The sequence below is a fragment of the Trifolium pratense genome, linkage group LG2 (assembly GCF_020283565.1).
Source record: "Trifolium pratense cultivar HEN17-A07 linkage group LG2, ARS_RC_1.1, whole genome shotgun sequence".
In the NCBI taxonomy this organism is placed as follows: Eukaryota; Viridiplantae; Streptophyta; class Magnoliopsida; order Fabales; family Fabaceae; genus Trifolium; species Trifolium pratense.
This window is the reverse complement of record NC_060060.1, coordinates 67839006-67911094: the sequence shown is the minus strand read 5'-3', so window position 1 is coordinate 67911094 and position 72089 is coordinate 67839006. Positions and strand designations below refer to the sequence as shown.

General features: G+C 32.5%; 2 protein-coding genes, 1 long non-coding RNA gene and 1 other non-coding gene across 30 annotated transcripts in view; 1 reads left to right on the top strand and 3 right to left on the bottom strand.

Annotated features, from left to right (window-relative positions):
- The window catches only part of LOC123907797, a 15871-nt gene extending 7606 nt beyond the window's left edge, over positions 1 to 8265 (bottom strand). The window contains exons 1-8 of one of the 9 annotated variants that reach the window (XR_006809419.1): positions 8137 to 8262; positions 7464 to 7546; positions 5709 to 5947; positions 5448 to 5470; positions 5188 to 5346; positions 4880 to 5074; positions 4299 to 4703; positions 3782 to 3935 (exon numbers count right to left, since the gene is read on the bottom strand). This is a non-coding gene — a long non-coding RNA (uncharacterized LOC123907797). Of the gene's footprint in view, positions 1 to 3781; positions 3936 to 4298; positions 4704 to 4879; positions 5075 to 5187; positions 5347 to 5447; positions 5471 to 5708; positions 5950 to 7463 lie in introns of those variants that run through there. The other 8 variants (XR_006809418.1, XR_006809416.1, XR_006809415.1 and 5 more) reach the window with 8 other exon arrangements.
- On the top strand, positions 6625 to 6727 carry LOC123911969. Its single transcript, XR_006810827.1, has one exon. It is a non-coding gene; the product is annotated as a U6 spliceosomal RNA (small nuclear RNA).
- Positions 8266 to 17601: 9336 nt separating the features above from the next.
- LOC123907792 lies at positions 17602 to 30195 on the bottom strand. 14 transcript variants are annotated; one of them, XR_006809400.1, is made up of 17 exons: positions 29134 to 29215; positions 28880 to 29032; positions 27702 to 28387; positions 26732 to 26854; positions 26474 to 26626; positions 25940 to 25998; positions 24209 to 24343; positions 23988 to 24044; positions 21869 to 23783; positions 21696 to 21771; positions 21503 to 21532; positions 21336 to 21385; positions 21161 to 21234; positions 19502 to 20888; positions 18942 to 19005; positions 18589 to 18744; positions 17602 to 18040 (listed from the first exon to the last, which is right to left on the bottom strand). XR_006809400.1 is itself a non-coding variant. In XM_045958176.1 (4 exons), exons 1-3 carry the CDS (start codon positions 29176 to 29178, stop codon positions 27743 to 27745), a joined length of 441 nt encoding a protein of 146 aa, XP_045814132.1. In that variant the 5' UTR covers positions 29179 to 29215; the 3' UTR covers positions 27137 to 27202; positions 27702 to 27742. The 14 variants fall into 14 exon arrangements, 1 of the variants encoding a protein (XP_045814132.1); XR_006809396.1 differs by lacking the exon at positions 17602 to 18040 and having other exon boundaries at positions 18229 to 18744; positions 18942 to 19018; positions 19502 to 21771; XR_006809397.1 differs by lacking the exon at positions 17602 to 18040 and having other exon boundaries at positions 18229 to 18744; positions 18942 to 19018; positions 19502 to 21771; positions 25944 to 25998.
- Positions 30196 to 31402: 1207 nt separating this feature from the next.
- Positions 31403 to 68302, bottom strand: LOC123907791 (serine/threonine-protein kinase ATM-like). Of its 6 annotated transcripts, XR_006809392.1 has the most exons (18): positions 43300 to 43329; positions 42884 to 42961; positions 38118 to 38254; positions 37765 to 37837; positions 37077 to 37193; positions 36464 to 36516; positions 36192 to 36367; positions 36026 to 36090; positions 35570 to 35668; positions 35045 to 35119; positions 34723 to 34879; positions 34377 to 34423; positions 34244 to 34307; positions 33980 to 34077; positions 33588 to 33752; positions 32790 to 33551; positions 32610 to 32662; positions 31403 to 32341 (listed from the first exon to the last, which is right to left on the bottom strand). XR_006809392.1 is itself a non-coding variant. In XM_045958175.1 (6 exons), the coding sequence occupies exons 2-6, from the start codon at positions 67556 to 67558 to the stop codon at positions 65420 to 65422; spliced, it is 591 nt and encodes a 196-aa protein (XP_045814131.1). In that variant the 5' UTR covers positions 67559 to 67695; positions 68088 to 68302; the 3' UTR covers positions 65284 to 65419. The 6 variants fall into 6 exon arrangements, 1 of the variants encoding a protein (XP_045814131.1); XR_006809393.1 differs by lacking the exons at positions 37077 to 37193; positions 37765 to 37837; positions 38118 to 38254; positions 42884 to 42961; positions 43300 to 43329 and having other exon boundaries at positions 36192 to 36361; positions 36464 to 36763; XR_006809391.1 differs by lacking the exons at positions 31403 to 32341; positions 32610 to 32662; positions 32790 to 33551; ... (13 more) ...; positions 42884 to 42961; positions 43300 to 43329 and adding exons at positions 63501 to 63520; positions 63643 to 63690; positions 65394 to 65479; ... (3 more) ...; positions 67432 to 67695; positions 68088 to 68302.
- Between the last annotated feature and the right edge of the window lie 3787 nt (positions 68303 to 72089).

The window sequence follows — 72089 nt, the reverse complement described above, 5'->3', positions numbered from 1 at the left end:
CGTTACCTGCACTTTTGCTAAAAGTAAATAGATCAATTATAAAATTTCATATCATTTTAATAAAATTAAAAAAATTTAAAGATTTTAATGTTGACTCATGAAAATTATACACAAAATTATTACTAAACTCATGTTAAAGTTCATATTTTTTTATGACATACTCACATTTTGTTTACATTATGTTATAAATAAATGTTTTTTTATTAAAAATGTGTAATAGTTTAATAGTGTTGTATTTTATTTAAATTCATATTGATTTACATATATTATTATATAATAATTTAAATAAATAAATAAATATATATGGGGTGCGGTGGATACTAAGGCACCCATACCTGCTCACTTTTATGGGTAATTATCCATACCCGTGTCCATATCCAAAATGCGGGTTTTTACCATACCTGTTGCGAGTACCCAACGGGTATGAGTCAAATTGTCATCCCTACTAATGAAGAATAATTTTGTAAATTAACTCATAATTTCTCTTTTCCATGCGACATCAATTACATAATTACATGTTTTAACTTGTGTAATATCATCTTAGTAAAAAAAAACCTTGTGTAATATCATCAAAATGATTTATAATTTGAAAAGAATGGAATAAAATTAACGGTTAAACTAACTTATAAACGTGGAAATTCACAACAAACAATAGAGTTTTTAAATATGAAATTATATATATATATAAAATATTGTTTAATTAAACTTACTCTTTTTTTTTTATTTTAAATAAGATGACTAAGATAGAATTGAGAGAAAAATGATAAGTCGTAAACTAATTGACTTAGTTCATTTTTTAAAAAATTAATTTTAATTTGATCTAGTTATTTCAGTCTCTATTGAATTGATTTTTAATTTGGATTATTTTTGACATTTTTTATTTATTTATGGCAAACTTTGAAAAGAAAAGAAAAGTTGCCAAATTGTAATGAAGACTAAATAAGAAAATAGGGATTACATTGACTTCATCTAAAGTCTCTCAATAACATAGAGACTCTCTACTTATGTTAGACATCTTATGTAACTATCATACTTTGAATCTAAAATCTCTAATTTGTATATGAAAGATTTAAGTAGCAGGATCCTCTCCATTCTTTAAAAGAAATGGGAAGTTCTATTATTATAATTTTGTCTTTTTAATTTGTAAAACCTATGACATTGATTAAGCATTTATGTAATTAATATACACAACTATATTCTTCAAAAAAATATTTATACACACCGTAATTGAGATTTTCATTGAGAAATTGAGATGATCCTAAGTCGATTTTAAGTTGGTGCTTCATAGAGACTCACTCTAGTTTTAGGCTCTATTCGGTAAAAAATAGCGGATAGTTGATAAATTAACTTATAGCGGATGAACTTATAGTGATTAACTTATAAGCTAGCTGATTGAATTTGTAGTGTTTGGTAAAATTAACGGTTGAACTAGCTTATATGTATTTTTTTTTGTTATAATGTAGCCAGAGATGATCGAACCTAGGACCTCCTGCATACTACCCAAACCCCTTACCACTAGACCAAACTAGCTTATAAGTATGAAATAACATAAGAAATATATGTTAATATTTAATTTTTTTCCAAATAAGATGACAAACTTGAAAGAACAAATGATAAGCTATAAGCTATTTGAAATACTGTTTGAAAAATAAGTTATAAGCTAGTAAAATAAGCTCTAAGTTTTTTTTTGAAAAATGTTGACCAAACAAGTTTTGTTTATCATAAGAGCTTATAAGCTATAAGCACAAGCTCAAAATCAAATCTTCCCAAACAGAGCCTTTAAGTTGTTGCTTCTTAGAGAGGCACACTCCCCAAACCCCAAAAGCTAAAACCGTAGTGTTAAATAAACACTATCAAACAAAAAAAATTAAATGTTTTTGGTTCGTATAAAAAGGTGCCCTGATATTGTACCAAAAAAAGAAAGTTGGCATGTTTTGGTACATAGAAAATTTGTATCCACGTAGTTTTAGTCGCTACTATTTTTCAAAATTGTTTAATTATCCTTCAAAATAATTTCAGGCATATTTAGAATACTATAATAAGTTTTTTTTACGAAACTTTAAATTTTTTAAAATGAGAAAAATAAATATAATTTTTTAAAGATAAAAGTAACAAAAATCATGGCTTAGAAATTAAATTTTGAGTACATTTTTTAAAGAATTTTTGTTTTGTTTACAATAGTGCCAATAAGGATCGAACCTGGGACTTCATGCATTATACCCAAACCTAGTGCCTTTTTTAGATGAACTTTTTATAATGCTCTAAATATATTTGCAAAATAATCATTCAAAAATACATATTGGTTAATAACAGGAACTACATATTAATTTTGTAGGAACCAAAACATACAACTTTTTTTTATAGAAACCAAAAAGCAAAATTTATTAATTTTATAGGTGTAAAAACATATTTAACCCAAGAGAAAAATGGGCAAGAATATGTTATATATATTTCTTGAACATGGTTGTCTCGATGTCTCCATTGTAGAATGCAAGACCATGGTGCTACCACCGGGCAACGCCTACATCAGGGCCGACCCTGGGCATAGACATTGATGGCTTCTTATTAGACTCCATGTTTCTTTTTCACCCATCTAACGCGCAAAAAAAATCGGTTTCTAGAAACCAAATTTTTTAAAGTCGATCTCTACCGTGATGAATTGCTGTTGTGGTGCATACATTTCTCTCAGAGTATGGAAGCTAAAGGTTGATGGTACAAAAGAGATGATACCCATAAGTAGAAAAGGTACGCAGTCGCAGTGGCTGGGTGGCTGGGTCAGGAATTTGCATAATTCCCTGTCACTGTTTGTTAGTTTAATGCAATTACAATGTGTTTGATGTTGTTGACAATGTTCCCAATTTGATCATTTTTAGCATTTGTTTTGTTCTCTCTTTAAATGAGAGGTTTGCCGGCAGGCCGATAAGATCTTTGAGATTGACAAGCCAGCAGGGTTGGTTTGGCTATTCCTTTCTATTGAAAAGGAGTCAGTTGTCTGCACGAGTCACCTTCTAGGCTCCGCTGGACAACACAGAATTCTCGTTTAAATATAGGCGGGCCACACTTGTGATGGTTCCCCAAGATCCAATATATATGACCACTTAGGTCTACGTTGATGACGATTACTTAGAGTTATGCCTATATAGGAATCTGAACAATATGGGGTATGGTGTTTTCTTGAAGATGAGAGTTGGTGTTTAGCTAGCTGGGTAATATGAAAAGGGTCTAACATCAGAATGGAGTAAACATTATATGAGGCTCAATTTGCTGGTTTAAAATGTTATCATTGACGTGGGTGACAGAGTCAAATGCATGATTCAACTATCAAATACAGAAAGAGGGTCGCGGCGGTGGCGATGAAATTGTCAGCATATGAGAATTTCACATGGCTTGCTCGTGAGGGAAGAAGCTAAGGGGAGGAATGTGAAAGTGGGCCTTGACTTTGGCCCAAGACTAAGGTGTGGAAAGGAAGGAAATAATGATGAGGTGGCATGAGTGCATGAAAAGCATGAGGACTTATTCCACTATATAAGGAGTGTTATGCAGAAGGAATAAGTAGCTAAGAATTGAGATATTTCTTGGTAGGGTCACTTTATGTGATTTGGGTAAAACGTTCCACGTTGTGGGCTAGTAGCTGCATTGCTATTAGTTTGTTCTATCTTTCTATTCAGTTTTCCATTGTAATCGCATATTCCATTAAATATAATTCCTCCATTTATCATCTTATTATCATCATCATCTTTTCATTTGTTCATATATTAAATCACAAAATATATTCACATACCTATTAATTGGTCCGACCTACCGGATTCGAACCAGCGAGGAGCCAGTGATGGAGGACGTTTGGACTATGAAGAAGCAATTACCAGATTTCATGGGAACCGACCCTGTTGGCTGGATCGCTGTGACCGAATGGTTCTTCGAGAAGAATGAAGTCCCTTTGCAACAATTAAGAAATTAGGTTTCAAATGAGAGTATAAAGCAAATCAATAAAATGATATAAGTTTTAGCATAACCATATGGACAACGTAAAAATAACCATATGGACAACGTAAAAAGGCTTAAAAAATAGCAATTGGGGACAAAAGAATGCAACAGGGGGGAATAATCAAATTCTTGTTATTACTTACCAGAAGTTAATATATCGTAATCTAAAAAGAGATAAAAAAATTGCAATAATCAATTTGTGAATTACCTTACTGATTCTGCAGTGTAGAATGAGGTTGCTATTGCAGCAACCATAATTTAATGCAAATGATAACAGGACCAGTGGATTATGAATCTAAAGAAGGAGATTTTACCTCGAGAACAATGAGCTAATCATCTGAAGGGCATCACATAAAATATCCAGGCATTTACATTTAATCTCAGTGCTCATATCCTGTGGTCATTCAAATAAAAGAAGATTCGGAATTAAAAAACACCAAATGAAGAGTTCATGACTAATTATATTAACACTCACCCAAAAAAATGTAAACTATGCAAGTTCATAAATAAAAGCAAACAATTAGTAATGCGGCATTATTGCCATGTCGAGAAGAATCTAGTAGCTCATGGACCACAAAACGAAAAGGCCCAAAATCAATCTGATCCCATTATAGCTCGCATGCCGTGAACATGAAGAAACTAGTAGAGTGCTGCTGGCATCAGGCATAGCTCATATTGCTCCACAAAGCTACGAGGCTTACTGTACCCAAAAATATAAACTGAAAAACCAACCAAATTTATTGGCCGATATTAATAATAGAGCAAAAACCCTTAATTAACATCTTATTTTATCAATAAACAAAATTCCTTCGAGAGAACCATATTCTTAAGCATTGGTAAAGGCAGAATGTGTCGGATATAAGCACAGATGGGTTGGTAAGTTTGAAGGACTTACTTTGCCGGTAATTCCTTTTATCAATTGTGGTGAGAATAGAATGCGCAAGGGATTGGGTAGAAACTTCAGCAACAACTGTCCTCAAAGCAATGCTAGCAGCAGTGTCCCAGTGTCCTGCTTAGTATTTTGTCACACAGTTGACTGCACATTTCGACAACCCTTGGCTCATTCATCTTCCTCACTAACGGAGAAAGGCTGCAATTTATAATATTAAAATGAATTAAAACAACACTTAATCTGTAATGTGGAGAGTGATATGATAATATAAAATTGGTTCCACTAGGGTGGTTATTAGGTCCATTCTGTACCATTTTAAAGCAAGTCCAGAAAAATCACCAGCAGCATCGTCAAGTTGTTGTATGATGATATTATTCAATTTAGGTTTGAGATCAGGATCGGCCCTAAAAGCGGGTTTGGTCAACTCATTAAGCAAATCAGAGTGGCCATATATTTGTCTTCCCGGTCATCTGTGTGTGAGAATCATTATATGGTTATGTTATGTTGTGGCACAAACAAGTAAATAGTCGATAATAAGATTTCTCCACACACAAAAACAATCATAAAGTACCTTTTGAAGTATACTGGGCAAAGCTAAGTTGGCCATTTTTGCAGCGGCGATGTTGTTGTATAAGTAATGTGGAATGTTGTTAGTTAGTTAGGGAATATGAGAAGCAACAAACATATAAACAAACTAGTTGAATTGAAAATAATCATGCATACAAAAGACCTTGATTGGAGATTTATAAGCAACAGTGCAAGCTTCAATGTTTTATGAACTTAGATTTATCTAGCACAAGAGTGGAAACTGTGATTTGGATCAGAAAAGTACCTTCGATAACCCAAGGCTATGGCCATCCAGATGCATTATAGACTGCTCTAAACAAGGAAGGGTTTGAACCATTATTACTCAATTGAGCTCGCCAACTGGATAAAATTATATCATGACAGAAAGGACTCATATCAGGTAGTAGCGGAAGAAGATCATCAGGGTCTAATTAGCACGCCTTGATTCATCACGGGACTTGTGAATTTGAAAGTCATAAAATCCAAAAAGTTACCATTATTTCCCTTCAGAAAGAAAGTTTAAAGATTAGACAACTAATGTGAGCATCATCTTTAAAAATTGAAAAATAAAATAAAACAGAGGTGATGATTAGACAACAATAAAAGGGGTTCATTCTTGCCTCGTTTCATTTGCATTAGTCTACCCTTTTGAGATATTTCCAAATTGACGCAAGAGCTCAATGAACGTATTAAATACATCCATCTGCAACATATCCATGTCAGATAAACAATCTTACTCTTCAATACAATCTTCGCAAATCGAAATCAAATTCAATGGGAAATCGATGAACTCGCCATTGTTGTTCTTGATGATATCATCGAGGGTCATATCGAGAGCGGCAGACATGGTTGAGAATTTGAGAGTTCAACGAGAGGGGAAGGGAGGAAGAAGAAGAAGGATCTAAGAGTGGATTGAAGAACGTGAACCCTAGAGTGTGTGTTTTGGGAATGAGAGGTGGAAAAAAAGATAAGAAGAGAGAAAGAGAGCGTTGTTTGTTGGAGAGTGGGAAGTTTTTTTTTGACGTCGGAGAGTGTGGGAAGTTAGAACAATAGGGTTTTGTTTTTTGATTTGTTTTATCTCCCCTCTTCATTAGTCAACACGTCAAATCCTTCTTTTTTTTAATCTTTACCTAATAAATAAATAAATATTTAATACTATCGTTCAATATTAAAATAAATAAGTCCCTTCGGGGACATCCGATAAAATTGGAACGATACAGAAAAGATTAGCATGGCCCCTTCGCAAGGATGACACGCACAAATTGAGAAATGGTCCAATTTTTTTAAAAAGATATATAACTATAAATTAATGAATATTGCAATGCAAATCAGCTGCGATAAATGCTCAAAGGTATTATTGACAAAACAATAATTAATGTGTCATTGAAATTTGAAAATGACAAGTAAATGTGGAAAAAAAAAAACTACAAATGCGGCAGATAAAAAGGAATTGAGGGGAAGTAAATAACATTTACCCAACTAATGTTATTATCTAATATCCTTTTTCTATCCCAATTTAATTCTATGAAAAAATATTCCTTGTATATCTTGTGTTGTACTTCAGTATCTCCATCAATCTAACTATTATTACATTCTAAATCTTTTCAAATGGACTTTAACTATATGGTTTGTTTTCTAAATTGTATGAGTACCAACTTGTTTATAGGGTTCAAGGCAAAAGAGAACAATGTTTTAACATTTGTGGAAACACTTTTGTTCTAAATAATCGTGTGTGCCTCCTTGTGTCATTTTGTGAGGTCATAATGCTTCACCTAGTATTATCAACTCTAGAAAGAATGACTGGTTTTACTTTTATCTACTAGGATCAGGTACGCCTTAGTTTTTAACAGGGTGGAGCATCTCTATTTTGAGTTTGTTCAGGGTGAGGAATCCTTGTATTTGTAGTAATATGTGAAGTTAATGAAATCATACAAAATGTCAACAACAAAAAAAAAACTAACGATTTATTTCAAGACAAAATGAGCTTGTGATACAACCGAGATTGAAATATCTAAAATACCTTGCTTGCGAGTAGAAAGAGTTGGCCACTGAACCAGAGGATTATCTCAAGAATTTCTAGGCATTAAAAGCAACTCCAGTTCACTACAAGCAAGGAAAAGATGGCATCAATAACCCACAGGTTCGTGAATTAAACAGGCTCTGATACCAACATAAAGTTGAATAATAATATATTTGTTGTATAAAAGAGGAATGAGCATACAATATTAAGAATATAAAACATTAAATGAATAACTTGTAAATTGTAAATATAAAAAATGATTGTCTTTAGTGGTGGAGTACTTCTCTAAAGACAATCATTGTTTGTACCTATGGTTTCATTGAAATTGAATAATAAAAGAAGAATGGAAAATGCATAAAGCAATATGTACTTATAATGCAAGTAACTGCTATTTCAACTGTCCATAACAGGAGTTCTTCACTGGAAGTAAGTCTTTTTCAATATTAATTCAAATTTATGGGTAATTGCTTGAAGAATACACTTATATATCAATTACTAAATCATAGGCATGAGTTCCAATAAATTATAAGTTTGTTAACAGAGTATCAAATATTAATTGCATTTTTTTAAAAAAACAAACTGCATTTTTTTTTTTGTGCTGCTATATAAAACCAGTCTCTTCTCACAACTCAAATAAATTTTAGAACCAAGAAAATCAAATTGTATACTCTACCTGAACATAAATAAGTATGAGGCTTTGCTCAAACCATCAATGTAATAATGTTTTACACCCGAGAAAGTTATGAAACGAATAACAGTTACCATAAATGTTAGCATATATTGAAAGCTCATTCTTTTTTGGGTGATCCCTTGAAGGTCAGGTTGCCCTCTGTTCAATAGAAATCCAACGGCTGCTATGTGTTCCTCCTACGCAATTTTGCAGTTCTCGATAGTACGGAGACTCCACATCATAGCCTCTACTACATAAAGGAGGAGAACCATTCTTTCTAGATATACAAACACAAAAGAATCAGGAATACATGTAAGAAATCCTGCAATAAATAAATGCACACATATATAATATCTAGTTTACTAAACTTTCATATATACACGCCACATCAGTATTACCTTGAACTACATAATTTTCTTTTACAAGTTTACTTCCATACGACATTTAAGGTCGAGGGGGATTGGGTTGGTTTGAAGAACATTTAAGGAGAGTGGTAGGAGATGGCAAAAACACTTCCTTTTGGGAAGATCCTTGGGTTGATGGAGATTCGCTGAAGTTTCTTTTTAGGAGACTTTTCGATTTAGCACTTGATAAGGAGTCTAGCGTAGTAGAGATGTTTACTGAAGAAAATGGAGTGAGGAAAATTAACTAGAGGTGGAGGAGGGGATTGTTTCACTGGGAGAAGGAAATGGTGGAAGTTTGTAGCGGGTTAGTGCTAGGTGTGAAAAGAGTGGAGAGTGAGGGAGACTGCTGGAAGTGGAGAGAGGAAAATTATTCAATGAAGGTGACTTATCACTTCTTAATTTATGAGGAGGGGGGGAGGAGCAAGACTGGTATAAAGATATTTGGAATCAATTGATTCCTTCAAATATGTCGACGCTAGCTTGGAGATTGTTCTATAAGAGGCTACCGACTAAGGAGAATTTAACTAAGAGAGGAATAACGCTTAATTCTTCTATTCTTTGTGTTGGAGGTTGTGGATGTACGGAAACAGGAGATCTTTTATTCTTTAATTGTCCTATGATGGGAGCAGTTTGGAGGGAGTTAGTGAGATGGATAGGGATTCCGGTAGTCTTGGCAGAGGGGGGTCCGACCCATCTTTATCTTTGGAAAAATATGGTGAATGGTAATTCTAAGATTAGGGACAAAATAGGAGTAATATGGTTTTCTACTGTTTCTTTAATTTGGAAAGCAAGGAATGATATTATCTTTAATCAAGCAGGTCTTGACTTAGAAAAACTGCTGGAAGAAATTAAGATCCTTTCTTGGAGAATTCTTAGAGCTCGGTCTAAAGGGTTCAACAACATTTTAAGCCTATGGCGGATGAATCCGTTAGCATGCCTTGGAGTAAATTGACGATATTGTCTTGTTTCGGTGGATTGAAATTATCATTTTTGTGCTCTCTACTATTTTCTTGTTTTTTGCTGTTGTTTTGGTTATTATGCAGGTATTGTATTGGCATCAAAAGACATTTGCTGGAAGCTGCTCTGTTAAAATATGCATCTCGGTTGCATTTCATAAGGTCATCGTCCGGTTTGTCTTGGGTCAGAAACATTCAATTTTTCTGTTGCCTAAGTGCGTAAGTGACATGACGCGATCGAGATCCCGAGTCACATTATTTTAGCATTGTTTTGCTGCTTCCTTGAGGTGTTCGCTGATTTTTTGTGGGTTCTACGAAAGAAAGACAAGTCGTATTGAGCGCTTTATTTTTCCATATTAGTATCAGACATGTATTGGTCTTGGTAGGCATACATTCATTTGGTGTATCTTAGCTAATTCTGATTATGGTGTATCTCTTGAATAGCTGTCATGCTGTGATGGTACTGAGTTTTGTGGTCATAGGCTGTTTGTTTAGGTGCTTCAATAGGCTAGTTTGGCTTAATAATTCTAGCTTTGATATGCTTCTTTTGGTCTTCATTGTGAAAGACTTGCTTGATTGTTTCATAGCACTTCTTGTGCTTATTTTTTTAATTTATTATTTCCTTTGCTTTTCCAAAAAAAAAGTAAACTTTAAAAAAAACTTTAATACTATTTTAAAATTTGAAAAATACTAACTAGTGTTTTTGAGACATCATATATAATAATTCATTTTAAAATTTGTGTAGTAAATATTTATAAAATGTAAAAATTGTTGTTTTTAATGTAAGTTTTTTTTTTTCTTCTTTTTTAAGTAGTGCAGCATGACACTTAAAATTATGGTATAAATGGTGGAACAATGGTTGTCAATAAAGGCTGTGCCTCATGTTCCTTTTTTCACAAAACATTTTCCTTTTTTGACTCAATTTTTTCACAAAACATAAGAATCAAACTTTAACCGATCACAAAGAAAAAGTTGTCACTAACACCTATAAAAACCATTGTGGGCTAATGCTATAGCGGACCGGTTTAATAAGTGATTTATCGTGAACTAATACTTTAAATCATCAGGAATTTAAACGATTGTCGATAATATATTTTAAAAATAAAATTATTTCTATTCTCGTTTTTTATGGCTAAAAAAATACTATTATTAACGTCAATTCAATACGAATTACATCTTTTTTATATGTTATTTTAATCAAATCAGTGTCAATTAAATCATTATTTCAGTCATAAAAATGAAAATAATGTTAGAAAAGACATTTTATTTATAATTAAAATTGGAGGAAGTATTTTAAAAATTATGTTGCCAATACATGGCCGACCCAACAATAAGGACAACGAGACAATAATCGTCCTAGTCTTTAAAAATATTTAGAAAAAATTATTTTACAAATCTATTTTTATTACAACAAAAGTCCTTATAATTTCTTCGAAGGTCCCTCTAAATATTAAATTTTCAATTTTATTCCATCCCTTTTTATAAAAATTCATGTAACATGTTCAAAATCACTTATTTTAATTACATATCATTATTAAGGCCTTAAAATAATATTAATTTAATTATTTAACTATTATCTTTAGTTTAATAATTTAATATTTATTTTAAAGTTATAGATACGTTAACAAAAAATAAATATTAAATAGTTAAGTTGTTAAACTAGTGATATTTTAAGGTCTTAACAATGATATTTGTTCAAAAAAAGTCATTTGAAAAATGATACATCAACTTTTGAAAAAAATCGGGGAGAAAAAGTATCAGAAACCTATATAGGTGCTTTAGTATCTCCTTAAAGATATGCATTGTTAGAGTAAGTCCCTTTTTTTGTTCAATTCTGAGCCGGTAAGCAAAGACCAAGTTAACGTGGGTCAAACTTTGGCCGTAGACTTGAACGGTTGGAGTGTGCAGGATCACTCCTAAGACTTTCTTTCCCGAGAATTTTTGGGGGCACTAGCACGAGCAAAAATAGCTGAAAAGTTAAGAATGTGGCACGTGGGCTCCCTATGATACTAATCTTCAAGTTAACAACCAGAGACCGATCTATTTATGTTAATATGTGGGCAAGTGACCCACTAATATTTTAATGTTGCTATGTAAACTTGCATATAATTTTTCCATGAGGTGCATTTTAAAAATGCAAAGCTTTTGTCCTAGTGAGTCTAACTCAGTAGGTAGGAATATTATACTATAATTTTTATGGACCGAAGTTTAAACTCTGGTGCACCCATTTATTCACTTTATAAGGTAAAATTATAGCCATTAAAACTACTTAATTAAAAAAAACAAATGCAAAGTTTTCTCTTAGAATAAACTAATGTATGTTCTGCAAGTTTTTCTTCAACACCAAACAAATTTGTCAAAACTTGAGTTAATATATATATTTAGTTTCTTATGGTTCTTTTTCTTTATACCGGAGATAATTATATTTAATATGTGTGAAACACTAAATATTGCCTTCCACACTAAAATTCTTAGATCCATCTATGTCGATAACATAACATCCATTTTTTTTATAACGACTCTAAATAACAATCTAATCTATATAAGAAAGTTAGTTATTCTGAATAAGTCTAAATTACTCTTACTTAAGTTGTTGTCAAGTGTCCCAAATAAGGGTAATTGGTATCCCAAAATTTGATAATTGAAGTAAAAGTACACACCATTTCTAATGGAACCAAGTCATATGAGCCATTTTCTTAGTTTGTGAGTGAAAAATATTTTATCAAACCAGTTTTTACATTGTAACTAAGCCACTTGAGCCATTTTGCACTTTTTGAGTGAAAATTTAGTTTGGGAAACTAAGGCATCTAAGCCATGTGTCTCAGAAGTCACAAGTGAAGAAGTCACTTGTCAAACTTTTTTGGGTTCCCAATGTTTCAAATCAAATTTGAAATATCTTTTATTCAAATTTCTATTTTTCCTCTTAAACTCATATGGTGATAAGGAAAAAAATATTTTACACGGATAAATTTTAACTGATATATAAATTTTAACTATCGTATACAAGATAAATTATCACCGATAAAAAATTCAAGATAAATATCATTTGTAAAACAAGTTATAACCAATAAAAAATTCAAAAAAACTAATTGACACGGGATAAATTTTAACTATCCTATATGAGATAAATTATCAGTTTATCACCGATCAAAAATTCAAAATACTTATCATATGTGACACAAGTTATTACTAATAAAAATTTCAAAACAAAAAAACTATTTTATACGGGATAAGTTCTAACTAATATAAATTTCAAAGTAACTATTATATGGGGCAATTCTAATTGAAAAAATTTTAAAATAATTATCAAATGTGATAAAGTTCTAACCGGCCAATTACATTTTGTATAAAAAAACTATCTTATACGAGATAAGTTCTGACTTATATAAATTTCAAATTAACTATTATATACGAAGCAATTTCTAACTGAAAAAAATTTCAAAATGAGTATCAAATGTGAAGCAAGTTCTAACTAATAACAATATTTTTTTTTTAAAAAAAAACTATCGTATACACGGGATAAGTTCTAATTGATATGATTTTTTTTTTAAAAAAAAAAACTATCTTATACGGGATAAATTTCTATTATTTTTTTCACCTTTTCTTAATTAACACAATTTATTACTAATAAAAATTTCAAAATAATGATCATGCATGAGACAAATTCTTACTATTAAAAAATTCAACATTTTTGGTATCCAAAATAACTATCTTACATAAGACAAATTATACTACTAACTCATAATACTGGTTAAATAAAAAATATTTTTTTTTCAATTTTAATTGGCAAAGTGTAACTGTTAAAAATATTGTTGTAATATTACGACCCGTGCTATTGCACGGGTTCACGGGTCTATTACTAGTTTAGAGTATAATATTCCTATTATGAAAAACATTATTTGCCGAACACCACGTTGGTATTTACACTAACATTAGTACTAATACTAATAAACTAATACTAATAAAGTACAAACTTTAACGTTTCTTTTTATCAAAATAAAACATTAACGCTTGTCTTGTGCTAAGAGTTTGTCTTTTTTGTTTTTGGGTAAAATAATAGTTTGTCTTTCCGGTTATAGGAATATTGGAGTATGTTTGTTTTCTTTCGAAAACATCTCCAGATGGTATTTTATTTGAAGTTTCGAACTTACTGTAGTTGTGAAAAATTGAGAACATTGATGCTTTGTCACTTAATCCAAACGTGGTTAGGTTTGTAACTTTTCTATGATTGGCGTGAACATATTATTTAATCCTTGGAAATGCAATGTGAACTTGTAATATTGGCAATAACAAGAATTGATAAATTGATATTTTGGTCGGTTTTGTAACACTAAAGGTTAGTAGTTTCAAGGTGGTGATACGTAGGTAGGAATTTGAATGTAAAATATTGCATTTGAAAAAAAGCAGAAGATTTTCATTAATATTTAATGATTTATTTGAAAAAAAGCAATTTTGAGATTTTTATAAGTTATATTTATCCCGTATGCGAAAGCATATTTAATAATTTTTTTCGTATTTGAATCGGTATCGTATTTTGTCCCGCGTATGATTTAGTTAGTATATATGATAACTATTTTGTATTTTTTATCAGTTATAATTTGTCCCGTATCTGATAGCATATTTTATCCAGTTTTTGATTTATTTGTTTGGTACAACAGTGTGTGATTTATTTAGTACATTATAATTATTTAAGTATAGATTAATGTAAATTTTGATATTAAAGTTATCCAGTATATGGTAGTTAAAATTTATGTCAGTTATAACTTATCTCATGTAAAATAATTTTTTTGAAAAAAAAATTCGTTAAAATTTGTCTCACATATGATAATTGTTTTGAAATTTTTATCAGTGATAATTTGTCCCGTATATGATGGTTATTTGTAAATTTATGTCAGTTATAACTTATACCGTGTAAAATAATTTTTTTGAAATTTTTATTAGTTATAACTTGTCTCACATTTTATAATTATTAATTGGACAGAATTAGTAATTGGACAGACCTTCACTAAAATGATAATTAATCTCTCTATATAACTCCAAATTTAGTGGGGTTTGATTCTGTGGAAAGCTAACTCGATTACGGTCATTTTGGTATCAGTTTTGTGAATTATTGATCCAAATTGAATTCTGTGCGAAACTTTGAACTTGAGCTCAGAAGCAGATTTTGTGCAGAATTTTGGTGGGGGGCAAAATCCAAAAATTATAAAATAGGGGGGTAAAATTCTGCATTTTAAAATAGGGGGGGGTAAAATTCTGCATTTTTCAAAACAGAGGAGGTAAAACTGCATTTAAGCCTTATTTTTAAATTTTTATCAGTGATGGTTTAAACCTTATATGATAGTTAAAATTTATGTCAGTTATAACTTATCCCGTGTAAAATAGTTTTTTTTTTTTATAAAAAAAATAGTTAAAATTTATCTCCTATATGATGATTTTTTTTAAAATTGTTATCAGTAATAATTTGTCCCGTATATAATAGTTAAAACTTCGGCTCCTGTATACCAATTACCAACTGAAGTTCGAACTTCGGCTCCTGTATACCAACTGAACTAAGGGGACAAATGGTTATGAGTTCTATTAATACTTTTTGTGTGTAGGAAAGATTTGTTTGAAAAGGGAGAACCAATTATGTACCCATCAAATTCTCCAATAGATTAATCACCGATAAATTGTGGTGGTGTTCCATTCCACCCTCAAGTGTATGTGTACCATTCCGAAGTATTGTCCGCTTTGGACTATGTGTGATCCCTCAAAATTTTGTCTTTTATAAAATGCGCCTCAATAAATTAAAGTGTACGGGTGTTGTATATAAACTACTATTAACCTCAATTCTCAAGTAATGTAAGAATTTTTTAAGTGTATCAGAATAGACGATACTTCATATTTATAAAAATGTATGCGTACACTACTTTCAAGTTATTATATCTCATTATACATTTATGAAAATTATTAATAGAAAATAGTTGATGAGATTATTGCTTTCTTTTATTGTGTTTCTTAATTTATGTAAAATAAACTTAAATGAATACTTCCCCGGTCTCATTTTATTTATTTCATTTGAGTTATGCACACTTTTTAAAATAATTATGTTTAGTTATGTTGATTTCAATAAAATAAAAATATCTATTAGAACATTTTTATTAATAATAATTAGTAGAATAGTTAGAACCATTGTTTTGCCTTATTGCTAAAGCTATGCATCATTTTTTTATACATACTGTACTTTACTTTTAGTATTCTGATGAAATTGTTATTGATGATTCCTCGTGTTGGTAGTTGGGCACCAACCATTCTTTTTGTGGATATTTTATGGATCACTTTTCTTATACACCGTTATATATATATATATATATATATATTTTGACAGGATATACACCGTTATATTAGAACACTTTGATAAAATTAATGTGGATCTCCATATGTTAATTTATTTCTAATATTTAACTTACTACTATTATTTTAGATTTTCAATCATTTTTCTTTGCGTTCAATTATTTTTGTTTGCGTTCTTTGTGTTCTTTGTTTGGTCTATTCCCACCTCTAGATATAATACATAAAAATCATATTAAAATATAGTCACTAGCTAGACTGCTTGATAAAAAAAAAGAGTTCTAAAATGTCTCTTAACGAGGATTTTTTTTGGGTATGTATTTAGTAACTAGACATCTAGACTACACACTTTAAATGTAAAATAATCTAGAATCTGAAATTTGAACTCCATCTACTACTGACTACTGTATAACAATGTTTTATGTACTCTCTCAGTACCAAAATAAATGATCTAGTTGACCATTGCATTACATGTACGTTAATGTACAATTTTGATCACTAATAATCTCTTTAATTTCTTATTAGTAAAAATTACGAAAACTTATATTTTAAAAATACAGTAGCTTCAAATTCGAAAATTCAAACTCCCAGTAATTCGGAAAACGCTTTCCGAACGTTTCTGAGATAAGTTCGGAAAACGTTTTCCGAGCGATCATGTTAGAAAAGGGTTACGATATGACAGTCTATTTATGACCTACTCCCTCCGTCCCAAAATATAAGCAAAAATTGGTCAATAAAAATGAATGCATTTGGTCCAAATTTTGAACCAAATACATCAAGTTTGTTTGACTAATTTTTGTTTATATTTTGGGACGGAGGGAGTATATATCACAAAAAAAAAAACGGTTCAAACTAAAATTTACCTGGATTTCGAGCCTCCACGAGTAATGAAACATCTAGGCAAGGTTGCAATCTTGATTTTGAGCCACAAATCGAAGCAAACACAATATTTATTGGAGGAGAGTTTTAGATTGAGTGTTTAGGTGAATGAGAGAAAGGAGTTGCGTTCTGGTATAAATCGCAGGAATTCGGAAAACGTTTTTCGAAAAAGTAGCGAGCGGAAAACGTTTTCTGAACTCGAAAAATTTCGGTTCGTAGTTTCCGAAGTCAACATAGTAAGGGGCAAATTAGGAAGTTTGGGAGGTGCGCGAGAAAATGAGTAGGTGGGATGAGAAATTTTCTATTGTTCACGCAAAGGTCGGGCTGAAAGGTTTCTTGAGAATGCATATTCAGTGATTATATTTCTCACAAAATAAGCATTAGCCTAGGCCAAAAGGTTATCAATTTTGCACATTGACATGATGGATTTCAAATACCCCCTTAGCCATATCACACTCTTCTTCAACCACTTCAAGAACATATTATTTATGCTTCGAAAACACATAACTCCCGGCGGGCTATAAGCTAAGTACACATCATAGCTTCTAAACTTTACGGTGAAAAGAGCTCCAAACATAAGGTAGAAGAACTCCAACCTTTTCATTTCTTTTTTCAATTATAAATGAAATAAAATGTCGTACGCAGAGCCAAGCCAAACAAACAAGCGAAAAGCCGAAAACAAACTTGTCAAAGTTGTGTAACCGTATGATATTTTGTGTTGGACATCCATCCCATACATAGTATTAATAACTTTTTTCCCTTAGAAAAACATTTCTAAAATCAATATAGCATGTGAATTCATCCAAAACAGATTGCAACTTTCATCTAGAATGTTAAAATTTTCACCTAACAAATTCACCCATAAGAGTAAAGAAACCAATTACACTTTGCTTCATATATGAAGTATTTATTTGATAAATACTGAATATACATATGCAATTCACATTGATCCATCAGAAAATATTTTGTAACATTCCATATAAGTCATTGATAGAACAAATTGAAGGGAAAATACTCAAAATGCTAATAAAGATTCATTATTACAAAAGGAAAAGACAAATCTTAGTATATAATGGGGAAGGGTTCGGGTCCATCCTTTCCATTCAGCTTGTAGATTATCCAAGCCGCCAAATCACGCTTGCGCTGTCTTAAAGAAACAACTATGACTCTATTTTTGCTATCTTTAATCAATTCTAAAGCATAGCTAAATTGTGTTCCATTCAAAAGAAGTATGTCCTTGAGATTTATCAAGACTTCAATGCAATTCGGAATAGAGTATTGTCCATCGACATAAGATGCGACAACTATATCTTGTGGTGCCTCTCTTTCATTTTTCACCTAATTCCAAAATCTCAACGTAAGAATGTAGAGACAAACGTTTAGCTCAAAAATTGTTAGAATTGCAAAAACAAAGAAAACTAGAGCGTCCATTTAATTCTGATAAATAAATAAACAAATATATATATATATATATATATATATATATATATATATATATATATATATATATATATATATATATATATATATATATATATATATATATATAAGGCTTGTATTGTTGTCATTGGCCACAAAACTATAGAATAGGTAAAGAAAAAAGTGAAATAGTAGTACAAACTTTAAGGCCAATTTATTCATCTCTTTTGGCCTAAAATGTAGGGAAAATGCAGATTAGTTCTTCATATTAGGGACAAATATATTTTGGAGTAGAAAGACCAAATAGCTTGATAACATCCTGGATTTCCATAATAGTCACCAATCTACAAAAGTGACGAGAAACTCAAACCATAAAACTAAAGCAAGAGATTTAACAATGCCATATATCATTGAACTCATATGATTAAGCATACAAATAGAGGGAACTTATAATTAAATACAAGCACCTTATATCATATTTGGACAACCGTCTTTAAAGGCAATTCCAGACATCTTATGCAAAGCTTGGCTCATAAGACATCTTGCTGCATTTCAATCTCACCCCATATACTACCTTTGGATCATTGACCAAGTAAAGTAGGCACAGAAACAAGGCCGTGACACTGGGAACAAAGTAAGCATACTTCCTCAATCAGTAAATGTTATGTAAACAACAATTGTAGAATATAGTCTTGACATGCTAGTGTGTCATAAACATTACGTAAAATCAAATAGTTAATGGTGTTTGGTCACCATAGCTTTGCAACAAAAATCAAACATAAAAAACAACACAAATCAATTTCGAGGTAACTTTACTTACTTTATAACATGGGAGGGAACAATATCGTGAATTGCATCCAGTGCAAGTGTATTAGAAAGAAGACCTGCATCTGACATCTGTTTTTGTTTGAAAATGTATAAAAGAGAATAGTTTGATCACTATTCTTACCTAGAAATAAATAATTCAGAAACTGAAAAAGAAAAAACAACTTATTTATACTTCTGTTTATGTTACATTATTAAACAGCCACAATTTTTTTTTTTGTCTTCGCCAGAAAAAAGTAGCACATAGTAATAGCAAAAAAAAAACGAAAATAACAAACGGATCCACCAATGAAAATTTGTTCAAAACAAGAACTTGATTCCAAAGTTTGAAACTTTAGTAGATAAAGGAGTAAAAGATTGTTTTTATTTTTGGTAAATAAGTTTGATACTTTTTTAGTTAAGTTCAAGATATGAAGAGTGAGAGTGGTGGATATGTGAGGGCATATCAAATAGATCCGAAGATTTTAGATTAACAGTTACACAAACATCTAAGTAGAGCATGCACTATGGAGATGAAGGATAAGGAGAAAGAAAAACACTTAAAGAACAACATACCATAATGGTCTCATTGTCAACTTTTGACAAAGGCGACAAATTTGATTTCAGCTGGTCAGACAGAAACCAATTTCCTTTTTACCAATTTTCTCGGTCATAGATGAAAATGGAAACAAAGAATAGGTGTTAGATATTCGAGAAATTTGTTCAAGCATCAATGTTGAGCAGTTAGATAAGATTAGTACCTACCTATCAATTAGCATCATCAACAAAGTTCAAACATTGGAACCAAATAGAAAATCAAATACTATTGTGTTAAACAGAATATCATATATCCAACAGCAGAGAACGATAACAATAACAAATATGTTTACATATGAGAAACAAGTACATTCATCTTGTTTCAACAATATAAAATAAATTGAAATTTAATTGTCAATCAAATATACTTCTACACTAGTCCCGTATCCTATGAATAATGTATTGATCAGTAAGTGAAAAACTACAGTAGACAATAACCTACTAGTTTTATTTGCATGCTAACATCATATTTTCAATTGAAACAGTAATTTAAATTAGAAGTCAAAACAATATACATCCTTGAACATTAATATGCAGAGGGAACATACAAAAGATGATATGGTGAAATTATTATAATTATTAAAAACGTAAATATAATAGTTGATAGCACACATATGCACATAGTATATTTCTCATACATCATTCTTGAAGAGTATTTTGATCTTTTCTCTAAGTGGAAATGTGTATTATGACTCGTGACAAAGGACCATATTAATTGACCAAATCATAAAACAAACAAAAAATAATGGTGTTCTAATTTTATAAGGACCATATTGATAGACCAAAGAACCCATTTAGCCAAAGTTTTATAAAGTGGGGTGTAGTAATTAGAAACAAGAAACTCTAAAAAAAACAAGAACATAAAACAACTACCAAAGACTGTTTCTACTAGGTAAAGTGGACTACATGTTACACACAACCATCTAGTTGATAAAAAATCACAAAACCATTTCTTGTCCAAAACAATTTTAGTATAATAATTGCTTTTAAAACCAGTTCTCATCATTCAAAAGAAATCACCAACAACAACAAAGTCAAAATCATTGTGTTAAATAAACAGCACAAAATCATCAATAAATTAGAATCTGCTCGTGAAACTGAAGCTACTAATTTATCACTAGATAATAAACAACCAAAAGATTAACCTAAAACAATAAATCCTAATAATAAAAGGAAAGAAATTAGAAATGAAAGAAGAATAGCTAAGAATTGAAATCGAAAACCCATATGAGAAACATTGAAAACAATTGAAAAGAAACTAGAATCCAAAAAAAACCCAAGAAGTTGGAAGAAGATACCTACGTATTATGAGAGGGAATCATCAAGTCAGTCACACGCAACGAATCATGTCGATCTTGTCGAATACCTTACGAGAGGGAATCGTCAAGTCAGTTCATGCAATGAAGGCGATTTGGTGGCAAGAGCAAGAACAAAGTCAAAATCATCGTGATAAATAAACTACACAAATTCATTCATAAATTAGAATCTACTCGTGAAATTGAAGCTACAGTCATTGCTCTTAGAAATTGTGTTCTAAAGCCTGACAATCAAGTCATGGTAAAAGTGATGTCATATAAATTCTATAATATCTTGCAGTTAGGACTTGGGATTTGACAACCTATGAAGGAAAAAATTCACCTTGCATTAGATCAAGTTGATTAGAAGAGCAGTTGTTTATATCTAGCTTGCAGCTATGCCAGATTGTCAGTGCCCTTGAGGATCAGGGAAAAGACTTGTTGTATATCTCATATATTCAGAGCTAACACCAAAAACATCAATTACTAATTTATATTGGGCAACAAAACAATCTAACCTGCCATGAGTCATATGTCGCGTTTACAAAGAAAATTGGTGTGGTGATTTCTGATACAACATATTGAGGAAAAATCATTGCAACATAGTTTAGAAGTCTGAAGTACGAGTAACACCAAAAATGAAATCGCAATGATAAGAAAATAGAACTATAGTTCACAAACTTACCAGCCTTGAAGTGCATGATCTAGGCAAATTCTTTGCAGAGCCCCATTAGAAAGAAAAGAAAATGAAACTCAGACAATGATATTTAATATTTTAGATAGAAAGATTCATTCAAATGAAAACATAGATAAGATATGTGGCAGTTTTTTTTGTGTGTAGAACTGCTAGTGTAAATGACCAGAGTTAAGAAGGTTACATGTGTTGTAACAAATTGACTGAAGAATTGTTCAATATGCTGTGTTCCAAAAAGCAACGATGTATTTATTGTCAAGCTGCCACATCCATCAAACAAAGCAACGATAAAAAACAGCAGAAAATTAGAACAAGAATAGTCCATACGAATTGTTACGTAGTCTCATGCTTGCTTACCATATGGTTAAAGACACTACAAAAGTCTTTGCAATATGTAGATTTCCAGTCATTATCGTGAGTAGTTTGTCATACAAAACCTCCAAGCTGTAAGAGATCCAGCCAACACAACAACTCCAGTAGTACCATCACCAATTTCATAGTCCTGACTCCTCAATAAACTCCACCATCAGCTTCGCAATCTGGTTAACAACAGCCATCTGTTCCAATAGCATTGTTCCATCATTTGCTTCACACAAACACACATTCACATTTAATTGTATTGCATATAAATGTTAAACTATATATAACTTTATCATTGTTAAACTAACTTATGTTTGTGTATAAAGAAGCAAAAAATCAAATGAATCATTCAATTCGCATCATTAACGATTCAAAAGCAACTGTTTACATAGAATTCAAGGAAGAGATTGACAGAGATAATCAAAACATTGAAAACCTCTTCTTCTTCTTTTATTTCCACCACTAGTTGAATCTGGTTCGGGGGTCGGTTCTGGCATCGAGTGGATCCAGCCCCCTCCCGATCGTAGTTGCGGAGGATCGAACCGCGGTCCTCCCTACCAAGTTCAGCGCCAATCACCACTGAACCAACTAACGATTAGTAAACCTCTTTTTTTTGTTGCAACAGCAAAAAAGGGGAATATTATTAAATTGACGCATAAGAGAGGCCTAAAAGATACAAAGACTACAGGTAGAACGAAACAACCCCTACACATACAATTAGCTAATTATGCAGGTTTCCAACATCTACCAGTCCCCATTACAGACAGAACAGATAAACAACATTCAGCCTGTTACAACCAGCCACACTACAAATTGAAGCTTAGCAGATAAAACACTAAAACAGATGGTCCTTAACACACCCCGCAGCACACAGGGAACCAAACTCTGATGACCGTTAATATTGCCTAAGACTGAGAATGAGTTATTTAGCGCGTCCGACCCGGGATCTCGTCCCTTAGTCACCAGAGCACACGGAAATTACGCAGTGAATAAAACTTCGGCTGCAGCTCCGCAGCATCAGAACAAGGGATTGAGATACGACCAAGGGATCACACAAAGGAAACGAATAATAATAAGCTCATCTCAATCCTAAACTAGGCAAAAAGCGCTTAATCTAACTCTTGTTAAAACCTCTTAAGTCTTAAGGCTAAAAGCTCTCAATTTGGTGAACAAGAAAAACATCATAGTGTAAGCAAACAAAATTTCTGATCATTAACTGAAGTAAGCATTTTAATGCAACAAGATTTAGATTAAGAGGTTTCAATTTAGATTGAAGTTAGTATATTGAGGTTGTGGGACTCTACATTTGTGATTGATATTTTTACTCTTTTAATCCGTTGTGAGTTTACATAAGGCTGAAGCAGTTCAGTGATGAAAATTAATAGGAGCATCATAGTCATATATTAAAAGTATATGGTACAAAACACAAATTGTTGCCTAGAATTTGACTGTTAAATGCAGTTGGCATAGGGGCAACACGAAGTGAATTTCTTACACCTATCTTTGATATCATCTCCCGAAGTACACCCCAGTCCCACAAATTGGAGGGTGTCACACCCCACATATCAGAGTGAAGAATTCCCTGCACATACACCTAAGCTAATGCTCAACATAAAAATAAAAGTCAATCCAGCTAATGCTTAACAACCCTGTAAATTACCCTACATTTTCCATTGAGCAACTTCTAAGTTTTAACGTTCCTATTACCACCAACAATAATCAACATATTTTATAAGGTTATTTTAATCATATCAAGAACTTCTTGTTTGATATTATTTCATTCTATTCTATCACTCAAATTAGAGTTACCATACAATAAGCTAGCTATGTAGTGGGGTTTCAACTGAACCTGGATTTCAAGGAAGATTGAATTTGAAGCTTCATTGAATCTCAACGAAGATTGAATCTGAAGCTACAAAAGACGGTTTGTAACAATAAATCAATTAGTAAATAAATTTCAAAAACCTAATTACCAAATTTAAACAAAAAACCCAAAATAACACAAACTGATCCACCAGTGAAAATTTGATCAAAACTCACGTATTCCAAAGTTTGAAACTTTTAATGCTTCTAAGAATGAAATGAAAAATCTTTGATCGATTGAATAATAACTGACCTGTGTTATCATTAATGAGGTTACTTTGGAGCCCCAAAGACATCATCCAGTTTTAGCCTAATAATTAAATAAAAATTTCAAAAACATATAAAAAATGGAACCCAAACATAATAAGTGTGTAAATTGTGTGTTTGTAAGCAAAATAACCTGATTGAAATTTTGAAAAAGCAATTCAAGTTAGAAGAAAGTAAGAACAATAAAAGTAACAGAGAAGAGGAAACCTATTTGGCAGCAGAGAGAGGGCACTTTCTTTTCCATTTTCGCTTAGGCCAACCATGGAACTTCCTCGTATTTTTGAGTTGTTGCGGTTACACTCTTTTGCACCATATGGCCCCTTCATTTATGCATTTCACTTTCTAAATCACAGTTTGAATTCAAAACATCAAAATTATAAGACTCATTCATCCTTTCACGTCGAACATATGCCAAAAGAAAGATGCAACCACAAACAATGGCTTCTATTTACAATTTTTTTCCATCAATTTTGACATAAATAGACATTTTAAACTTTTCAAAAAGTGATCAATAAAAATTGTAAAACTTTTTAAACTTCATAAAATTCACCAAGAGGTATTTACAATCTTTTTTCCATCAAATTTGACATAAATAGACATTTTAAACTTTTCAAAAAGTGATCAATAGAAATTATAAAACTTTTTAAACTTCATAAAATTCACCAAACGGGTGAACAATCATAAGGGAGAAAAAACAGTGATCAATAGAAATCATAATGAATTTAGGAAGTGAAAATAGCAAATATAAAAATGAGTTCAGAGAGATAGCAAAAGAAGAGGAAACAATAGAAGTTTACAGAGTGCCGCAAACCTTTGCAGCATGACTGCGTGAGTGATCTTTCTTATTTGATCGACGGCTCAAAACACAAATTGAAAATCACCTTTGCTTCAACTGATGATGTCAAAAACAAAACAAAAAACGCCATGTTAATACTGCCCTATGTAATTCCCTTCCCTCTTCAAGTCTCTTCCGACATACTATGTAATTCCTTCTTTCCCATCATAAAGACAATTTATGTAATTGACAAAATAAAAAACCACATTTCTATGTTTTCTATTTCCTTCCCATCATTTATTTCATTTGTTGTGTGGTTTGAATAAGAATGCATTTCTGTGAGAAGTGAAGGGGAGAGAGATTGAGAAAGGGACAGTGGAAGGGGATAACATTTCAGAAACCGTGTGTGATTGCAGTTAAATAAAAGAAAATAGGGTATGTGAAAACCATGTATTCTAGTTATAGATATATTTATAGATTAAAAACATAAATATAATAGATGACAGCAAACATATATAGAACAAAAAAATTATCAGATGCACATATAGTATATTCCTCATATATCACTCTTGAAGAGTATTTTGATCGTTTCTCTAAGTGGAAATGTGTAATTGTGACTCATGACAAAGGACCATATTAATTGACCAAATCATAAAACACACAAAAAATAATGGAGTTGTAATTTTAGCCGAAGAACCCATTTAGCTAAAGTTTTATAAAATGGGGTGTAGTAATTAGAAACGAGAAACTCTAAAAAAAAAAAACAAGAACAAAAAAAAAAACTACCAAAGACTATTTCTACCATGTAAAGTGGACTACATGTTACACATAACCATCTAGTTGATTAAAATTCAGAAAACCTTTTCTTGTCCAAAACAACTTTAGTATAACAAATCCTTTCAAAATCAGTTCTCATCATTCAAAAGACATCACCAACAAAGTCAAAATCATTGTGTTAAATAAACGGCACAAAATCATCAATTATATAATGAACTACCAAAAGATTAACCAAAAACAGTAAATCCTAATAATAAAAGGCAAGAAAATAAAATTGAAAGAAGAATAGCTAAGAATTGAAATTGGAAACCCAGATGAGAAATATTGAAAATAATTAAAAAGAAAATAGAATCCAAAAAAAAACCAAAGAAGTTCGAAGAACATACCTACATATTATGAGAAGGAATTATCAAGTCTGTCACACGCAACGAATCATGTTGAATACCTTTTGAGAGGGAATCATCAAGTCAGTTCATGCAATGAAGGCGATGTGGTGGCAAGAGCAAGTATGAAAGTGAGGGTTTAGTGAAGGGTGTAGAGTTTTAGGGGAATAACGAGGAAAAACAATGTTATCATACGAGTACCTACATGATTAAATATGCTATACTGTATTGATATCATTATCATGAAAGCAATGAAAATATTTCTTTTGAAACAGAATTTAAGAACCCGTTGACTTAATGAAAACATTTTCTATTTGCATTTTCAAAATACGTGTTCATTTTAACTTGCTAATAAGATGTGGGACTCTTGAAGTGAACCATTGTGATGGAATGAAGATAAAATGTTAAGTAGGAATGATTTATTTCTGGAAATAATGAATTCTTTTTGGCATTTTCATTGTTCCAAAAAATGCACACAATTTGTTTACTTCAAGACTCTCTTATCTCCATGTTAGCAAATTAATACAAATTGAATACCTGGAATGGCTGAAACCCATAAAAAGCAAGGATACTAATGAATTTCTCTGTATGGTTTTCACCCAGTGCAAGTGACTTGTTAACTTGTTGTACAAGCCATTCAAACAAGCTTGCATAAATAAATTTGGCAATTGTATCTCTTGTTTCAATTGCCTGAGAATAGGATGTGAAAAAGATAGATAGATAGATAAACATACTGAATATAGAGCATTTAGAGCCACAAAAAATTGAACGGACGTGTTAGAGTAATAAACAAACCTGCAATAATGTCAAACTTGTGGCAACAGTGTCCTCGCTCGCAAGGTTGGATTTTATGGGTAGATAATGCCGTTATTAATTCCTGGGAACTGCAACCCATCAGCATGGCAGCACTGGTTACAGCTGCAAAAAGAACGAGATAAATTAACTCTAAGTTCTGTGTAAAATTCCAAGTATCTCCTCTTAAATTAATATGGTAGCCACAATTCAACGTAACTGGTTCAAAATCATCTCCCACACAATTCAAAAATATTTTTTGTTCCGTATACGTTATAAAATATAGTAGAAGTAGATCAAACATTGAGTTAGTGAGTAGTGAAGATTTTGGGTTCTCAATTTGAGAACAAAGCCATAGACAATAAAGTGAAAGTTTACTGAAAAGAAATATTGGCATTACAAAAATTATATAAGACATGCATTGCAACCCTGCCAGTGTTATGAAACTTGTGATTGATAAAAGAAACCACTTTTCTGGAGAAAAAAAAATGAAAAAAAAAGTAAAGTTAGAAGATTGAAATGCAATAGAATTTATGTCAATTTTCCACATGAAAATGGTAAAAAAATTAAAATATAATGGGAATGGGATGAATCTCACTGTTAAATGTAGTATCTCAGATCACCGTATAATGAGAGTTATGAAAGTGAATTAAAGGATAAACCATATTTTCTTACACCGGAAAAGAAAGAAAATCTCACAAATTTATTAACTGATATGTTTTACTTTCTATTTAGAGGAAGATATTAAGTAAAAAATATTTAGACATTTTCTTAGCACCAAGAAAATGAAAAGGATTATATCATTATTTGTTAAGTTGCCCGATTGAAAGCCTCAGACCACAACTCCACATTAATCACAGAACAGAAACAAAAGACATTTTTGAGTTGATCAAGAATGAAATTAATATTTCTACCGATGCCTAAAAAGATCAGATAAGAGTTTCAAAAATGAGATAGATTTTTCAATTGATACCTTGACTTGCTTTTCAATGACTTCTTCGCCTTCTTTCCTGTTCAAGAACCTCTCCATTTCGGCTTTTTATCCTTCACGCCAGTCTGGAATAGCTCCCGCATTTCCTCTAGCCTGGAAGAGGAAGGTTTTGGCAAAGGATTAGATTTATTAGATTTCTTTTGATGATTCTTCACAATCTTGCCAGAGTCTAGTGCCCTCTTGGTGGCCTTTACTGCTTTTGCACGTCGGTAAGCAAGATCAGCAAGTGTCAATCCAGCCTTATCATTCTTATATGTCCCCTTACCCTGCGATTTTATGCATTTCAATTTCAGTGGAACACAAGACAAGTTCTAGAATGTATCCCCTTATAGAGGCCCAAATCTCACATTTAGAAGTTAGTTTACAAAAAGATAGTCAACATAGCACATTGTGCTAATTATTAGCTTTCAAAAGACAACCCCATTATCAACATTGAACAAGTCTGTCAAATAAAATTTTCAAGGGTCCCTCAAAGACATAATCTCTATTATAACTTAATTAAAACAAGCCAGAAAATTCAATCAACAAGAACTAGCAGAAGTGAAGTACCAAGATAAATATCCTCCCCCACACTAGTTCAGAGCATGGTCTTCAATGTAAAATATTCAACCAGGCACAGAAGTAAATAAGTGAGAGAGAGTAACAGTGACTTTCACAAGTGGCTTGATCTGAAAACCTCAAAAATAAAACATTCAAGTGTACAAGCATGTTAAGCATACGCACAGTAGGTACAAGCATGAGCAAGTATGAAAGTGAGGGTTTAGTGAAGGGTGTAGAGTTTTAGGGGAATGACGAGGAAAAACAATGTTATCATACGAGTACATACATGATTAAATATGCTATACTGTATTGATATCATTATCATGAAAGCAATGAAAATATTTCTTTTGAAACAGAAAATTTAAGGCCCCGTTGACTTAATGAAAACATTTTCTATTTGCATTTTCAAAATATGTGTTCATTTTAACTTGCTAATAAGATGTGGGACTCTTGAAGTGTACCATTGTGATGGAAAGAAGATAAAATGTTAAGTAGGAATGATTTATTTCTGGAAATAATGAATTCTTTTTGGCATTTTCATTGTTCCAAAAAATGCACACAATTTGTTTACTTCAAGAGTCTCTTATCTCCATGTTAGCAAATTAATACAAATTGAATACCTGGAATGGCTGAAACACATAAAAAGCAAGGATACTAATGAATTTCTCTGTATGGTTTTCACCCACTGCAAGTGACTTGTTAACTTGTTGTACAAGCCATTCAAACAAGCTTGCATAAATAAATTTGGCAATTGTATCTCTTGTTTCAATTGCCTGAGAATAGAATGTGAAAAAGATAGATAGATAAACATACTGAATATAGAGGATTTAGAGCCACGAAAAATTGAACGGACGTGTTTGAGTAATAAACAAACCAGCAATAATGTCACACATGTGGCAACAGTGTCCTCGCTCGCCATGTTGGATTTTATGGGTAGATAATGCCGTTATTAATTCCTGGGAACTGCAACCGATCAGCATGGCAGCACTGGTTACATCTGCAAAAAGAACGAGATAAATTAACTCTATGTTCTGTGTAAAATTCCAAGTATCTCCTCTTAAGTTAATATGGTAGCCACAATTCAACATAACTGGTTCAAAATCATCTCCCACACAATTCAAAAGTATTTTTTGTTCCGTATACGTTTAAAATATAGTAGAAGTAGATCAAACATTGTAAACCATAGACAACATAATATGCAAAACAACTTGAGTTAGTGAGTAGTGCAGATTTTGGGTTCTCAATTTGAGAACAAAGCCATAGACAATAAAGTGAAAGTTTACTGAAAAGAAATATTTGCATTACAAAAATTATATGAGACATGCATTGCAACCCTGCCAGTGTTATGAAACTTGTGATTGATAAAAGAAACCACTTTTCTGGAAGAAAAAAAATGAAAACAAAGTAAAGTTAGAAGATTGAAATGCAATAGAATTTATGTCAATTTTCCACATGAAAATGGTAAAAAAATTAAAATATAATGGGAATGGGATGAATCTCACTGTTAAATGTAGTATCTCAGTCACCGTATAATGAGAGTTATGGAAGTGAATTAAAGGATAAATCATATTTTCTTACACTGGAAAAGAAAGAAAATATCACAAATTTATTAACTGATATGTTCTGCTTTCTATTTAGAGGAAGATATTAAGTAAAAAATATTTAGACAATTTTTTAGCACCAAGAAAATGAAAAGGATTATATCATTATTTGTTAAGTTGCCCGATTGAAAGCCTCAGACCACAACTCCACATTAATTACAGAACAGAAACAAAAGACATTTTTATGAGTTGATCAAGAACAAAATTAATATTTCTATCGATGCCTAAAAAGATCAGATAAGAGTTTCAAAAATGAGATAGATTTTTCGATTGATACCTTGACTTGCTTTTCAATGACTTCTTCGCCTTCTTTCCTGTTCAAGAACCTCTTCGTTTCGGCTTTTTATCCTTCACGTCACTCTGGAATAGTTCCCGCATTTCCTCTAGCCTGGAAGAGGAAGGTTTTGGCAAAGGATTAGATTTATTAGATTTCTTTTGATGATTCTTCACTGCTTTTGCACGTCGGTAAGCAAGATCAGCAAGTGTCAATCCAGCCTTATCATTCGTATATGTCCCCTTACCCTGCAATTTTATGCATTTCAATTTCAGTGGAACACAAGACAAGTTCTAGAATGTATCCCCTTATAGAGGCTCAAATCTCACATTTAGAAGATAGTTTACAAAAAGATAGTCAACATAGCACATTGTGCTAGTTCAGAGCATGGTCTTCAATGTCAAATATTCAACCAGGCACAGAAGTAAATAAGTGAGAGAGAGTAACAGTGACTTCCCTGAGAAAGCTTTCAATCACTGAGGCAAACGACATATCTCACTTGGAGCAACCCTTCCTCGTAATGTTTTGCATGTTGTCCATTAACTATGAAAGTGGTGCCATCTTCTTTAGAAGCTTCAAGTGCTCCATGAAGAAAGACTTGACTAACAGTGTAAGGTACAAGCCATCTTGAGCGCAACTTTCTGGGAAAAAGACGTTGAATTTCCTAAAATCAAAATCAAACATGCCAACATAATAAAATTATAATAATAAACTAAAATATAAAACAATGGACACAGGTGGCCTCCCGCGAATCGCTTATTTACCGTTGTGAGCCTGACGAAAGCCAAATAATCAATCAAGGGGCTCTCGGGGGGAACCGTTTTTAGATGCAAAATCTTAGTAATGGAGCTATATTATAAACGTTAAAAAAAATAAATAAATAAATAAATGTAAAGTATTTTATTTATATTAATAGGAAAACAGAGCAGCATCTCCTAGGTAGTATAATATATCTATCCTCATTCTCCTGCACAATAGAAACAGTCAAGGTGAAAAGGATGAGATAAATCAATAACAAAAACAACCATCAGTACTGAAAATGTTCCAACTCAATATTAGTTCAATACCTCCTAAAATAATATATTTATTTGAGTATTTGAGTTACAACTTACAAGAGCTAAACATGTTTTTCAAGATATAGCTTTCAGCAGAAAAGCTTGTTTTGAGTGCAAATGAACATAAACATAAAATGCTAGAAGGCTTCATAAATGATAGTACATAAATATCACATTAATATCTGTGCTACTTCATAGTTCACACCAACAACCTCTTGAAAGACAATTTCATCCCCACGAGAGAAGAAAGCTATCATTAACGAAAAAAGTAGAACTAAAGCATACAAGGGGGTAAAAAGGCAAAACAGTGATGCACTTACGAAAACCACTGGAGACCATATGCTAACAATTGTCAAAGCATTGAGATTATCAGCAAAAATAAAGGCACTTTAGTAGCCAATAGCATCAACAGGAAACAAAAAGACATAACCACAAACTTAAACAGACCACCGCTTACTTTTAGATACAAAATCATGACAAGAGTAAACTAAGTTTTTCTCTTTTATTATGTCCCTTGTTGGTTTCACAAGTGGCTTGATCTGAAAACCTCAAAAATAAAACATTCAAGTGTACAAGCATATAAGCATACGCACAGTAGGTACAAGCAATATTATCCACTCACCCACATATAGGCACACAAGAACAAACAGATGCATACGTTAGACCACTTATTAGTAAATATTATTACGTATTTATTATGTAATTAATGGCAGTTATTATATTATTAGGAGAAGTTATTTTAATTATGTCAGTTATGTTTTTATTAGTGTGTGTGTAACTCTATAAATAGTAGTTTGTTGTTTTAATTGAGGCATTATTTGGTATAAACCGGTTGGTTAGGGAGAGGACGGGCTCTCAAATTCCTGTCATTTGTGTGTAACTTCTGTAATTGTTACGTCAGAAAATGAATCTGTCAGTTTTGGCCAGAGGAAGAACTGCTACTGCATTATATGTAATCACTGCTCTTCGGAACAGTGCTTCAAGATTTATTATCTAAAATATTCTAGTAAATTCAGTATATTTAATTAATTTAGATACCAGTTCTAACAGTATAATTCCAATTTGGAGGCAACTATGAGTATGTCACGTACCTGAAGAAAGTAAGCAAATAAAAATTTTGCACTCAAAATGACTAGCCAAAACAGCATATACCTGAGAAAAGCAACAAGGTGTATCTTAATAAAAAAAAATCACACAAATAAGGTAGTTTTAATTATATATTTCTAAATTAAACCGGGAAAAACACAGGATACAGTCCCTCACAAAGAGGAGTCTCTCTTATAGTACTCGCTTCTAATTAAAAAAACTAAAGCCCCTAAACTTCTCACAAAAATGTATTGGAAATGGAAGCAAATATCTTAGTACTTCTACATGTATTATAAGTAAAGAAAAATTATACAAGACAATATCCAGTGCATACTTTATGAAATCGAAACTCCTTTCATACATTCCCCGTCCAACATAATGTCGTTCCTTCATTAGTCAATATAAAAACCGATATCGGCATTCAGCATAACCACAAAAGATATTGAACATACAAAATAAGATGAATTAATCGATAATACAATTACAAAAACAAGTGCAAATGAAGACACAAAACCTGGCGCGGCCACTTCACAAAGCGAATGAGAGGCCAACGATCACATTGGTTTGTCAGAAGATGACAATGCAGGAATCTGCATGAGGAAACTAATGAAAAACTGGACATCGGCATAAATCCCGACAACAATAACATAAAATCTGAAAATAACCGAATTTGAATCGCTTTTACTCTCTTCCTGGAGTGCTTTTCTGCCATCATAACAAAGAGTTGTAAATGTAAACATCATCAACACATCAATAAAAAACAACAAAAACCTGAAGATATAAGATAAAAATCATTATTTTGGGCAAATATACACATAAAGGAAAGTTACAAAACTAAAGCAAGGCTAAACCAAAGAAATCTTAGAAAAATCCGTGATAGAGCTGGTAGTTGTATATGCACCGTACATGATAAAAATGTCCAGGACACATGGAAAAAGGAACAAAAAGGTGAAAAGTGAAAACTTATAGACGAGGACAAGAAATATAACACTAGCAAAAGCAAAAATTATTGCATTCTTGGAAGACATTCAACGAACAAAATAGAGTACGAAACTAAAATTATTGCATCATAACACGCAATCTCTTCTTCTCTTCTCTAACCGCATCCTTCTTTCACAAGATCTCCAACCAGATCGGCAGCCATCCACAAGATCTACAACCAGATCAGCAGCCCTCCATCACAAGATCTGCAACACATCTATCTTCCATCTCCTTCGTCGAGAATAAGATCTGAACACACCATCACACGCAGCTACCATCTCCACCAATTGCCACTCTGCTACCATGTCAACATTCTCATAAGGCACAATACCTAATGTCTCACACCACAGAGTGTATTTCACCCTTTGATGGTAGCAGGACATTTCTCTCTTTCCAACTGCAGTCACCAACTCGCATCCACACAAATAGCCTCTATTGTAAACCAAAGACATTTCCGGTCGTCCTCGCCTTATCTCTCCCTCTCTTTCCCTAATCGCTGGTTTGAAAATAGTGTTTAGAAAATATTTTCTAATTTTAAAAATTTAGAAATAAAACGATTTTCAATTCTTCAAATCGGAAGCATAAATTTTTTATCAAATTACAAATGGAATTCAAAATATCTCTCGCAGCTTGTTCATGTCCTATATTTAAGGATCGCAGATCGCCTTTGCAACTAACAGACTTTTTATTAGAGCAGTACTAGAAGCAAAGTTGAGCTATTACCTTGCAGTAAATCTCACTCAATACTTAGTAACATGTATACGGAACAAAAGCATGAAAATCAAGTTATTGTCCGAGATCATAATAGAGCAAATAAGCATCTGCCAATAAAATTTTCTATAATAAAAATGGGTTCTATAAAAAACAAAATTACAATTAAATTTGCATCTAACTATAAATAAACAAAGACATTTGGTAGTACCAAACTACAATCAAATAGATATTGCACAAGGTCAAAATTTAAACAAAGACATAAAAAACAATTACCTTCGTTCTAGTCATATACTGAAGCTCCTTAGAAAGATCGTCAAGTACAGTGCAGACCAATTCTCTAAAACAGGTTACGGAAGATAAGACACTAAAGGGAAGCTTCTTAAAATGACACGGAAATATTGTTTACCATTGACAAGAATCAACAGCAGAAACCACGCATATCATAAAAACAGCCTGAATAAAGGCATCCAGAATCAGAAAGGAAACAAACGGCACTACTAAATAAAAAGCAAACCATACACTAGAATAACACTAGACAGAGGTACAAGAATGGATCAAAGCACTTTAAAAGTAAACAAATAATATATATATATATATATATATATATATATATATATATATATATATATATATATATATATATATATATATATATATATATATATATATATATATATATATATATATATATATATATATATATATATATATATATATATATATATATATATATGACGCATCAATAAGATTACCTCTAACTCCACCTTCTCACTATGTAATCCAACATGCATCAGAGTAATTAAAACTGTTTCCATTATAGGTTGAGGCCGAGGACCAGCAGCTAGCACCTCCTTCGCATTGATAGTTTTTCCTTTGGAATAGACCACCAGAGGAACGCCAAAATTTGAACTAGAAAAACAACCAAAGCCAAACAATGATCATGGATCTCCTTATATGAAAATTTTCTCATAGGGGGAATAGGTTACTAATTGATGGTTCAATGATAGACAGATTATAAAATTTAAAATTGTACTAGTTAACATGTCATGAAAAGAAAAAAGAAAGAAAAAAAACCTCATTTAGATGAATATATGACCAACAAGGCCAGCATCTTCAGTACCATCATTGTGTCTTCGCTGCTGCTGGTATCTGCAGATGAGACAAATGTTCCAAGCAGACAAAAATGAATATAAATACAACTTTTCAAATAACAAAAAAGCTTTGAACTTTGAAAGAATGCTGTCTTGAAAATTGGATTTAACTACTATAAATTCATTTTATAGGAATGAGAATGCCAGCGGCAAGTTTTTACATCAGCAAGTTGTCTGTCCTAGTAGCATGACCATTTTAAAATACAACAAAACACCCTTGTTTAGCTAAGTATAAAATCTATCTTGTGTATATGTATAAAAGCATGGGTTTTGTGCTTGACAATCAGCTAAAAGGTGCATATACATAGTGTATACTTCACAACAAATTTAAATAAAAAATAGTTAATAATAAGTAATCATAAAAAACCCTGAGCAGGATTTAACATCTTACTGTGTTCCCAGTAGAAATTGCCAAGAGCCGTCCAAAAATATAAACTGAAAAACAAACCTGGAATTGTTTCAAGTTATCTTCAGCTTGTTTCCTCACAGCACCATCCACTGCTTGGGCATTTAATTGGATCTGTGTAACTTCCATTGTCATCTGAAACTATAACATACAAAACACATAGCATAAGTAAAGGCATGAAAACTAAAGAATAGTCACAAACTAGCAATAAAAACTTGTTAAATGTGTTGATAAAGCTACTGCGAACTTAACAGCAAACTATAACTAAACCACATAACAATATATAAATTAAATTAGCAAAAAGGGTAAAGCTCAATAACCATACGCATGTTCTCAATATCATGTTAAGAATGGGTAATACAAGGAACAGAGAACTAGGAAAACATATAAAATAAGGTGTTGAAAGCATAAAGGATTGAGAACAAAACACCAAAGTGATTCTGGACAACAAGTTTTAAACAAAGAGATAAGTTAATATGCAAAGCATATAAACTCAACCATTTCAATAGGCATGATGACTAACGGTGCAAGGCTCATTCATCTTCCTGACTAACGGAGCAAGGCTGCAAATTATAACAAAAAGAATTAAAACAACACTTAATCTGTAATGTGGAGAGTGGTTTGATAATATGATATTGGTTCGTTGGTAAAAAGATATATGTACCATTTGACAGCAAGTCCCAGAAACATCACTAGCAGCATGTCTAGTTGTTGTATGATGATATTTTTCAATTTAAGTTCGAGATCAGGATCGGCCCTAAAAGTGGGTTTGGTCAACTAATTAACCAAATCAGAAGTGGCCATTTATCTCTGGTCTTTATCGTTTCCAGTCATCTGTATCTGAGAATCATTGTATGGTTAGGTTATGTTGTGGCACAAACAAGTAAATAGTCGATAATAAGATTTCTTCGCACACAAAAAACAATCATAAAGTACCTTTCCAAGTATCCCGGGCAAAGTTAGGTTGGTTGGCCATGTTTGCAGCAGCACTGTTGTTGAATGAGTAATGTGGAATGTTGTTAGTTAGTTAGGGAATATGAGAAGCAACAAACAGACAAATACACAAACAAACTAGTTGAATTGAAAAGAATCATTCATAAAAAAGACCTTGATTGGAGATTTATAAGCAACACATCATCATAATCAGAAACAAATAAAGTGAAGATATACTGATTAATTTGATTTTTATTATACATCGGAGAAAGAGAGATAGAAAGTTACAAATTTGATTGTGTTAGAATCAAAAAGATAAATTAAAAATTTTAAAAAAAAAACTAAATTAGACTGAATAAGAAGTATCTGTTAATAAGAAAGCGGATATATCTGAATAAGAAAACCCGAATTAGACGGTATATCTGATTCTTCAGCATTATTTGCGCATATCATTTGGTTCTCGTCATGATGATTAATCAATATAATATCGACGACATCTGTGCGATAAGAATGTTATTGTTTCTTATCTGTATCAAAGCAACATCTCGAGGATCAGGGAAAAGCCTTGTTGTATATCTCATCTTATTATTTAATCAATCTTGAAAGTGTTACTAACCTGAGATGCTTCCTTTCCGTTCATTTGATGTGCGGACTCCAGCCAAAGAAATGAGAAAAAGTTGAGTTTTTGGGGTGACATGCTGGCGGACTTATTATGAAATACCTCCCACTGGAGCTGCTCCAAGTCATTTAGTGTTCATTATCCAAGGAATGTAAGTAATATTGGGTAAGATATCTTGTACTCGGCATATGAAGATGAGTTACACGAATTGAGTATGTCACAATTATGGAAAGAAGAATTTGCAATATATCCATACTGAGACAACTAAAAAGTAGCATTGTTGTGTCAAAACAAACCTAAATTTTAGTGCAATAGTAATCCACGAATAGTATCCAGAAAAATAATCAACAAAACTTGGTAGTTAGTTTTTTTACCTTTAATTGTGATGCAAATTTAAATTTAAAAAATGACCAAATTGTTAAGGTTAAATTAGTCGAAAAAATTGTCACACCAAAATTAGTAGTTAGTTTAGTGACAGTTAAGTTAGAGTTCCCTTTATATAATGGTGTAGATTATCTGTAATTATTAGCCAATTATCTGCCTAGTTCCAATTCTAATTTGCATCAAATAACTCTCACTTCCTCTCAACCACGCATTCTTATTTATAGGCAACAAACTCAGTTAGCTACAGATAAGAAACAATTACAATTCAAATAAAAGTGATGGTTGCTAAAGATGTTTTTACCAGAAATACTCCAGGATGAAGGAGGCGCCTTCCCATTATCATTGTTTGTAGCTTTCTGAGTCTTCTTCTTCTTCTGATAATAATAATAATAATCATAATAATAATAATAATAATAATAATAATAATAATAATAATAATAATAATCATAATAATAATAATAATAATAATGATAATAATAATAATAATAATAATAATAATAATAATAATAATAATAATAATAATAATTTAATGTTTTATGATGCCTTAACATCTAACATTCTTATTTTTAATACTAATACTGAGAAAACAATCAAGAATGATATTCTGAGATGATAAAAAAAAAAAAAACTATGTTCTCTGACGCATAGACTAACCTTCAGCAGTCCTAATTCAAGTATAAAACTCATTATCATTGGTACTGCAGTAAAAACACCAATCTGCACCAAAAGTTGAGCATTCAAAGCTGCATCCAGTGCTGCATTACCCATCAGTTTTGCCTTCTCTAAGACAGCTTCATCAAGACCAGAAAACGCCCGAGAGCAAGAACATCATAAAGAAAAAATATCAAGTTCAATAAAGTTCCAAAGAGTATGCATTTAGAAATATTTCAATATTTCAACAAAATCCTTTTCCTTCAGAAATCATGCCTGCTGCAACACTTAGGATATAACATAATGCGTAAACACAATTGAAAAAACTAATCACCTAACTATATGTTTCACGCAACTGAAAATGTGACTAAATGAGAAATGTCCCGTATTCACAGTAAGACCCCTATTATACAAGCCAGTGTGTGTGCTTAAAGGAAGACATGTTAAAAGTGATATGAATATTACTTATCAAGGAAAAAACCTAGCGTGGAAATTAATAACACTCTCCAACTGAGTTGCAATTGCTATAACTGAGGGTGGAACAAAAATTTGTTGGAAAATGAAAGAGTAAATACAATAACCAGGAAGATACTTTATCCTTTGTAAATACGGTACTATAAGAAAAAGTAGTCCACTCAGAGTCAGACAAAAGTGGAGAAACATAGCAGATCATAAAACAAAACTTTAAACAGTTTAACAGGTATGCTCTTCCATACAGGAATATTATATATACTGTGAGGACTGTCATCTGCATTATTAGAAATCAGATGAAGTCAATGGAAAAACAAAAATCAGTCAACATCACTGCATTTTCAAAGAAAGAAATGGGAGCTTAAGAACTATCAGTTGTGAAGTAGAAAGATATGAAGAAATCAAACAGTTGCCCGAGCCTGTAAATATCCCTGCTCTCATCGCAAGTAGGAAGGTTACCAGAGGAGCAATATTTGGGGTACTTTATGAGTGGGTTGAAGCCTCACATCAGAAGGAGAGTTCGTACTTTGAATCCTGTGACACGGATGCAAATGATGCGAATCGCAAAAGATGTGGAGGACAAATTGAATGAGGAAGATGATGATGGAGAACGCAATTACGCAAAGAAGAAGGGGTCTGATCATTTGGGTCGAAATGATTGGGCTGGTTTTCTTCTAAAACTCGGAGCGGATATAGCCCAAACCCCAAAGACCCGACCCGATTCTCTAACTCAAGTGGATTTAGCCCAAATTCCAAAACGGGTTCTGTAGGTTCCAGCCCTAATTTGAACGCGTCAGTTTCTTCGACGGGTAGAAAAATAGAAAACCATCGCAGAAATCCATCATCAGAACGGTGGAAGGGAGTGCGAAGCTTTCAGAGCGATGAAAGTGAGGAGAGAAGGGCGAAGGGTTTGTGCTTTAAGTGTGGGGGAAAATGGCACCCAACACTTCATAAGTGCCCTGAGAAATCTCTAAGAGTTTTGATTCTGGGAGAAGGTGAAGGTATGAATGAGGAAGGAGAAATTATTTCTTTGGAGACACAGGAGGTTGTGGTAGAAGAAGAAGAGGAAGTGGAGGCTGAGTGCAAGGTGATTGGTGTGTTGGGAAGTATGGGGGAGTATAATACGATGAAATTAGAAGGAAAATTACAGAACATTGAAGTAGTGGTGTTGGTGGATAGTGGAGCTAGTCATAATTTTATCTCTTCCAAATTAGCTACTGCGTTGGGACTGCCTATCACTCACATGGCTGCTAGGAGAATCAAGTTAGGAGATGGACACAAGGTGTTATCTCAGGGAGTCTGTGAGGGAGTCAAAGTCAATTTAGGAGTTATGGAGGTGTCAGTAGATGCTTTGGTGTTAGATCTTGGAGGGTTGGATGTAATCTTAGGAGTCTCTTGGTTGTGCACCTTAGGGAAGGTGATGATGGACTGGAAAGCTTTGACTATGCAGTTCTGGCATGATGGAAGGTCAATAACTTTACAAGGGCAAGGAAGAAATACAGATAAGAATTATTACTTAAATTCTTTCTTAGAAGGCAGACAAGAGGGATTGGATGGGGAATGGTGGATACCTCGTAGTGAGAAAACAAGCACTGACATAAGCATGAAGCAAGAACTGATGGGGGTGTTACAACAATACTCAAATGTTTTTCAGGATGAAATCAGGCTTGCTCCAGCAAGACCTCAAGTTCACTACATTAAATTGTTTCCTGAGCATGGTGCGGTAAGTGTGAGACCTTATAGGTACCCACACCATCAGAAAGAGGAGATTGAGAAGCAAGTCCATGAATTGTTACAAGCTGGTGTAATAAGGCCTAGTATGAGTGCTTTTTCAAGGCCTGTGATTCTTGTCAAGAAAAAGGACAACAGTTGGCGTATGTGTGTGGATTATAGAGCTTTGAATAAAGCCACTATTCCAGATAAGTATCCAATTCCCATAGTTGATGAATTATTAGATGAGTTGTTTGGTGCTACTATCTTTTCTAAAATAGACCTTAAGTCTGGTTATCACCAAATTAGGGTCCATGAAGATGACATCCATAAGACTGCATTTAGAACTCATAATGGACACTATGAGTATTTGGTCATGCCATTTGGGTTAATGAATGCCCCAGCTACCTTTCAATCAACTATGAATGATATTTTTAGGCCTTTCTTAAGAAAATTTGTGCTGGTTTTCTTTGATGACATTTTAGTATATAGTAAGGACCTTTTGAAGTAAAATACAAGCCTGGATTGGATAATAAAGCTGCAGATGCTCTTTCTCGATGTCATGGAGAACTGAATGTGATAGTATCTTCTCCTAAATGGTTGGAAGGGCAGAAACTATTGATGGAGGTGTCACAAGATACTACCATTCAGAGAATGATGACAGAATTAAAAGAAAATCCTGAGTCCAAACCTGGATTTTATATTCAACAAGGGGTCTTATTCTACAAGGGCAGGTTAGTCATTGCTTCTGACTCTCCCTCAATTCCTCTATTACTCAAAGAATTTCACAGTACACCTATGGGAGGACATTCAGGATTTCTCAGAACTTATAGAAGGATAGCAGACAACATATATTGGGTGGGGATGCAAAAGACAGTGAGAGATTTTGTAAGATCCTGTGACATATGTCAGAGGCAGAAACATTCAGCTACTACACCTGGAGGCCTTTTACAACCCTTACCTGTTCCAAATGCTGTGTGGGAGGACTTGTCTATTGATTTTATTACTAGTCTGCCCAAATCTAAAGGGTATGAAGCAGTTTTAGTTGTGGTGGACAGGTTGTCTAAGTATAGTCATTTTGTATTATTAAAGCATCCTTACAATGCCAAAACTATAGCTGAGTTGTTTGTTAAAGAAATAGTAAGGTTACATGGCATTCCTTCTTCTATAATCAGTGACAGGGATCCAATATTTATGAGTCATTTTTGGATGGAACTTTTTAAATTACAGGGCACCAACCTTAAAATGAGCAGTGCTTATCACCCAGAAACGGACGGCCAGACTGAAGTAATCAATAGATGCTTAGAAGGGTATTTGAGGTGTTTTGCATCTTACCAACCAAAGTCATGGTCTCACTGGCTACCATGGGCAGAATTCTGGTACAATAGTACCTATCATATCTCTATTGATAAAACACCTTTTGAAGTTGTTTACGGCAGACCACCTCCCACTATTGTGAGGTTTCTGAGTAATGAGACAAAGGTAGCTGCTGTGGCACTTGAGCTACAGGATAGAGATGAAGCTCTAAATCAATTAAAATTGCACTTACTCAGAGCTCAGCAGCAAATGAAGAAGCATGCAGACAAAAAGAGAAGATCAGTGCAGTTTGACATTGGAGAGTGGGTTTTTCTCAAACTGAGGCCTCATAGGCAACAGTCTATAGTTAAAAGAATTTATCAAAAGCTGCCTGCTCGTTATTATGGTCCTTTTCAAGTCATAGAGAGGATGGGAGCAGTTGCTTACAAACTGGCTTTACCTCCACAATCAAAGATACATCCAGTTTTTCATGTCTCCTTATTAAAGAAAGCTATTGGCAACTATCAAGCTCAAGGAGTGCTTCCTAAAGAGCTAAAGATATCAACTAATGATGATGTGTACCCTGAAAATATTTTGGGAACAAGGTTAACAGTGAAGGATGGCTTAACAGTGTCTCAAAGTCTTGTTCAGTGGAAGAATAAATCATTAGATGAGATGACATGGGAGGATGATGATGTTTTGAGAGGACAGTTTCCTGAATTTAGCCTTGAGGACAAGGCTATTATTATGGAGCAGGGTGTTGATAGGAACGTGGTTGATGAAATGGGCCTTGACTATGGGCCAAAGCCAAAAATGTGGAGAGTATATTCTAGAAGGAAAGGAAAGGAGAAAGAATGATGAGGTGGCAGTGTGTTGCATGAATTGCATGACCTCTATTAGCTATATAAGAAGTAGTAAAGAGTAAGAATAAGTTAGCTAAGAATTATCTTATTTTCTTGGTAGGGTCACTATGTGATTTGGGAGCACTCTCCGTGCTTTGTGGGCTAGTAGCAATTTTGTTGTTAGTTTGTTATTCTCTTTCCATTCAGTTTTCTTATTGTAACTCATATTCCATCGCTATTCCAGTAATACAATATCTCCATTCATTCTCACAATTTCATCATTTCTTTATCTAATTCACAAAATTATATTCACATACCTATCAGTTCTTAATCTGAATCAACACAACATCTCGAGGATCAGGGAAAAGACTTGTTGAATATCTCATTTATTCAGAGCTAACACCAAAAACATGAATTACTAAATTATATTGGGCAACAAAACAATCTAACCTGCCATGAGTCATATGTCGCGTTTACAAAGAAGATTGGTGTGGTGATTTGTGATACAACATATTGAGGGAAAAATCACTGCAACATAGTTCAGAAGTCGGAAGTATTAGTAACACCAAAAATGAAATCACAATGATTTTGCTGGTTTTTTTCAAAGATGAAGAACCAACTGCAGATATACAAAATCAAATTCAAAAACCAAAGTATTGTGATTTAAAAAGATTTAGATAAAAAAACAAAAGAGGTAGAGAGGATGATATGAAAATAGATGAACTTTGAATATATCAAGAGTATTGCACAACATAATATGCAAAACAACTTGAGTTAGGGAGTAGTGCAGATTTTGGATTCTCAATTTGAGAACAAAGCCATCGACAACAAAGTAAAAATTTACTGAAAAAAAATATTGGCATTACAAAAATTATAAGAGAGATGCATTGCAACCCTGCCACAGTGTTATGAAACATATTGAGGGGAATTATGAGAGAGATGCATTGCAACTCATGATTGATAAACGAAACCACTTTTCTGGAAAAAATGAAAACAAAGTAAAGTTAGAAGATTGAAATGCAATAGAAATTATGTCAATTTTCCACACTAAAAAATGGAAAAAATAAAAATAAAAATATAATGGGAATTAGATGTTCTCACCGTAAAATGTAGTATCTCAGATCACCTCCTTCAAATCTCAAGTCACCCTCTCACGATCCCTCTCATCCTCTCAAAATTCCTTCAAATTGAAGTTTCGTCTTTCTAAATTTTCAGCAACCGAACTTTCAAGAAAATAAGAAGAAAATAGCAGTTGGAGAATTGGAGAAATAAAGGGAAGGAAACCGCTGCCAAGAGGTTACTATGTTACGCGGGATGTTGTTTTGATTGGAGGGGTATATGAAAGTATTTGAATTTTGAAAAAAGGGTAAAGTTGGAAAATAGAGCAGCATCACCTTGGTAGTATATGGGGACAGACAAAAATAAAACCCAAAACACAGGGAAACTACAACTATGAACATCATAGTTACTATACGCACATAAATACCTGGGAGAGTTATGGAGGATTGAAGTAAAAATGTTTAGACTTTTTTTTTTAGCATCAAGAAAATGAAAAGGATTATATCATTATTTGTTAAGTTGCCCCCTAGAAAGCCTCAGTCCACAACTCCACATCAATCCCATCACAGAAACAAAAGACATTTTTATAAGATGACCAAGAACGAAATTAATATTTTTATCAATGCCTAAAAGGATCAGATAAGAGTTTAAAAAATGAGATAGATTTTTAAGTGATACCATGACTTGCTTTTGAATGACTTCTTCGCCTTCTTTCCTGTTCCAGAACCTCTCTTTGCATTTCGCGAAGGATTAGATATATTAGATTTCTTTTGAGGCTTCTTCAAAATCTTGCCAGAGTCTAGTGCCCTCTTTGTGGTGGTTTTTCCTGCTTTTGCACGTTGGTAAGCAAGATCAGCATGTGTCAATCCTTTTCATTCTTATCTGTCCCCTCACCCTGCAATTTTATGCATTTCAATTTAAGTGGAACAGAAAGTGGGGAATAACAAATACATCCCAACCTTAACCATATAGAGTTAACAGGTAATGAGGGCTTACTTTTGGTTTGTCATCTTGCTCGTCATCCTCCAACATCTCTCTAGTTCCAACTTTCTGTGCTTCTTTCTAGGCAAATTTTTCTGCATCAAATAAACAAAAAGTACATGCAACCTTATGTACATTTTATATGTTCAAAACAAACTGATCTGTATGCAGAACTAAGAATGGGAAACACTTCATACCTCTCATTCCCGCTTCCTCTTTTCCTTCAATTTTAGGTCTTCAGCTTGCTGGGCACTAACTACCTTATGAGAAGAACAGTCTTCCCCTTATTCCAAGGATGCCTGTTATCATTCATTTCATTTCTTGAGAACAAAGCCATCGACAACAAAGTAAAAATTTACTGAAAAAAAATATTGGCATTACAAAAATTATAAGAGAGATGCATTGCAACCCTGCCACAGTGTTATGAAACTCATGATTGATAAACGAAACCACTTTTCTGGAAGAAATGAAAACAAAGTAAAGTAAGAAGATTGAAATGCAATAGAAATTATGTCAATTTTCCACACTAAAAAATGGAAAAAATAAAAATAAAAATATAATGGGAATTAGATGATTCTCACCGTAAAATGTAGTATCTCAGATCACCTCCTTCAAATCTCAAGTTACCCTCTCACGATCTCTCTCTTCCTCTCAAAATTCCTTCAAATTGAAGTCTCGTTTTCTAAATTTTCAGCAACCGAACTTTCAAGAAAATAAGAAGAAAATAACAGTTGGAGAATTGGAGAAATAAAGGGAAGGAAACCGCTGCCAAGAGGTTACTATGTTACGCGAGATGTTGTTTTGATTGGAGGGGTATATGAAAGTATTTGAATTTTGATAAAAGGGTAAAGTTGGAAAATAGAGCAGCATCACCTTGGTAGTATATGGGGACAGACAAAAATAAAACCCAAAACACAGGGAAACTACAACTATGAACATCATAGTTACTATACGCACATAAATACCTGGGAGAGTTATGGAGGATTGAAGTAGAAATGTTTAGACTTTTTTTTTAGCATCAAGAAAATGAAAAGGATTATATCATTATTTGTTAAGTTGCCCCCTAGAAAGCCTCAGTCCACAACTCCACATCAATCACATAACAGAAACAAAAGACATTTTTATAAGTTGATCAAGAACGAAATTAATATTTTTATCAATGCCTAAAAGGATCTGATAAGAGTTTAAAAAATGAGATAGATTTTTAAGTGATACCTTGACTTGCTTTTGAATGACTTCTTCGCCTTCTTTCCTGTTCCAGAACCTCTCTTTGCATTTCTTCTGTCCTTGAAGAGAAAGTCTTTCGCGAAGGATTAGATATATTAGATTTCTTTTGAGGCTTCTTCAAAATCTTGCCAGAATCTAGTTGCCCTCTTTGTGGTGGCTTTTCCGTCTTTTGCACGTCGGTAAGCAAGATCAGCATGTGTCAATCCTTTTCATTCATATCTGTCCCCTCACCCTGCAATTTTGTGCATTTCAATTTAAGTGGAACAGAAAGTGGGGAATAACAAATACATCCCAACCTTAACCATATAGAGTTAACAGGTAATGAGGGCTTACTTTTGGTTTGTCATCTTGCTTGTCATCCTCCAACATCGCTCAAGTTCCAACTTTCTGTGCTTCTTTCTAGGCAAATTTTTCTGCATCAAAGATATTTCCATCAAATAAACAAAGAGTACATGCAACCTTATGTACATTTTATATGTAACAAAACAAACTGATCTGTATGCAGAACAAGAATGGGAAACACTTCATACCTCTCGTTCCCGCTTCCTCTTTTCCTACAATTTTAGGTCTTCAGCTTGCTGGGCACTAACCACCTTATGAGAAGAACAGTCTTCCCCTTATTCCAAGGATGCCTGTTAACATTCATTTCATTTCTTGAGAACAAAGCCATCAACAACAAAGTAAAAATTTACTGAAAAAAAATATTGGCATTACAAAAATTGTAAGAGAGATGCATTGCAACCCTGCCACAGTGTTATGAAACATATTGAGGGGAAAAATCAGTGCAACATAGTTCAGAAGTCGAAAGTATTAGTAACACCAAAAATGAAATCGCAATGATAAGAAAATAAAACTATAGTTCACAGACTTACCAGCCTTGGACTGAGTCTTGAAGTGCATGATCAAGGCAAATTCTTTGCAGAGCCCTATTAGAAAGAAGAAAAAAAATGAAAATCAGACAATAATATTTTAGATAGAAAGATTCATCAAATGAAAAGGTAGAAAAGATATGTGGCAGTTTTTTGTGTGTAGAACAGCAAGTGTTCTAATATTGATAATGTTCAGAGTTAAGAAGGTTACATGTGTTGTAACAATTTGACTGAAGAATTGTTCAATGTGCTGCGTTCCAGAAAACAACGATATATTTATGGTCAAGCTGCCACATCAAACAACAGAAAATTAGAACAAGAATAGTCCATATGAATTGTTACATAGTCTCATGCTTGCTTACCATATGGTTAAAGCCACTACAAAAGTCTTGGCATTATGTAGATTTCCAGTCATCATCATGAGTAGTTTCTCATACAAAACCTCCAACCTGTAAGAGATCCAGCCAACACAACAACTCCAGTAGTACCATCACCAATTTCATAGTCCTGACACAAACTCCACCATCAAATAAAAGCTGACTAATTTGCAACATAATATAGTATTTCTTTGACAGGAATAAAATAGAAACTATAATACAAATATGTAGTTAAATTTCAGAGAATGCTACATGAGAATAGTTGATTAAGTAAATAAGAAGATCAAAGAACATAATTGAGGTCTTCTTAGTTTCTACAACAAAATTTTATAATGCAATCAAACATCACATAGTGGGATTGCATTGAGTTAAGCCTTTTCTTTCAATAATGATTGATGTTTTAGTTCACAAATGTTTGACACGCTAATCTTATATCCAAACAGCATACATTATGACATGCTTAAGGCTACTTGAATTCAACAATTACAAATTTTACATTGCAAAAATTGATCATCAAAGTTGAGAGATGATAATTCTATTCAAATAATAGTTTATTATTATCCCACCAAAGTTGAAAGTCATGTAATGGGAGACAAAAATTAACAACACACTCACACAGAGATTGCCACATTTTTAAAATTTACCTTCAAAAGAAGAATTTCTCAACCAATCAAAGAAGTTGCAAAGGACATGGATCTGCGGACTGCAATTGACAAAAGATTAGATATGGTTTACATACTAAACTTACATAGAGATTGCCACATTTTTAAAATTTACCTTCAAAAGAAGAATTTCTCAACCAATCAAAGAAGTTGCAAAGGACATGGATCTGCGGACTGCAATTGACAACAATATATGAATTTACCTTTTGCAATTGACAGATAAGTTATGAAGCAAGATTAATTTCGCCTTTTGGATTGATATTAGTATAAATGAAGAATTTACCTGCACTTATAATTGCAATTGCTTTCAAGTATTGGATCATCAAATATTGAAGCTATTTTTTAGACCATCAATATATGAATTAAGAAACACATTTCAGAATATATTAATTAAGAATGATATTAAGAAATAGACATGAGAACATCTAAACATAGCTTTTGCCAACTTTAGTTTCATCTGTACTAAAACCGTAGAAGCCAAATAGAAGAACACATTTCATCAGCAATAGACAATAGAAGAAGTAGAAACCAAATATAAAAAGAAGAAGAAGAAACAGAGATATGAAAGAAGCATCGATAGAGAAGGGTTATAATTTGACTGAAACATAAGTCACACAAAAAAGATTCGGTGCAAATTAGGACATCTACAAAATCACAAAACAATATATAAACAATAAGCCACAAAAAACAAACATTAAATCCATGTAGAATTGCAAACATAGCTGAAAAGGCATTAGTGTGAAAATGAAATCATGATAGGCTTGTAAAACATACTAACCCAAGTAACTTGTGCCTTTCACACCCTCTCTTCTATGCCAATTTCCAACAGACGATCATCATTTAGTTTACGGTATGCCCGTGCAAAATAAAAAATACAATGATTAGTTTTATTGGGATATCTCTAATATAAGTCGAATCGCACAATGAAATTCCAGTAACATTAAACAACACACACTAATTAAAAGGAAAACATTTTAGTTTAAGAGTAGAAGCATTGTTTTCGAATCAAACATCGTCAGTTTTTATATTGGGCCTAACTCATCCTTACAAAACCGGCTTGTAAGGTGAGGATAGCCCAGCTATATAAACGCTACATAGGCCATATCTCTAAGCAATGTGGGACTAAATCCACCCCTTCACACCCAACACAATGAAAGTGTTGGAGGCTGCAATGAAGGCAACCCAAATGCCGCAATTAGGCGGATGGGGGCAGACCGCAATTAAGGCGGAATTTCCAACACACACCCTCACGCTCGGGCCTGAAGCATTTCAGATGTGCGAAGAAAAAGAAAAGTCGAAGATAATCAGATGAGAGATGGATTATAATAAAAGGAGGAAAGTAAGAGATTGAAACCAAAAGGAAGTCGAAACTCAAAATTGATGCGGCGGAATGAATCAGTGAGTGAGTGATGTGCAGCGGAGAAGATTCATGGTGTTTAAGTTGATTTTAGGATTTCAAGTTTAGTTTGCGTGCAAACGAATGGGAGAAGGAAAGGAAAGGGGTAGCGATTTGATTTTAGGATTTCAATTTTGTAACTTTCCAATCCAAATTATGTGAAACAGGACAACAAACATTCCAACCTATAAAATCATACATGATATCATAATTTTTTTAAAATTTTTAATGGAAAAATTAAGTTCTTCTTATCGTATCATAAAATAGAAAAGTTAATACCGTAACAAATAAAGAATTTCCAGGCACTGCCATTGCCCCTAAAATACAAGTGGTTAAACCAATTCAAAGAGTAAATCAAACAAATCCTCATACTCTTACCTTGATATAAGGGTGGAATACATAAGGAGAATGCGAAGATAATACCAATCTTGTAAATATCAGGGCTTTGTTCTTCAAATTTGAGGTAGATAATTTGTCCTGAAAAGAAAAATAATGACAAAATAAATATAGATCAATAGCAGAAACCACGCAAGAGTACACAAAGGTTTAACTCGAGAGTATTGCTTACATTTAATGCTTTTCAATTCCAGGAATGAGTGACCCAATGTGGTCTGCAAGACAGTAGGGCAAGACAACTAGTTCTTTCAAAACAGAAAAGGCACCAACCTACAAGGACAAACTATGCTTAAAATTTTCAAATGGATATCAACCAAGTTTCATGCTTAAATATTTAATTACCTTTTTTTTTTTGTTACATATTTAACTACCTTTGTTTTGATGGATTTCTCACGCAACTACCTACTGATAGACTTGACAATCTCTGACAGTTCTTGCTTCAACAACCAGTTAGGACTGCATTGATTGTCAATTTGTGATACAGTATGAGTTATGAGGTAATAATTGTAAAAACTGGGCTTGACTATAGAAAACTTGAATGATCGTATTGCTCATGACAAAGCTTATTATTATTATTATTACTATATATATATATATTAGAATTTGGAAGCATGTTCACACATAAATGGAGCTTTAGCTATCTATTAAGATCATATGCAAAAATGGGTATTCTCTTGTAACTTTAACCTAAGGAACAATGTTTAGATATAAATTTGTATAGTGCTATATGAAAGAAATGCAAATACCATTTGGAAATTGAATTTACCGCCACAAATCTTCACCTCTAGCTCATAGTGGCAGTCCTCTAGGAGTTTTGTAACACAAACGGGTCTATTTTCAGGGAGTAATAACGATTTATGATTCTTGGGAGGAGCAAAGATATCTGGAAGTGTTTTCCCAAGAAATTTGTGAAATTTAAATCAACTTCGATCTGTTTCGTAGTCCTTGGCCACCAAGTCTTACCACAAGAATAGATTTCATGACATGCATTGCATTGAAGTCTTAGCATTATATGCTATTGAACACATGATCTCATGACACATCATAATCCATAATCTATAACCATAATCTTAATTGAAAGTAAAATTGCACATCCTTTCCTTAGGTGAAAGGAAACTACTTCCCGATAAACTTGCCAAAATGTGATTGATTTGATATATTTTAAGATAAACAAACACAATCATATCACATACCTGCAAACAACACATCCACCCATTTCATATTCTGGTTCTTTATCAACCCGTGTCAACCGAATCATGATTGGCCTCGCACGTCTTCCATCACCAGTATTATCGTTACAATTTAGACAATGCCAACCACTATCTGGTACACTGCAATCCTAAGCAGGCTGTAATTGAAACAGAAAAGACCATAATACTATAATACCTTGTTGCCGGCATCAAAGGTAGTAAGAAACCGTGATATGCAAGCTATACCAGGTATGCAACAAACTACAATTGTCATTGTCTAATGATGCATCGGATAACAGAGGATTTTTTATTTTTAAATAATAAACAGAGGATTTTATTAAGTGGTATAAAGAAAACATGGGGAACTAAGAATGTTGGAATATAAGAAAATATTTTATAATAACTTGATATTATGGTATCTTATAATACATAATAAGATTAATTGATAAGAAAAAATTAAAAGAAAAACAATATTAGCAAATAAATATTATGGTATGTTATAATACATATTAAGATTAATTGATAAGAAAATATTTTATAATAACTTGATATTATGGTATCTTATATCATGAAGTGTCAATCCATTGGAAGTATATATGTTGCGGTAACTGGTAACTGCAAAAGAACAAAAAGCATTCTGAGATGAAGAAAAACAGAATAGTAAATTTAGTTATTTAACAGTCTACTCACGGTTGACGCCTAGCCGCCATTCCAGCATGGGCTTCAAACTGTGAAGGGCTTATATCAAGAAAACTGTCCTTTGACATAGTAAGCCAACTCAGCACCGTCTGGTAGGCCATAAGGCATAAAAAGTAACCGGTGCAAATCATTGTCCCTGAAAAAAGAAAAATCCAATTCAAATTTCAAACTACAGTAGCTAAGATATTTCAGTTCACATGGAGATGCTAGTGAGAAATAGAAAACAGCACAAGAATCCTCAACTGGAAAAAACACAAAACAAAACAACAAGAACCTTTTCTTAGTGCAACAATCAGCACTTCTCTTCTGCAGTATACCTGAGTTGTAAGTGTATGTGCCTGCAAAAAAAGGTCTAGTGTGAATATACCACTCGTTTCCACTCATCAGTTGTCTGGTTCACATACATTTGCTGCTCAAAATGATTTTGCGCACGTGAAGATGAGAAGTGGCTCGCACTTTTTATAGGTTGACTGGAACAACAAAATAAAATACGTTAGAATGGTCATCTCTTTCGTTTAATTTAATAGTCAGCATAATTTTGTTAACACAAGAGAATTTGACAGAAAAAGACTGAACCTAGAGTTTTCTGAAATGCTATAAACAAAAGCACAAAAACTAAGTTGTTGGCAGTTGGCACTGGTGGATAATACCACAGCAAAACTCCAGTGAAAATCGAATTGCATCTCCCTTTAACAAAACCCATATGTTCAGACTTCAGAATTATGAAATATCTAATTAAGTTCAGTTTAACAAAAACCAAGTCTTAAATCCTCAAATCACTGGCAATCGAAAACCTTAGGACGAATCATGTAAGCAAATTAAACCGGAAGTTAGGGTTTATGCTCAATACACAAGCAGATGCACCATTTCACACGATTAGTGAAGTAAGCTAAATCACAGAAGCAGCCTCAGCCCTCAGGTATAGCTCTTTCCTAAGGGGGTCCATGGAACAGAGCAATCACTAGGTGGTTAAACTTCAACACATTGACATTTTGCCACGAAGTTCTGTTACTTTTTAAATAATATTGACAGCAAAAACTACTTCTGACGAGGAAGGTTTTTCATATCCAAATGACCTCGTTTTACAAGTTGAAGTTATAGGATCTTTGGTAAAGAAGATTAGATGAGAAATAATCTACTGAGATTATGGTTTTATAAAAAAGAATAAGCACTAGCCACTAACCCTTATATATCTTAATCCTAGAATACTAACCCTAATTGAATAAGGAAACCAACCATAATGCTTACTGAAATTTTAACCAAGATCAAATTCAAAATCAAATCATGAAATATAACAAAAATAGACACAGTCCTGAGACATAGCTCAAGATATTCTATATTATTCTCTAAAATACAACCAAGTACTATAATTTTTTTTAATTATTCTACTACCCCCACCAAGATATAAAGCTCACTAACCATTAAACTTGTCAGTTATTACATACAAAACACTCAAAATGGAAAATATAATATGGGCTTCACAAAACGTGACTGGAAAGGCAGATAATGGAGGTGTAGGAGAGCTAAAACTAAGGCAGATGAGATTGGAATGATTATTAATGGTAATTTCGCAGCAACAAGAACTAAGACTTCTAGAAATCCGGCAAAAATAAAATTTGGAAGCTTTAAATTAAACAACAAAAATTAGGATGCATACTTCAGTTCAAAGCCGCTTTGTAGAAAATATGAAGGAAATTATAAAAATCTCCTATGAACAAAGGAAGACAAAAAAAAATAATTAGGAATAGTAGCTAAAAGTGCTTTCCAACCCCACTCTAAAAAAGAAAAGAAAACAAAAAATGCAGAGACGTGAAAAAAAAAATATGTTCTCTTGTTAATATAGAGGTATATCGGAAAAATGTTCTAGAGAGAAAGATTATAAAACTTAAAATTGTACTAGTTAACATGTCATGAAAAGAAGAAAAAAAAACCTCATTTAGATGAATATATGACCAACAAGGCCAGCATCTTCAGTACCATCATTGTGTCTTCCGCTGCTGCTGGCATCTGCAGATGAGACAAATGCTCCAAACAAATAAAAATGAATATAAATACAACTTTTCAAATAACAAAAAAAACTTTGAACTTTGAAAGAATATAAAATGTAAACAAAACATGTGGTGCTGTGTTGACAATTGGCTTTTAACTACTATAAATTCATTTTATAGGAATGAGAATGCCGGTGGCACAAGTTTTTAGATCAGCAAGTTATCTGTCCTAGTAGCATGACCATTTTAAAATACAACAAAACACCCTAGTTTAGCTAAGTATAAAATCTGTCTTGTGTATATATGTATAAAAGCATGTGTTTTGTGCTTGACAATCAGCTAAAAGGTGCATATACATAGTTTATACTTTCATAACAAATTTGAATAAACAATAGTTAATAATAAGTAAACATAAAAAACCCTGAGCAGGATTTAACATCTTACTGTGTTCCCAGTAGAAATTGCCAAGAGCCGTCCAAAAATATAAACTGAAAAACCAACCAAATTTACTGGCAGATATTAATAATAGAGCAAAAACCCTTAATTAACATCTTATTTTATCAATATAAACAAAAGTCCTTCGAGAGAACCAGATTCTTAAGATTACCAAGGGTAGTAGTGATGTGCAAATCTCTACAACATGTGACATGGTATGCCTATAAGTAAAGGAAAAGGATGCTTTGCGTTTCTTTGAGAAATATAAATCTAAAAATGTAAAATGAAAGTGACAGATATAAGAGTTGTTTTTGGAAAATTTCTTGTTTTCTTGAATTGGTACGTATCAGATTGCAGGTGAGAGACCAAAAGGTACAAACTGAATAATCTAAATGCATACATTAGAGAGAAATGCAGATGAGAGAGAATGGAAGTTGGTAAAGGCAGAATGAGTCGGATATAAGGACAGATGGGTTGGTAAGTTTGAAGGACTTACTTTGCCAGTAATTCCTTTTATCAACTGTGGTGAGAGAATGGAAGGATTAGATTGTGCAAGGGATTGGGTAGAAACTTCAGCATTCAGCAACAACTGTCTTCAAAGCAATGCTAGCAGTGTCCCGATGTTGATCCTTCACGTTAAGTATTTTGTCACACAGTTGACTGCTCATTTCGACAACCCTTGGCTCATTCATCTTCCTGACTAACGGAGCAAGGCTGCAAATTATAACAAAAAGAATTAAAACAACACTTAATCTGTAATGTGGAGAGTGATTTGATAATATAATATTGGTTGGTTGGTAAAAAGATATATGTACCATTTGACAGCAAGTCCAGAAACATCACTAGCAGCATGTCAAGTTGTTGTATGATGATATTTTTCAATTTAAGTTCGAGATCAGAATCGGCCCTAAAAGTGGGTTTGGTCAACTGACTAACCAGATCAGAAGTGACCATTTATCTCTGATCTTTATCCTTCCCAATCATCTGTGTCTGAGAATCATTGTATGGTTAGGTTATGTTGTGGCACAAAAAAGTAAATAGTCGATAATAAGATTTCTTCGCACACAAAAACAATCATAAAGTACCTTACCTTTCCAAGTATCCCGGGCAAAGCTAGGTTGGCCATGTTTGCAGTGGCACTATTGTTGTATGAGTAATGTGGAATGTTGTTAGTTAGTTAGTTAGGGAATCTGAGAAGCAACAAACAGACAAATAAACAAACAAACTAGTTGAATTGAAAATAATCATTCATAAAGAAGACTTTGATTGGAGATTTATAAGCAACATAACATATCATCATAATCAGAAACAAATAAAGTGAAGATTTATTGATTAATTTGATTTTTATTATACATCGGAGAATGGAATGTATCGGAGAAAGAGAGATAGAAGTGCAACCCTACGGCGAACATGGAACAGGGAAGTGGAGAAGAGATTTGAGGTTTGCAATCGGTGGTTGTTAAAGGAGACAGTGGTTTTGAGTCTAGGGTTTCCATTGTTGAGTCCACCATCTCTCGGCGCACGAGGAACAGAATTTTGCAGTTACACAGTGCGGCGGGAGTAAGCTGTTAAACATTAAACAAAGAAAATTTGAAGTCCAAATAACACGGTCGAATTAAAAACAACATTTTAAATGATTTGAATCAACAAGTAAAAGAAAATTTGAAGTCCAAATAACACAGTCAAATATGATTCAATTTTGAATATACATTTATCCTCTTCAAACTTTCAATATATTTGAAATTATTTAATCACAGTATTTATTAGTCAGTTCACCGAAATTAAAAACATTACTCTAAGATGCAACGCAAATGAGCAGCGACAAAATAATGACATTGAAAATAAGAAGAGTATATTTAACAGAGCTAAGGATCTATATTTAACATGCCTCCGATGCATAACTAAGGAAAATACCTCATTCCCTTCGGTTGTCCCTACCACCAAGTTTTCAAGTGCATTTATTTCTGTTTGGTACTTCCCCTCATGTGCCTTGAAAATATGGTTTTGCTTCAGATAGGCAGCACATTAAATTAGTCATTGTTCAATAGAATTATAAAACGATCACTTTTTTGCAAAAAAAATGCCATAAAGAATGTTAAACGTACACTTTCCTTGCTTTCTGCTTGATTTGAAACGCGTAACTCAATTACTTGCAGAATTTTCCTCATCAGGCATGCTGTAGTTGAGCCTAAACATTGTAAATAAATGGGAAATTCAAAGACTACTCAGTGACGCAATCAAATTTAAATTTAATTTTTTTTTATAACAATTTAAATTTTATTTTGCTACATAAGAAATAGATTATGATAAGACTACCTGAGTTAGAGGGTATATCTATTTCTGTATTAACTTCTAAGAAAGTTTTCAACATTTATATCACTCCCTAAAATAATAAAAAGTTATAAATTTGATTGTGTTAGAATAAAAAAGATAAATGAAAAACAAAAACCTGAATAAGTAGTCTGTTAATAAAAAAGCGGATATATCTAAATTAGAAAACCCGAATTAGACGGTATATCCGATTCTTTAGCATTAGTTGCGCATATCATTTGGTTCCAGTCATGATGATTAATCAATGTAATATCGACATCTGTACGATAAGAATGTTATTTTTGACTAAAAAAAAGATACTTAAAGAAGATAGGTTAAAAACTTATATTTACAATTATATGTTTCAATAAAGAACTTATATTTTCTATCTGCTGGTTATGTCAGATAGGAAAAGTTATTATAAACAACTAGATAATAGTCATAAGAGTTGATATTGCATCTAATATAGCAGTCGGTGGTTTTTTAAACAGAGTACAAATATTTTTAATGATATAATCAGTTCCATTCTGTTTAGTTATGATTTTAATAAAACAATAGCATATTCAAACATAATTACCTTAGAATGCAATATGACGTGGTTTGATAGATTCCACATTCCGCCTAAACGAAGCTCTTAGTGAACATCTTGCACGATGAATAAATGTACCATTATGTACTGTATATTTCCCTGCCTTCAATGAATTTGTTGTCAGTGATGATTTTGCTGTAGAACAATGCTTTTTTAAAGATGAAGAACCAACTGAAGATATACAAAATCAAATTCAAAAACTCTAACTTAATTTCTTTCATAGAAGGCTAATTATATTCTGATAGTGAAAAATAACCATGCTGCAAAAACAGGGCAGATTTGGTTCAAAGCACAATTGCTATAAAACAGACACAACCAACACACTTCATGATGCAAATAGCAGTTGCAGAAATAGCTGTACGTCCAAAATCACTACAGCAGGTTGAAATAGCAGTTGCAGAAGTATATTTCAATTAATAATAATTACAATACTATAAAAAATTGCATTTAAATTGATTCATTACCGTTACCTATGCAATATCATTTAAAGGAATTCTGCTCGCTGATCCAATAACACCATGCTCTCCTTGACTCCCAGGAACGGGTTTAGTCACCATATATTTCATAAAAACAAAATCAAAGATCCCCAAATTCATAATTAAAAAAATGTGAATATTAATTAGGAGACAACATTAGAAAATATTCAATTAAAGAGAATGAATATTCAATTAATATTCAACATTAGAAAACATTAGAAAATATTAAATTAAAGAGAATGAATGGGTTTGTTTGGATATAGTCACCTGATTATTCGATAACAAATTCTATCTCTTATCATTTTTGGGAAATCTCAACCATGCTCTCCTTGACTCCCAGGAACGGGTTTAGTCACCATATATTTCATAAAAACAAAATCAAAGATCCCCAAATTCATAATTAAAAAAATGTGAATATTAATTAGGAGAAAACATTAGAAAAATATTCAATTAAAGAGAATGAATATTCAATTAATATTCAACATTAGAAAACATTAGAAAATATTAAATTAAAGAGAATGAATGGGTTTGTTTGGATATAGTCACCTGATTATTCGATAACAAATTCTATCTCTTATCATTTTTGGGAAATCTCAACCATGCTCTATCTTCCCGTTTCCTTTTACCATTTGCAACAATTAAGAAATTAGGTTTCAAATTAGAGTAGAAAGCAAATCAATAAAATGACATAACCATATGGACAACGTAAAAAGGTTTAAAAAATAGCAATTGGGGACAAAATAATGCAACAGGGAAAAAAAAGTTTGGGTCGTCGTTACCTTCATCGGTGAAGGAGAGCACGTATGAGGAGGAGCATTTCAGATGTGCGAAGAAAATGAAAAGTCGAAGATAATCAGATGAGAGATGACTTATAATAAAAGGAGGAAAGTAAGAGGTTGAAACCAAAAGGAAGTCGAAACTGAAAATTGATGCGACAGAATGAATCAGAACGAATGAATCAGTGAGTGAGTGATGTGCAGCGGAGAGGATTCATGGTGTTTAAGTTGATTTTAGGATTTCAAGTTTAGTCTGCGTGCAAACGAATGGGAGAGGGAAACGAAAGGGGGTAGCATTTTGATTTTAGGATTTCAATTTTGTAACTTTCCAATCCAAATTATGTGAAACAGGACAACAAACATCCAATCTATAAAATCATACATACTATCGTAATTTTTTTAAAAATTTTGAGTATCAGAAAATAGAAAAGTTAATACCGTAACAAATAAAGAATTTCAAGGCACTGCCATTGTGCCCCTAAAATACAAGTGGTTAAACCAATTCAAAGAGTAAATCAAACAAATCCTCATACTCTTACCTTGATATAAGGGTGGAATACATCAGGAGAATGCGAAGATAATACCAATCTTGTAAATATCAGCGCTTCGATCTTCAAATTTGAGGTAGACAATTTGTCCTGAAAAGAAAAATAATAACAAAATATAGATCAATAGCAGAAACCACGTAAGAGTACAGAAAGGTTTAACTCAAGAGAGTTTTGCTTACATTTAATGCTTTTTCAATTCCAGGAATGAGTGACCCAATGTGGTCTGCAAGACAGTTGGGCAAGACAACAACGAGTTCTTTCAAAACAGAAAAGGCACCACCCTGCAAGGACAAACTATGCTTATAATTTTTTAGACTTGAGTTTAATGGATATCAACCAAGTTTAATGCTTAAATATTTAATTACCTTTTTTTTTGGTTATATATTTAACTACCTTTGTTTTGATGGATTTCTCACGCAACTACCTACTGATAGACTTGACAATCTCTGACAGTTCTTGCTTCAACAACCAGTTAGGACTGCATTGCATGTCAGTGTTGAGACAGTCAATTTGTGACACAGTATGAGTTATGAGGTAATAATTGTAAAAACTGGGCTTGACTATAGAAAAGTTGAAGTGATAGCCGCAGTGAATGATTGTATTGCTCTTGACAAAGCTTATTAGTATTACTACATATATATATATATATATATATTAGAATTTGGAAGCATACAAGGAGCTTTAGATATAAATTTAATTAGTGCTATATCTGTAAAAGCATTAACGAAGCCATAGATACCATTCATAACAGAAGTGCTCTAAGATAACAAATGACATAGCTTACAAATCTTCTGGAAAACATGGAAAATATGAGGTATGATATAGGTTACAGGAGACATAGGTTACATAATGTCAAGTCCTTAAATTAAGGTATGAATTACTAGTGCTCAACAATATATAAAATTTATATATCAATAATTGAGGAATATTTTTGATATCTTCTACGCAACTAGTTTATATATAAAAAAATATCATTTGACAGTGGATCTTAAGATTTAAATAAACCTAGAAGTGTTCGGATTGAATGCACAAGCACCCATTGCATAAAGTTTCCAACATCAAAACAAATAATAAAACAAAATTGGACACAACGTACTTTCACATAAGAAAAGCAGAAGCCACTTGCCTCGTTTCTTTTACATCAGTCTGCCCTTTTGTGACATTTCCAGATTGACGCAAGAGCTCAATGAACGTATTAAATACATCCATATGCAACATATTCATATGTCAGATAAACAATCTTCGATCATAAAAGACAAAAAAAAAAAGCCTAACCTACCTTGACATTCTCTTCTATCTATTTAAATCTGTCAATCAGTTTTGGACAAGCCTGTAAGGCAGAAAATTGAAGGTTAGGCCAGTCAGGTAACTGAAGATTATAAAAGAGAGTGAACAGCCATACACACAAATAATTACACAATTTCTTTGGGATAAAAGAAATTTTATTGGAAAAACATATGGATACCAAAACTTCTAAACAAACTATAAATCTAGGAAACCAAATGTTTACTCATTACCCGGGGTATAAAATGATGGAAGAACAGAAATATCTCGGAAAAATAAAGAGAAGAATAGTTTAATTACAGATTACCAATAAGTGAAAGAAAAGATACCTCATCATACAGCTATGAAAGCAACTCAGGACGAGAAACCATCAATGCAGCTAAGCATTTAGCTGCTGCTCTGCGAACTTTCCAGCTGGCATCTTCATCATCTGTATATTCATTTGCACGCTCGCTGGAAAATAATATTGCATATATGACATTATAAACAAGAAAATTATTGTGCAAATATGAATACCATACAGGCAATAACCACATAGCCACATACTCATCCTCCTCCTCTTCATGACCTTCATCATCAGTATCCTCCTCCATGTTGTCAGTAAAGTTTGGGTCATAACTCAGATATGCCAGTGCCAGATGAAGAAAAATAAGCAATAACATCAAGAACTAGAGAAGTGGAAATACCTGAGAAGTCTCTTTCTAAGCCAATTGCCAACAGACGATCATCATTTAGTTTACAGTATGCCCGTGCAAAATAAAAAATACTATGATTAATTTTACGTACTATTATATTGGGATATCTCTAATATAAGTGGAAATACCTGAGAAGTCTCATTCTAAGCCAATTGCCAACAGACGATCATCATTTAGCTTACGGTATACCCGTGCAAAATAAAAAATACAATGATTAATTTTACGCACAATAAAATCTCCAGTAATATAAGTCGAATATAAGTCGAATCGCACAATAAAATCTCCAGTAACATTAAACAACACAGACTAATTAAAAGCAAAACATTTTGGTTTAAGAGTAGAAGCATCATTTTGGAATCAAACATCGTCAGTTTAAATAAAAATCAAGCCTGAAACATAGGTAATGGAAACCTTTATTACCTTATCAAAGGCAAAGCATTCTTCAGATTCATTATTTTCACTTTTCTAAGACTACAATGCAATGTTGATTTTAGAAAATAAAAAATGGTAGGTTCTAAATTCTAATCAATGTAGTCTCACTCCAAGGTGAAAGATAATAACTTGCAAGCAAGTGATCATAGAAAAGACAAAAGCTATACGTTCAAAATATAGTAGAAGATTTAGATAAAATCCAAAGTATTGTGATTTAAAAAGATTTAGATAAAAAAACAAAAAAGGTAGAGAGGATGATATGAAAATAGTTTAACTTTGAATATATCAAGAGTATTGCACGACATAATATGCAAAACAACTTGAGTTAGTGAGTAGTGTAAATTTTGGGTTCTCAATTTCAGAACAAAACCATAGACAACAAAGAGAAAATTTACTGAAAAAAAATATTGGCATTACAAAAATTACAAGAGAGCTGCTTTGCAACCCTGCCAGTGTTATGAAACTTGTGATTGATAAACAAAACCACTTTTCTGGAAAAAATGAAAACAAAGTAAAGTTAGAAGATTGAAATGCAATAGAAATTATGTCAATTTTCCACACTGAAAATGGCAAAAAATAAAAATATAATGGGAATTAGATGATTCTCACCGTAAAATGTAGTATCTCAGATAACCTCTTTCAAATCTCAAGTCACCCTCTTTCAATCCCTCTCTTCCTCTTAAAATTCCTTCAAATTGAAGTCTTGTCTTTCTAAATTTTCAGCAACCGAAATTTCGAGAAAATAAGAAGAAAATAGCACTTAGAGAATTGGAGAAATAAAGGAAAGGAATCGCTGCCTAGAGGTTAACATGTCATGCGAGATGTTGTTTTGATTGGAGGGGTATGAAAGTATTTGAATTTTGATAAAAGGGTAAAGTTGGAAAACAAAGCAGCATCTCCTAGGTAGTATATCGGGACAGACAAAAATAAAACCCAAAACACATGGAAACTACAACTATGAACATCATAGTTACTATAGGCACATAAATACCTGGGAGAGTTATGGTGGATATTAAGTAAAAATGTTTAGACCTTTTTTTTAGCACCAAGATCATGAAAATAATGTTAAGTTCCCCTCTAGAAAGCCTCACATAATTAATATTTTTATCGATGCCTAAAAGGATCAGATAAGAGTTTAAAAAATGAGATAGATTTTTAATTGATACCGTGACTTGCTATTGAATGACTTCTTTGCCTTCTTTCCTGTTCCAGAACCTCTCTATTATGGCTTTTTATCCTTCGTCTGGAATACCTCCCGTATTTCTTCTGTCCTTGAAGAGGAAGGCTTTCGCAAAGGATTAGATTTATTAGATTTCTTTTGAGGCTTCTTCAAAATCTTGTCAGAGTCTAGTGCCATCTTGGTGGTGGCCTTTCCTGCGTTTGCAGGTCGGTAAGCAAGATCAGCATGTGACAATCCAGCCTTTTCATTCTTATCTGTCCCCTCACCCTGCAATTTTATGCATTTCAATTTCAGCGGAACAGAAAGTGAGGAATAACAAATACATCCCAACCTTAACCATATAAAGTTAACAGGTAACGAGGGCTTACTTTTGGTTTGTCATCTTGCTCGTCATCCTCCAACATCTCTCTAGCCGCTTCCAACTTTCTGCGCTTCTTTCTATGCAAATTTTTCTGCATCAAAAAACAATAAGCCACAAAAAACAAACTTTAAATCCATGTAGAATTGCAAACATAGCTGAAAAGGCATTAGTGTGAAAATGAAATCATGATAGGCTTTTAAAAGATACTAACCCAACTAACTTGTGCCTTTCACACCCTCTCTTCTATGTCAACTGCAAATTTTTCTGCATCAAAAAACAATAAGCCACAAAAAACAAACTTTAAATCCATGTAGAATTGCAAACATAGCTGAAAAGGCATTAGTGTGAAAATGAAATCATGATAGGCTTTTAAAAGATACTAACCCAACTAACTTGTGCCTTTCACACCCTCTCTTCTATGTCAACTGCCAACAGACGATCGTCATTTAGTTTACCGTATGCCCGTGCAAAATAAAAAATACAATGATTAATTTTAGGGACTAATATTTGGATATCTCTAATATAAGTCGATTCACACAATAAAATCTCCGGTAACATTAAAAAACAGACTAATTAAAAGGAAAACATTTTAGTTTAAGAGTAGAAGCATCGTTTTCGAATCAAACATCGTCAGTTTATATATAAATCAAGCCTGAAACAGAGGTAATGGAAACCTATATTACCTTATCAAAGGCAAAGCATTCTTCAGATTCATTATTTTCACTTTTCCAAGACTACAATGCAATGTTGATTTTAGAAAATAAAAAATGGTAGGTTCTAAATTCTAATCAATGTAGTCTCACTCCAAGGTGAAAGATAATAACTTGCAAGCGCAAGTGATCATAGAAAAGACAAAAGCTATACGTTTAAAATATAGTAGAAGTAGATCAAACATTGTAAACAAACAAAAACCAAAGTATTGTGATTTAAAAAGATTTAGATAAAAAAACAAAAGAGGTAGAGAGGATGATATGAAAATAGATGAACTTTGAATATATCAAGAGTATTGCACAACATAATATGCAAAACAACTTGAGTTAGTGAGTAGTGCAGATTTTGGGTTCTCAATTTGAGAACAAAGCCATCGACAACAAAGTAAAAATTTACTGGAAAAAAATATTGGCATTGCAAAAATTATAAGAGAGATGCATTGCAACCCTGCCACAGTGTTATGAAACATATTGAGGGGAAAAATCAGTGCAACATAGTTCAGAAGTCGAAAGTATTAGTAACACCAAAAATGAAATCGCAATGATAAGAAATTATGTCACAGTGCAACCCTGCCACAGTGTTATGAAACTCATGATTGATAAACGAAACCACTTTTCTGGAAAACATGAAAACAAAGTAAAGTTAGAAGATTGAAATGCAATAGAAATTATGTCAATTTTCCACACTAAAAAATGGAAAAAATAAAAATAAAAATATAATGGGAATTAGATGATTCTCACCGTAAAATGTATTATCTCAGATCACCTCCTTCAAATCTCAAGTCACCCTCTCACGATCCCTCTCTTCCTCTCAAAATTCCTTCAAATTGAAGTCTCATCTTTCTAAATTTTCAGCAACCGAACTTTCAAGAAAATAAGAAGAAAATAGCAGTTGGAGAATTGGAGAAATAAAGTAAAGGAAACCGCTGCCAAGAGGTTACTATGTTACGCGAGATGTTGTTTTGATTGGAGGGGTATATGAAAGTATTTGAATTTTGATAAAAGGGTAAAGTTGGAAAATAGAGCAGCATCACCTTGGTAGTATATGGGGACAGACAAAAATAAAACCCAAACCACAGGGAAACTACAACTATGAACATCATAGTTACTATACGCACATAAATACCTGGGAGAGTTATGGAGGATTGAAGTAAAAATGTTTAGACTTTTTTTTTAGCATCAAGAAAATGAAAAGGATTATATCATTATTTGTTAAGTTGCCCCCTAGAAAGCCTCAGTCCACAACTCCACATCAATCACATAACTGAAACAGAAGACATTTTTATAAGTTGATCAAGAATGAAATTAATATTTTTATCAATGCCTAAAAGGATCAGATAAAAGTTTAAAAAATGAGATAGATTTTTAAGTGATACCTTGACTTGCTTTTGAATGACTTCTTCGCCTTCTTTCCTGTTCCAGAACCTCTCTTTGCATTTCTTCTGTCCTTGAAGAGGAAGTCTTTCGCGAAGGATTAGATATATTAGATTTCTTTTGAGGCTTCTTCAAAATCTTGCCAGAGTCTAGTGCCCTCTTGGTGGTGGCTTTTCCTGCTTTTGCACGTCGGTAGGTAAGCAAGATCAGCATGTGTCAATCCTTTTCATTCTTATTTGTCCCCTCACCCTGCAATTTTATGCATTTCAATTTAAGTGGAACAGAAAGTGGGGAATAACAAATACATCCCAACCTTAACCATATAGAGTTAACAGGTAATGGGGGCTTACTTTTGGTTTGTCATCTTGCTCGTCATCCTCCAACATCTCTCTAGTTTCAACTTTCTGTGCTTCTTTCTAGGCAAATTTTTCTGCATTCAAAGATATTTCCATCAAATAAACAAAGAGTACATGCAACCTTATGTACATTTTATATGTAACAAAATAAACTGATCTGTATGCAGAACAAGAATGGGAAACACTTCATACCTCTCGTTCCCGCTTCCTCTTTTCCTTCAATTTTAGGTCTTCAGCTTGCTGGGCACTAACCACCTTATGAGAAGAACAGTCTTCCCCTTATTCCAAGGATGCCTGTTAACATTCATTTCATTTCTTGAGAACAAAGCCATCGACAACAAAGTAAAAATTTACTGAAAAAAAATATTGGCATTACAAAAATTATAAGAGAGATGCATTGCAACCCTGCCACAGTGTTATGAAACTCATGATTGATAAACGAAACCACGTTTCTGGAAAAAATGAAAACAAAGTAAAGTTAGAAGATTGAAATGCAATAGAAATTATGTCAATTTTCCACACTGAATATGGAAAAAAAATATAATGGGAATGAGATGATTCTCAACGTAAAATGTAGTATCTCAGATCACCTCTTTCAAATCTCAATGAACGTATCTCAGATCACCTTTTGTGACATTTCCAGATTGACGCAAGAGCTCGTATTAAATACATCCATCTGCAACATATCCATGTCAGCTAAACAATCTTGGATCATAAAAGACAACAAAAAAAGGCTAACCTACCTTGACATTTTCTTCTATCTCTTTAAATCTGTCAATCAGTTTTGGACAAGCCTGTAATGCAGAAAATTGAAGGTTAGGCAGTCATGTAACTGAAGACTAGACACGCTACCCTGATCAAGATCCTTATAAATCACATCCAAAAGATGTTCTACCAATAACTGCCTATCATCAGCACCTCTAATTAAATTTAACTGTGTCCTTGCATAGACCATTAGGGAATCCTGCAATAGAAATAATAATAGAGAAATTTGAAAAATGTAAATGCAATTCATAAGTTTATTTGTTATAAGTGCAACCGTGAGAGACCTTAAGCACTCGATCATGTGTTGTCAGCCAACATTGAAACATTAACTCCTGCATAGCATTATGAATCTCCAACAACTGAAAGCCCAAATTTGGACCATCATTTAACAAATATGTATTGATACATTCAACAAGTTTGTGTGATATCTTTCCTTCTTCCCTGAAGAAAGTAACAAAACAAAAGCCATATTGTACTCTAGCAGATAATGATAATAGTAAAAAAGAAAAACATTGAATCGCCTTAGGAAATACCTAATGAATGAACAGATCTTGACAAATCCCTTAACAATGTCTTCTCGTAGATTAACAGGGTAGTCTCCAGGAGGATAATCCAAAAGTGAATGAAGAGTTAAGATATTGCGGAAGACCTCTTCTTTGGAAGTAAAATGACTTATGTTTTTCCCATTCAAGCTTGCTTCAACCTTCTCAATGTACAGCATCACCAGGCCTAGCCATAAAGAATTTGATTAGAAGAACAAAAACGGAAGATTAAAACAGACAGTTGTGGTTAGAAGTCACAACGGTGCACGCTTCATGTTTGCAAAAACATACTGCAATAAACGCGCTTCCTCATCTGAAAAGAAAAAGATGATATAAAGATAATGATACTATAAAACAAATAAAAAGGGATTGTTTTAACTTTTAAGTGATCTCACTAAAGTCTCTCATTTAGTAGCTCCTCTGAAAATTCTACCTAAAACCTTCACTGATTCTCTCCATCCCTATGACCAAAAATTCATTTCAATGCATTTGACTACAATATTGTTTGATACTACCATTCTAAGAGACCACTTAGTATCCACAATCATGAATAAATTAAAATTTTGGAAATATTTCGGATTGAAATTCCTGCTTTTGTAACCAATTATTAAAATCAGCCAACAAGGCAATTAGTAAGCTGTTAAAATTAATTATTAGATTAGATTAGATATAGTCATATAGACCAATTCTACATGACAAACTAGAAAACTATTAGACTCATTCTAGCTGGTCCCTTCATTTACTCTAATGCATGCAATCTTTTTCTTCTTCTCATAAAGGAAAATAAGGAGCACCATATGCTACCCTAAACATAAACAAAAACTCACTTTCAACCACAAAAATATCCACATCCACCTCACAATTTGTATTCAGATCTGAAAAGGAATCTAAGCTAAGGGTCCACTCCCCCACCCCCCAAATATAAACACTGTTATGTTATCACAAAGGCACAAATACAAATTTCACACAAAAAACACAGATCAGAGAAAAAAACTACCTCCTTATAAATCATAAGTCATAACTACAAGCAAAATTAAAATGAAAATAAAATAAAAAATAAAAAATAAATTATGTTATTCCTCTATTTACAAGGAAAATGACAAGGGCCATTAAGCTATGTTAATTCATTGATTTATTATGAATTTTCAATCTCAATTCTTAAAAACTGCAAATGTAACAGTAAAAACAAAATCTTAATCTTAACAACATAAGTAACAGTCAAACAAACAAACAAACAAACAAAAAAATTTGAAAAACACAAGGACTTGCTAAAATTAAAGGCTTCAAAACATTTCAAAGATCAAAGAGCTATAAATAGTACCTTGTCCAGGTGGACTTTCAAAATCAAACTTAAAAGATGATTTCTTGATAGATTCAACAGGCTTCCCTCTACCCCTTTTCCAAGCAGAGAACTCTCCAGTCAACGGAATCAACGATGAAATCGGCATAGGCGAAAGCGCTGTTACAGCCCCTGCAGGCTTACCATCTGGTCCATACTTCCTTGGTCTCCCCCTCTTCTTTTTCAACGCCGGCACCGTCGCCGGTGATGTCACCGGTCGGCCGGTGATGTCAACTTGATCCCTTCCTGGTAATGTAAAAGATAGTACCACGAATTAGAATCGAATACAAGAACCTCGAAGCATGTAGACAGAAAAGAAAATTCAATAATAAATAAAGATTATCCAACTCAATCATAACAAACACAGCATCATTTTTTTTTAGGGTTTAGGGTTATAATAACTATAATAATCTAATTAAAATTAGATTAAAAAATAGATGAACAACTTCTTTATCCAAATCAAAACAGTGATAATCATACAAATTGAAATCCGATAGAACAGAATAACGAATTTCAAAAGAAAATTGAACACGGTATGCATGAAATTAAAACCTAAAACGAATAGTGAAAAAGTTTTCGCAGCGATGAAGTAAAGAAATGTGAATAGTGAGTTTTGAAAGGGATTGAAGGTTACTTACTTCGCGAGGTTTAACTTTCTCCGATGAGAGATTTTCTACAATCTCTCGAACGTCTCTGGAACTGATTTTCCCCATTGTCGCTACGGAATTAGCCGTTACACATCAAGTTATGTAGAGGCGGCGTTGAGATATGTAACGGTAAAATGAAGGGTTTTATACTCTCGGAGACCAATTTCGGCAGTTGTTTCAGTGTTAAGAGAGAGCGCAAGCTGAGATTAAAAGCTAAGCCTTTGTTTTAAATTTTAATGGTGTTGATTTTTTTTTCTTAACGTTATAATATTTTTTATTTTAATTTTTTTTCAAAGAGTTTCTAATGGTTGATTAGTAGTAGTAAACAACAGAGGAGAAAATGGGACTCCATGCTAGAGGATTACTAGTTTACTACCCACCCCCAACTTTGACAAACACACCTCCTCTTTTCTGATTTTACAAAACTGTCCATTTTAAATATGAACCCAAAGTTGGGGTCTTGGTCCCTTGGATATGAAATATGGATGAGTTTTTTTTTCCTGGTGCTTTTCGCAAAGCACACCTTCTGCGTTTTATTTTTACTTCTTCCGTTATTTAAATAGTAGACATTATAAAAATAAAAAATTTGATGTTTTTTAAGATTAATTAGTGAATTACTAATAGGTCGGTTGGGTATTTAGCAAAAGAGGATAGATTTCCACGACTTATAGTGAATTAAAGTTTGAATCTCGATTAAAAGATGGTGTAATCTAATAATTTGTTAGATTATTGATGTTTCAATCGCTGGTTTTTTCCTTTACGTATAATACTCGGTTTAATTATAATACTAAAAAATGTGGTTAATTTAATTCATGATCAAATTAAACAGAATTTCCCAATTTCCAACATGATCAAAATTAATATATACAATCATATATCGTTATTCAATAAATATAAACAATAATATTACACTTATAAATACTTCAATAATTGAATTAACCTCAATTATTTTAAATGTGATTAATCAATTGTCAGAAATCTATATCTATATTATTATATTATATTATTTTAGGAAACACCGCGTGAAAGGAAAATGAATGTTGGAATAGAGTAGTTCTTTTTTTAAAAAAAAAAAAAGGAACGTTGGTCTGATTTTATGAAAATAAAAACATGAATAGTTTAATGAAAAAAAAATAAAAAAATATAGAAGTTAGCTAGTTTATTTTTTGTTCGATAGAATAAATTATTAAGATAGAAATTTTTAATATAGAAGTTAAGAAAAAAAGAGTAGAAGTTAGGAATAGTTTTAAAAAAAACTATTAAGGGTATTATGGGAATTAAAAATAAGACTACACCAAAATTTAACTATTCCCTTTAGATAAATTGAATGAACAAACTTTGTTTTCAAACGACTTTTTTCCATATGTACCAATATACCATTCAAACACTTTAGGGCGACTTAGTCTTAAGTATAAAATTTATTTATTTTTGACATAAATTTTTTAGTATAAAATTTAATAATAACTATTCACGTTATTCCCTTTTACAATAAATAATTTATATTAATTTGATTATTGATAGTTTGTTTATTTATAATCTTCAAGCTATATAAAAAGATGTACATTATTTTTAGAATATTTAATGCTAAATGAAAAATAATTTTTTTACAATAACAATGTTGAATTTACAAAACATTTGAGATCTACTTTAAGCACAACTACAATTTTTATTTTTATTTTTTTTGATAATCAACTACAATTTTTATATGATTTGATCTGTTATTTTATCATTTTTACATAAATGGTTAATGTAAATAGTGCAATTGAAACTTTTTTAAGAAACATTTAATTATCAAGTTAATTGAAAGGAATCCACTAATAAAGATTTAAAAAATAACTTGAAAAATTACCAAACGAGTTTAAATAAATTCTATAAAAATATTATTAAAGTAAGATTTAATTGCACTTTTGGTCTCCTATTTTGCAAGATTTGCGATTTTGGTTCTCATATTTTAAAATCAATCATTCTTGCCCCTCTATTTTGATTTTTGTTTTTGCACTTTTAGTCCCCCACCCCATTTTTCTAACTAGTTGGCAAGAAAAACGCTTATGTGGCAATACCATGTGGAAAATAACAAATACACATCAGCAACTGTATTTTTTAAAATATCAAATAAAATTTAAAATAATTAAATAATTAAAAAACAAGTAAATAATTTTTAAAAATTATTATAGTGTTTTTGTGTTTTAACTTCTTAGTGTTTTCATATTTCTTCCTCCCCTCTTCATATTCATAATGTTTTCTCTAAAAAAATTATCCAAAAAACAACAAGTTTCAACTTAAGTCTTAAAACTCGATAATAAAAACCCAAATATTATTTGTTCTATTCCATTCACCTATGAATAAATATCCAATCAAATCATCAAAATCAAAATACTAAACTACATGAACATCAATAATCAAGATCAATGTAAGGATAACAGAAATCAACATTGTTCACCATCCTCACACTCCACTTTCAACCGACAAAAATCACTTTTCAAATTTCACAAAGTCAAAGCATCCAAAAGTTTATCCAGTTTCAACAAACACTGATTAGAATTCAACAATATAGGCATCCACGTTTTCATCGCCCAGATTTCAACAATACATAAATTGAAAGATTAACATATGGAGAAGTATCGATTTGAAGAAAAGGTCAAAACCAAAAATTTATCGGATATTCATCTAACCCGTCTTGATCCCAAAAAAATGGTGGATGGTAGATTGTGATATGAAAGAGGGAGTTGAGAGAGGAACATGGTGAGGAATTTTAGTTTTTGCAGATTTACATAATTTTTTTTAGCAACTTTTGGTTTTTCGGATTTAAAATGTTATTTATTTCTTTTATTTTTTATTTACTTAAATGTTTTTTTTATTTGTATAAGAATATAATTTTTTATTTAAAATGTTATTTATTTCTTTTATTCTTTCTAATTATATTTGTTATTAAAAAAAGACATTTACTAATATGTACATTTTATTTGCCACGTGGTATTGCCACATAAGCGTTTTTCTTGCCAAATGCCAACTAGCTAAAAAATGGGATGGAGGACCAAAAATGCAAAAAAAATAATAATAATAATTAAAATAGGGGGGCAAGAACGTTTGATTTTAAAATAGGAGGACCAAAATCATAAATATTATAAAATAAGGGGACCAAAACTGCAATTAAGCCTAAAAGTAGTAATAATCGTCTAAAGAGAATTGTCTTAATAATTTAATTAATGTTTTAGTTAATTGTATCATCTCAACTTCTTTTTTTTAATAAGCAAAATATGAATTATAAGGAGTACAAGGGGTACTCAACCCTTACAATTCAGAATAGATCATTTTAGATGCGTTGAAAACAATCTAAAGGCCATTCAGAAAAAACTAAATTAACATTGTCTCAACTTTAATTAATAGAAGAAATATTAATCTGTTTGATGACCTTCTCTTTTTCATCCTTGTCGCCCCTAATTATTTCTCATCATCCCTAACCTTTTTTTTTATCATTTATCTACTAGAGAGGGGTGATTTTGGATCATTTTTTATTCGAAATCACCTCTTTTCATCGTTCCTTCTTGTCATCTATTTAAATAAGTGTTTTTGTTTTGAAACATATATTTAAATAAGTGTTATTCACATATATTTCAGTTTTTTTTTTCCTTTATGTTTTTGTCGCCTGGTTGGTTTGTTCGTCGTCTTGTGCTTTTTGGTTGTCCCGTCTTTGTGCGGTGTTTTGTTTGGTTGGAGTGGCAGATCAACTTTGACTCATTACAGGTTCAAACAATGATATACAAATTCAAAGGCATAGATACAACTCGAGTAAGGGACTTATGGTGGTTATCACTAAAGTCAATTTTCTCTCAACCTCGCAATCAGGGCCGCCCCACAGCCCTAGGCCTCAAGATTTTTGGGGCCTCACTATTTTTTTCAAGCCCATCACATACAACATCACTTAAGTATTATTGCGGACAAAATGAAGACTAAAAAGAACTGTAACAATAGTCAATCGAATGAAATGAAATG

Coding starts and splice junctions, on each gene's coding strand:
- LOC123907791 (XM_045958175.1), bottom strand. CDS start 67,558: ATGCCGATTTCATCGTTGATTCCGTTGACTGGAGAGTTCTCTGCTTGG. Junction 65,598..65,852: donor CACATGATCGAGTGCTTAAG/GTCTCTCACGGT, acceptor TCTGCATTACAG/GCTTGTCCAAAACTGATTGA. Junction 65,480..65,546: donor AGATAGAAGAAAATGTCAAG/GTAGGTTAGCCT, acceptor GATATGTTGCAG/ATGGATGTATTTAATACGAG.
- LOC123907792 (XM_045958176.1), bottom strand. CDS start 29,178: ATGGCGAGCGAGGACACTGTTGCCACATGTGTGACATTATTGCTG. Junction 29,033..29,133: donor CATGTGTGACATTATTGCTG/GTTTGTTTATTA, acceptor TTCTATTCTCAG/GCAATTGAAACAAGAGATAC. Junction 27,986..28,879: donor ATGTGTTTCAGCCATTCCAG/GTATTCAATTTG, acceptor ATAAAATCGCAG/GGTAAGGGGACATATAAGAA.